General features: G+C 46.4%; 1 protein-coding gene across 1 annotated transcript; it reads right to left on the bottom strand.

Annotated features, from left to right (window-relative positions):
• Positions 1-16807: 16807 nt before the first annotated feature.
• Positions 16808-45012, bottom strand: LOC107119272 (uncharacterized protein K02A2.6-like; the record flags this gene model as incomplete). Its single annotated transcript, XM_015421739.1, is given in 7 exon segments — positions 16808-17124; positions 41641-42387; positions 42526-43000; positions 43109-43275; positions 43278-43983; positions 44143-44310; positions 44587-45012. Coding segments are annotated over 7 exon segments (3006 nt in total), but the record flags the coding sequence as incomplete, so codon positions are not given.
• Positions 45013-53450: the final 8438 nt, after the last annotated feature.

Raw genomic sequence — 53450 nt, 5'->3', positions numbered from 1 at the left:
GCTGGGGGGGAGAGGCAATGTGGGAGATGGAGGGGGGTGGAGGACAGGGGGGAACCAGCAGGATGGGGGGGTACTTACCTCCTCCTGCTGTTTCCTCCTCTGCCTCCCCCCCCGGGAGTATCGCGGGTCCCCCCTTGTCATGACTAAATGTAATACCCAGAAACAGCATGCCAGTTGGTGGAAGAGGCCTGGGTTTCTGTACCAGGGGCATCTGACTAACCACTGTACGAAACAGGAATCAGGAACAGATAGAGCAGACCACTGAGGTTGACCCAGTAGGATCCTGTTAGTGCTGTACAGTCAGGAAGACAGGGGTGCTTCAGATGTAAATGTTCAAATCCACACTAAAACAGCTTGAGCATAAGGAAGAAAACTCTCCTTCCATTGCCTCTCACCATTAATAGCTGCTGGCTGCAGTCCTGTACCTGATTTAAGGAACACCCCTAATCCAGACATTAACAGAACAGCTATAAGGAAACAGTTGATAAAATGGTGAAGGTCCCCTACAAGCTTAGAACAAATACTGAGAATCCAGATAGAATGAAATCAGAAATAAAGTTTACTGAAGAGACTAATACCAATATCTGGGGTGTGGAGAGTTAGCATTGAATTAGCATTCAAGTATAAGATATAATAACCAATCTTAGAAGCTCCGCTAAAGAGCCAGTCACAACTAGTCATCTAAACTCTGTGAAACATACTTCACTGAAGAGGGGGAGATGAGAGGCCAAAGTTGTAAATGGAGACAAAAAGCAGGAGTTATAAATACGCATCCACATGCATCTGAAATAAGGTCCCATTCCTTAGACGGGGTACAGGCATCTGGGCACTAAATAATGTAAAAGTAATCCGGAGAAACAGAAACATGTTCCATGTGTTTAGAACAGCTGCTGCACTGCTTATGAGACAGAGGTCTCCTGGGCAGGCTACAACCTACTCAGGATGTAGTATGCTATGACCAAGCATGCACCTCTTGACAAATCACTGTACTGATCATGCTTCAGAGACACATTCTAGTCTCAATTATAAGATAGGCAGCCAAGTCAAAAATCAAAAGAAGGACAGGAATAGGCAAACAGTTGTGATCATGTTTAATATAAGACTGAATAAATTGAATGACTTTGGGATACCTTTGGTGAGCGACTTCAAACAGAACAGTCTGAGTTAAGAAACCTTAGGCACATACCTACTCTTGCTGCTGGGTCTTTGCCTGTTATGGTGCTCTACCTAGCCAGAAACCCTGTTTCTTGACTTTTCACAACTGGTACAAAAGGTTCTTATGATCCATTAGCTGGGGTCATTAGAAATAGGATCAGCCTAGCCCAACAAAAGTTCTTTATAATCCTGACTTTAGTTCCTGTGGAGAAAAAGAGAAATTAAAATGTTGTAATTTGGAACAATGTTGCGGTGAGACGCTTCCCCACTCTTGGCAGAGGACTGATGCATATCTGAAGGGCTTGTGAATTTCAAAGGTTCCTGGGATCCCCTGTAGACAGAGATAATTTACTCTCCTGCAGGAGCTCTCTTAGTGAGGGCTGGGCCACTCAACTTTAAGCACGGAGGGTGTCTCACAGTAGCCAAGGGGTCTTTGCAATACACACACTGTACACACTGCTATACCACTTGACACAATGATAGACTTTTACTAATCTGCTAATAAAAAGGTATTTGTATATTTGTGCAGAGGTTTGTTTATCTCTTTCTTTTTATTTAGATATGTATACACTACTCTTCTCTTCAGTGGCGACCCAAAGCAGCTAACAATTCTCCCCTTCTACATTTTATTCCCACAACAACAACCCTGTGTGGTAAGCTCGGCTGAGAGAGAGTGACTGCCCCAAGATCTCACAGCAAGCTTCCATATCATAGTAAGGATTTGAACCTGGATGTTCCAGAGTCTCACCCGACAGCATGATCACAACACCACGCTGGCTCATCTATTTTTGAAAAGCAAGTGAATATAGAAGGCCTACAGTGTACATCTATGAATAAAATCATTAGTTCCAAACACTTATATTCCTGGTTTGTATTTTATTTTAGTTCATCTTGAATAATTAATTATGCTTTTTCTGCCTGCATTTTTCAGACATACAGTTTATTTCTTCATAAAATGCCCGATACAAGGCAATGTTTTCATTGCTTTTCTAATTTAATTCCCCCACACACAGAGATTGAATTCTTTGTAACTCATTCCTTAGCTTATTCTTTCACAGCCTGAAATAGTTTGCCTGGACATGTTTTCTGTCACTGTTGTTTATTTTGTTTCATCGCTTAGAGTATTAGATCATAGACTGAACCAACTTGAAACAGGTGGGGCTTAGAAGAAGCTGATGGCCCATATCAGATTAGGCAAAATATTTTCCTATAAACATATATGTTCTTTATAATCCGTTTGAAAGGCACAAACTGGTTAAAAATCTCATAATCCTCTTGAATAAATGAATGTCTGTAACACACTGAAAAGTATCTGTGTTTCAAGTATTTTTTTTCTTAAAGTGACAAAGATGTTACTCTCTCTATATAACCTGGATAGAAGACTTTCTTAATATCAGATTCATCACTTTAATCCTGAATACTGAACAATGTTGTAGAAGTAAAACAGGTGAGTTACTTCCAAGTAATTATATGTAGGACTATTGCACACAGCTGGAAGAATCCAAAGGAGTCCAGAATTCCACTGAATTCTCCATCTGCCTCAAGAGAGGACTGTTGACCAGCCAAAGGGGACCAAATGTTACATGCTCAGTGGACTGCCATCTACAGAGCAGATAATAATTATTATTGTCATATGGCAGTGTGTGTAGTATAGCCAGGAGATCCTAAGATTGTCTGGCAGCCAGCAGTTCTAGCTCTTTTAGTGTTATGCACTGCACTTGTTTTTAAGGCAAGAGGTTTTTCAGAGGTGGTTTGCCATCGCCTGCCTCCATGTCACGCCTCCATGTCACCCATCCAAATAGTAGCCAGGGCTCACCCTGCTTAGCTCCCGAGATCTGACAAGATTAGGCTAGCCTGGGCTATCCAGGTCAGGGCAGAGGAAACACCCCAGGTGAACAACCTAGCCATGTACTGTAGAAGAAAGAAGAAAAATTGCCATTATGGAATAAAATTCTGGTCAACCTCAAATATGGCAATAAATCAGATTACCCTGTGTGTATTCCTCACAGATGAAACAACAACAGAAGATCCAGTCAATAATTCTTGAATCCTTCCAGGATGTACTTTTCCTATCACTTCCAATCTGGTGTTAGCACCATTGCTGGAAATTGCTGAAGGGGCACTGCTGCAGGGCCCGGCTTCAGGGCTTTCCTGGAAAGACGAGAGCAATGTGAGAGACAAGGAGCGCTCTCTACTCGATATTCCCACAGTCAGTTCCAAGACTTCTTCACAGACTCACATGAGTCATCTATGCTCACGTAAACAGCTTGATACGTGAGCTAGTTACTGCAATGTCCTTGATCAGAAAGGCACTTATTTGGAAGTTTAGAAACTGAGAAACTGAGAAAACCCACATAAGATATCTCTCTCTCTACCAGTCACATTTTATTCTGCTCTTCTTCTGAGGACTCAGGTCACTGCACATGATTCTGCCCTTCTCCCTTTTATTCTCACAACAACCTTAAGTAGTACACTGGGCTGAGAGAAAGTGGCTGACCCAAGATCACCCAATGATCTTCTTGGCTGTGAGGAGATTTTCGCCTAGGTCTCCCTGCTCTCCACCCTATGACATCCTGGCTTCACTATTACAATTACAGCACATCAGACAAATCAGCATATAGGACTGGGTCCAGCAGTAAGCAGGCAGAAACATAAACAGACTTAATGCAGTTCTGGTTGAGCAAGTTCTTATGCAACGCCCACTGCTTTCATTGCTGTACCTAACAGTGCCCAGAATCTTTGCACAAAATCTTGAGCAAGTGAAAAAACAGTTTGGCATGCACTATGTTTAACTTAGTGCAAAGGGTCAGAGAGAGGGGTTTTCTTACCCTTCCATCTGCTCAAGGACAAAGTAACTTCTCACTCCTGTGCTCCATTCACTGTACTGGATTGATAGAAGAAAAGGAGGGGGAGGGAGGGAGGGGGGCAACTCCATGAATGCTGTGATATCACTTCCACATGCTCACCTGGATATGACATAATGGCATCTGAGATGCTCCTCCTCCAGGCTCCAGCAGAGGGGTGGCAACCTTATAAAGGACCCTAGCACATGAGGAAAATTTCTGGGGATTCAAGCTGTCATCTGTGTGCACAAACATGAGAGAAAGAAACCAAGTGCAAGGGAATGCACATGTATGTTTTATTCAACAGAGCCCAGTAACTCACTTTAAATTGGCCACAAAAAGATAAATTCCTGTGTTAGACTACTGTTGAGCATATGATTCCAGCTCTGTGTAATGTTGATTTGAATGAAATCAAAACAATAGTCATGTATTTGGCAAGCAGTCTTTTTTAAAAAACAAACAAACAATTTTTAATGAAGCAATTTTAGCATTTCCTTACAAGAAACTTTTGAATGCCCAGTCCTCTGAGTGGAGAAAATGTATTTAAACGCCTATTCAAATGTGTAGTTAAATGCCCCTAATCACAAATCCTGTAGTCAGTGCAGTGGGACTTGCTAAGTACCAAATAAGATTATCTTTTGTTTTAATTTCCTTTTAACATACAATAATTCCCGCCCCAATACCCTGGAAGGTACTTGTTTTTGTGGGCTTAGACGTCGTGCACTTATTATGTTAACAGTGATTTTTGTATTCATTCTACAGAATTATTATGGGCAATTGTTAATGAGTGTGTAACAATTTCTAGAGACTATTTTAAGTCATGCTTTCCAACAGAGAAGGCTTATGACAAAATAATTGATTGCCTTGTTCTTTTATCATGCCAAGAGGCCTGGAAATACTCTGTTGTATTGATTAAGGGCTCAGCCCCTCTCTGTGTAAAGGAGAATGTTTGTTCATTTGGCAACCGGCCAGTACCAGAGGCTTCAGATAAGCTAACAAATCTATTTTAAAAATTAAGTCTTGTATTGATTTGTATTTTTATTACATTTACAGTAGTAGATAGGAGGGAAAGGGGCTCCTATGTTTTCCTTTCCTACAGTCTTGTTTCAAAAAAGACCATTTTCTTAATAAATCACAGAAATAATAACAATCATCATCATCTATTTATTTATTTAATTTATAACTCACTCTCCCTGGGAGGCAGGCTCAGAGCGGGTAACATCATTTGTAAAAATATTATGTTCATAAAACTGGTACATTATTAAAATAAATACAATGAAATACAATGAAATACATAATAAATACAACTAATACAACTAAAAGATGGCATGAATCTCAGAAGGAGTAAGGTATAGTTTCCTGATGAGAAGGAAAGGGGGGGAGAGAGAGAAATGGGGCAGGCCAAACTAAGATGGAAACCGTCAAGATGGAGCCCATCACTGCCCTCAACCATATATCTGGTGGAACAACTCTGTTTTGCAGGCTCTGTGGAACTGTAACAAGTCCCTCAGGACCCTGATCTCTCCCGGTAGAGGTTCCACCACATTGGAGCCAGAGCCAAAAAGGCCCTGGCCTTGGTTGAGGACAGCCAGATGCTCTTTGGGACAGGGATCAACGGCAGATTTTGGTCACTAGAGTGTAGCACTCTTTGGGGGACATACCAGGAAAGATGGTCCCAAAGATATGTTTGTCCCAGACCATTTAGGACTTTAATAGTTAGCACCAAAATCTTGAACCTGATCTGGTCTTCAATCTGGATCCAGTGCAGTAGGTAGAGCACCAGTTGTATATGTGCTCTGAAAGATGTTCCTTTCAGAACCCGTGCAGCTGTATTTTGTACCAGTTGCAATTTCCAGGTCAATCTCAAGGGAAGCCTTGTGTTGAATGAGTTGTAGTAGTCCAGTCTGGAGGTGACTGTTGCATGGATCACTGTGGCTAAATCACAGGGAGACAGCAAGGTAACCAACTGTTTAACCTTGCAAAGGTGGTAAAATGCCAGTTTAACAACTTGCCCACCCACCCCTGGAATGAGACACAACATGTTGTGGGTTACTCTGTAACTGATCTGCACAGTCATGTTAACATATTACAGCATGGGTTGTATCGTGCCTGCCAAGCAAGCTTCAACAGCAAAACCACCCAGGCTCAGAGCCAGGTCCAGAAACCTTCTGAACCTTTCTCCTCAATTTGTGGAGGGGGTGGAGAGACACAGTCCAGCCCATGACTACTAAGCTTTAAAGCTTGGCATATGTCCCCCCCAAACCTGAAGAGGTCCCCCGCTGAGCCACTCAGACTGCCAAGCCAATAGGCGCCCAGCTTGAGGACCCTCCCCCCTTATCACTGATCTCTCAGGATGCTTGCTAACCCTAAACCACCTCAACCCATAGTCATCCCACCACAGAGGAGGCCGTGGTTTGTCCCCTCTTGAGGCCATGGTTCATCCCCTCTTGAAAAAAAATCTCTGGACCCGGCTGAATTGGCTAACTACCGGCCGGTTTCCAACTTGCCCTATTGGGGCAAGCTAATCAAGAAGGCCCTGGCAGGCCAGTTACAGAGCTTTTTGGATGACACTTCCACCTTAGATCCCTTCCAGTCTGGTTTTTGCCCAGGACATGGGATGGAGACAGCACTGGTCACCCTTACAGATGACCTCTGGAGGCACCTGGATCAAGGCAGATTGGCAGTGCTGTTGTTGTTGGACCTGTCAGCAGCATTCGACATGGTCAACCATCAGCTGCTGATCCACCATCTTGCCGACTCTGGAATTCAGGGGCTTGCCTTGCAATGGCTTGCATCCTTTCTTCAGGGTTGGGGACTAGGGGAACAGCTGTCTTGAAGGCATCCACTGATCTGTGGAGTGCCTCAAGGGGTGGTACTTTCCCCAATGCTGTTCAACTTCTATATGCACCCCCTTGCTCAGATTGTCCAGAGACATGGGCTGGGAAGTCACCAATATGCAGATGACACCCAGAACTATCCGTTGTTGGGTGGCCAGTCTGACTCTACACCGGAAGATCTGGACTGGGCGTTACAAGCTGTGGCTGGTTGGCTTAGACTGAGTCAATTGAACCTGAATCTGACAAAGACGGAGGTCCTGTGCCTGAATCTGACAAAGACGGAGGTCCCACTCCTGACCTTTAGTGGGGTACAGTTGGTGCCAGAGCTAGAGATTAGGAGTTTGTGAATGCTCTTGGATGCCTCCTTCACAATGGAGGCCCAGGTAGCAGCCACTGCCAAGTCAGCCTTTTATAATTTCTGGCTGATCAGGAAACTGGTTCTATTCCTCGAATGCAATGACTTGGCAACAGTGATCCATGCGATGGTCACCTTGAGATTGGACTACTGTAATGCTCTCTACATGGGGCTGCCGGGACATCAGGCGGACGCCTAGGAGTAGTTCCGCCAGACTGTGCCCCGTCATGGTGTGGGGTGTTGTCTGCTGGCCAAACAGAAAGGATGCTAGTTTGTAGTCCCAGTCCGAGGAGTCCAGGCGGCAGAGGGCGTCCTTGGTTGTGCGGACCATGTGTTCCGCCTGGCCGTTGGTCGCTCGGTGAAATGGGGCTGACCGGATGTGGCGGATTCCGTAGTACCTGGTAAAGTCTTGGAATTCCGTGGATGTAAAAGCAGTCCCGTTGTACGTGACCAGCGTGTTGGGGATTCCCTGGGCGCTGAAGATCCACCACATTGCCAGGATGGCCACTTTGGAGAACGTAGAGGAGACCGGAACTACCTCCAGCCATTTACTGTAGGCGTCGACCAGTATGAAGAAGAGCTGGCCCTGGAATTCTCCTGCGAAGTCCAAGTGCAGCCTTGACCAGGGGCGGTGGGAGGATTCCCAGGCCCGTTCCAGGGCTCGAGAGGGCTCCGGCCATGAGGCCTGGCACGGCTGGCACCTTTGTACTACCCCTTCAATGTCTTTATCCAGACCAGGCCACCAAACGTAGCTCCTGGCCAGGGCCTTCACGCGCACGACCCCCGGTGTGCCTCGTGCAGGGCTGCGAGAACCCATTCCCTTAGGGGTTTGAGAATGACCACCCGGCTTCCCCACAGTATGCAGCCCTTGTGGGCCGATAACTCATCCTTCTGGGAAATGAAGGGTGCCAGTTCGGGGTCCCCTTTAGCTACTGGCCACCCCCTTACCACCCAGTCCAAGACCCTACAGAGAAGTTTGTCCTTAGAGGTGCAGCATGCCACCTCCGTGACATGAACGGGCTGCTCCGGGAGTGACTCCAGCATCGCGACCTGGAGTGCGGGAGCCGGGTCTAGGTCGCAGGTGGGCAGCGGGAGGCAGCTCAGGGCATCTGCGTGGCCCATCGCCTTTCCCGGATGATGGACGAGGGCATAGGAGTATCCAGCCAGGAAGATGGACCAGCGCAGCACCCAGGGCGAGATTATTTGGGGGATTTGGTGGTCGGGGGCGAGGAGACCCAATAGCGGCTTGCGGTCTGTGAGCACTGTGAACGGGCGGCCGTACAGGTAGTGGTGAAATTTTTTCACCCCCACCACAGTTGCCAAAGCCCCTTTATCAATCTGCGCATAGTTACGTTCAGCCGCTGACAAGGTCCGTGAGTAGTAGGCAACCGGGACCTCGTGTCCGTCTGGCAGCCGATGTCCCAGCACCACCCCGACCCCATACGGTGAGGCATCAGAAGCCAGCACCACTGGAAGGGTCTCATCGAAGTGCGCTAGGACCGAATTTGACACTAGAAGGTCCTTAACCGCTTTGAACGCTGCGGCTTGTGGCGGGCCCCAGACCCACGGTGCCGATTTGTCCAGGAGGTGGTGGAGCGGCTCTGCTACAGCTGCTTTGAGGGGCAAAAAGGAGTGGTAGAAGTTCAATAGCCCCAGGAAAGCCTGTAGCTCCGCCTTGGATTTCGGGGGCGGGGCATGCATGATGGCCTTCACTTTGTCCAGGGAGGGGTGGACTCCAAAGGTGTCGACCGCAAATCCCAGGAACTCCACGCGTGGCACACCGAGCAGACACTTCTCCCGCTTGACCTTGAGGCCCGCCGTTTCGAAACGATGTAGCACAGCCCAAAGTCGGTCCACAAAAGACGAGTGGTCCGGGACCGCGATCAACACGTCGTCTAGAAACGGCTGAACTCCGGGGATCCCTTTTAGGAATGAATCGATAAAAGATTGAAAAATCCCGGGCGTGACTGAGACCCCAAACTGTAGGCAGTGCACCTTGAACGCCCCCTTGTGCGTTGCAATGGTCTGTGCCTCGGCCGTAGGGGCATCAACTGGTAACTGTTGTACGCCTGTGCCAAGTCCAATTTACCGAATACCCGGGGCCCCACCAAAGCCGCTAGCACATGGCTCACTACTGGCACTGGATACGCGTGAGCTTGCAGGGCTTTGTTTAAGGTGCACTTGTAGTCCGCACAAATGCGCACTTCCCCATTTGGCTTGACAGGGGTGAGTATTGGGGTCTCCCATCGAGCCGACGTGACTGGTTCTAGGACCCCTTGCTCCACGAGGCGGTCTAGTTCCGCCTCAATTTTCGGTTTCATGGCGAAAGGCGGTAGCCGGGCCTTGATGTGAATAGGCCGCACCGCTGGGTCTAGGTCCAAGGATATGGGGGTGCCGGTGCTCATCGAGGGCGGACGTGTGGGGAAGTTGCTCCACATTAAACTGCCTAAAACTCAAGCCTTTCAGGGTTTTTTTTCAACACCCAAATATATTCCGGTAAAGGGATATTCAGCAAGAGACTTAAACCAAACCAGAGAGAGTGGCGTTCTCTCTGGGTTGCCAGTGGTTTTGTTTCACAGCAGGAAGGTTTGAGAAGCCAGCAAGGGACTTTGCCACTTGCAGAGCACAAGAGGAGTACAACGGACGGACGGACGGAGCAAACAACAAGTTGCCTAAATTGAGACAACAAACAGAAATCTTCGAACACGAAGCTAAGTGTTTATAATTTAATTCTTTTTCTAATCTAATTTAAGGGAAAGTTAACTGGAGGGAGGTTCTCTCGGTCGCGTTTCAGAATTGCCCCATTTTTGTAGAAAGAGGCTGTAAAAATCTGGGCAGAAATCCTTAAAAGCTTAAAGAAAATTTAAAAACAGCAAATAAATAATAAAGAAAACCGAATACCTAGATAAAACTTTGAAAAGCCTGAAACCCACGCAGTTGTTTTTTTTTTTCTCCGCTCCCAGTAACTTCAAGGAGATTGAAGGCACCTGGGGAGAGATTGGCTACAGGAGGGCCGAAACAGATTGCAGGCGGGACGAAACAAGCGGCAGCTGGCATCGTTCGAGGCTGGAGGAAGAGAAAGACGTGACGCGGTGACGCGGAGACGCGGAGACGCGGGAGGAGCGGTTGGATCAGAGGGATGTCGGAACAAAGACGAGCGATCGGATAGGCGGCACAAACGTCGGAGACGGGGAGGAGCCAAGGACAACGGAGCGGGCCGAATGCAGACGAGAAAGGCCGAAAAGTAGAGAACAGAGACTCAAATAAGATTCAATAAGACTTAAATAAGGAAAACACCCATAGATAAACAGACAAAGAGAGACAGGTGCAAGGGGAAAAAGAGACAGAAAGAGGAAATAAAAACTGGGAACTAGGAAGCAAACATTAATCTGACAGGGAGACTCCTAAGAGAACATTATAATTAAGGGGAAATTTAAAGAGACAGTGTACCACAAGGCAAGAGCATTACAAGTATATGCAAGCAGTACAAAAATAAAAACCTAGGTTAAATACTAATTAGCTAATACAGCCAATACAGCTAATATAGTTAATATTTAAGAAAATTTACAATAAATAAACCAAACTTACCAGTATAATAAAAATGGCATCAGGTTCAATAAAAAAAATAAACACACCTCCAGGACAAAGTAGTGGATTAGGTCAGCTAAAATCTACCATTCCACAAGTTTCAATGCAAGAGCTACAGGCAATGATGCAAAATTGCCTAATGCAATCCTCACAACATACAGCGGATTTAATCAAAAAGGAATTGGATCCTATTCACACCAAAATGGAGGAAATTTCAACACAAATGAAAAATGACAAGGATGAGATAAAAGCGGAGATAGCAAAAATTGTCCAAAACACAAATGAATTAGAAGAAAAAGTGGAAGATCTAGATCAAGAAATGATAGAACTAAGAACAAAAACAGATAAAATGGAACAGTCGCTTATTATTCTAGAGATGGAAAAAGCATCTCTTACTTTACGGTTCCAAAACGTATCAGAACAAGTAAATAAAAATTTAAGAGAAGAATTGATAGGGAACATAGCGAGGCAATTTAATATAGGAGAGGAAAAAGAACTAGCAGCAGATGTTGAAGAGGTATTCAGAAGAAACTCAAACTACGCCAGAAAATTCAAACTACCCAGAGAGGTACATATTAAATTTAACAAAAAACAAAGAAGAGACCAAATTCTACATGCAGCCAACACAAAAAAATTAGAAATATTAGGAGAAGAAGTCAAGATACTAAAAGATACCCCATGGCGCGTAAGGGAGAAAAGACAGATTTATGGTATCCTGACAAAGTTACTGATGGAAAATGGCGTCCAATACCAATGGCTAATACCAGAAGGACTACTATTTAATTATAAAGCAAAGAGATACAGAATAGACTCAGTATTCAAACTAGAAAACTTCTTAGAAAAAGAAGGACATAATTTAGGATGGAGCAAACAAAAAGAAAGAGACAACCAAAAAGAAAGAAATGAGGAGGAAGAAGAAGAAGAAGAAGAAGAAGAAAATAGCGATGAAGAAGAAAACCAAAACACATTGTCACATATAAATGACCAAAAAGTAGGGAAAAAAGAACCAAGGGAAAGGAAAAAACAACAATTAAGATACAAAACCGATTCACAAATACGAACCAGATTACAACTTAAGAGCTTAGTCACGCTAGAGAAAGGGAAAAAAGATGGCAAATAAAAAACTAAATTTGCTATCAGTAAATGTTAATGGTATGAACAACCCCCAAAAGAGACGGAAAATCTTCCATCAAATTGCCAACATGAATGCTGATATAACATGTCTGCAGGAAACTCACATAAAGGAAGACCATGCAAAACATTTAGAGTATAAAAAGTTAGGGACTGCATTTATTGCAACAGACAAAGTTAAAAAAAGGGGTGTGGTAACGTACGTAAACAAGCAGTTGCACCCAACACTGAAATATAAATCAACTGATGGAAGAATAGTGATCGTAGAAATTAAAAGAAACGGCATAGGAACATGGTTTGTCAATATATATGCTCCAAATCAGAACCAAGAAGCGTTCTTTAAAGATCTGAGAACAATAATAACAAGAGAAAACCCAGAAAATATCTGCATTGCAGGAGATTTCAATACAGTCTTAGATAGAAAACAAGACAGGAAAAAATCAAAGAAAACCAAGAAAGAAGGAACTGAGATGCCAAACAGTTTCCTGAAATTGGCAGATGAATTTAACTTGATTGACATGTGGAGGACTAGAAACCCTCACAAAAAAGACTATACATACTTCTCGCACAGACATGGATCTTGGTCGAGGATAGATATGTTATGGACAAATTCAGATATGGCAAAAGACCTCTTGGAAATAGAAATACTACCAAATACATTTGCGGACCACAATCCAATGTGGATGTCCCTACAAGAAAGCCGAAAGGTATCTAAATGGAGGCTAAACGCAGGACTATTAAGGGATAAAAAATTCATATCTAAAACTAGGACTGAAATAAAGGACTTTATAAAAATAAATCAAACAGAAAACATGCCAATAAGTATAATATGGGACACAATGAAAGCATACATAAGAGGCCTATTTACTACACAAGACATATGGAAGAGAAGAAAAAAGAGAGAAAATCTTAAATGTTTATCAGAAAAGCTAAAAAAAGAAGAAATGACAGCAAAAAATCAAGGAGGAAATAAAGACTCAATGATAAAAATTAAGTTAATCCAGCACCAAATAAACTTGATACTGTCACAACAGATAGCAAATAAAATTGAATATGCCAAAGCTTATTATTTCGAAAACGCTAACAAACCTACACGTTGGCTAGCCTATAAATTGAGGAAAGAAAAAGAGAAAAGAGAAATTGCTGCCTTAAAAAACGAAAATCAAGAGTTAAAATACAAAAGCCAAGATCTAAAAAGAATTGTGGAAAGCTTCTATAGAGAACTCTATAAAATGGTACCGACAAACCAACAAGATTTAGAAAACTTCTTCAAAAAACAAAATAAGAAAAAATTCACAGAAGATCAGAGAAAGATCCTGAATGACAGAATTACAATGTGTGAAATAACCGAGGCATTTAAAAAACAGAAAAAGAGGAAAGCGCCGGGACCTGATGGTATACCGGCGGAAATATTACAAAGTCTCGAAGAAGAAATAACACCTTTATTTAAAAAACTACTTGAAGAGATAATTGTCACGGGAAAAACACCGAAGTCATGGAACGAGGCGATAATATCCTTAATCCACAAACCAAACACAGATCAAGAAGAGATAAAAAATTATAGACCCATTTCTCTCCTAAATGTGGATTACAAGATCTGCGCATCAATCTTGGCAGCAAGGTTTAAAAAAGTGATGTCCCAAGTAATACATCGCGACCAATCGGGATTTCTACCCAAGAGGCAAATAAAAAATAACGTAAGAACAATTATAAATACTCTAGAATATTACGAACACAACCCAGGTAAACAGCTTGCGCTAATATTCTTAGACGCGGAGAAAGCCTTTGATAATGTAAACTGGTCCTTTCTGAAGTGTAAATTAGAAGCCTGGGAATGCGGAAAAAACTTTGTAAAAATGTTTTCAGCCATATAAGAAGAACAATGGGCGAAAATAACTGTAAATGGTGAACTATCGCAAAATATAGCAATCCAGAAAGGAACCAGACAGGGTTGTCCGCTCTCGCCTTTACTTTTCATCTTTGGCTTAGAGTCCCTAAATGATATGGTCAGAGAAAATACAAACATTAGAGGACTCAATATAAAAGGAGAACAATATAAACTCCAAGCCTTTGCTGATGACCTGGTCTTTATTTTAGAAGAACCCATAACATCAATAACAAATTTAATGAATCAAATTCAGGAATATGGCAGCTTGGCGGGACTAAAGGTCAATGTGAAGAAAACCAAGATCCTAACAAAAAACTGCTCCAAAGAAGATATAAACAAACTTCAAACAATCTCTAAGATGGAAGTAACAAATAAAGTAAAATACTTAGGCATTAATCTGACAAATAATAACTTGCAACTATATGAAAATAACTATAAACCTCTATTACAAGAGATTAAAAAAGACTTGGAAAAATGGCAGGATCTTCACATATCATTGATGGGTAGAACTGCCACTATAAAAATGAATATTTTACCGAGATTCCTATTTCTGGCCCAGACAATCCCGATATTAAAAACAGAAAAAATATGTGAAGAACTAGATAAAGTTACAAGAAAATTCATATGGCAAGGAAAGAAGGCCCGAGTTAGGTTAAAATTCCTACAAGAGAAAAAAGAAAGTGGAGGCCTGGGTGTACCAAACTGGAAACTTTATTATATTGCAGCAGCAATGACTTGGATACGCGATTGGGTATTATTAGAAGACAGAAGAACACTAAAGTTGGAAAGCTTCGATCTACACATGGGCTGGCATACCTATGTGTGGTATGACGAAAAGGAAAGGCAAAAACACTTTAATAATCATATGCTAAGAGAAGCGTTAATAAAAATTTGGAGAAGGATAAAAAATAAGTTCTACGACAAAATACCGAAATGGGTGTCCCCTCTAGAAGCTTTCATAATGCCAAACCTAATGATGGACAACAAGATCGTTAGTTATGAAATATTACTTACAAAAGAAAACGATTTGAAAGACTTTGAAACCTTGCAAGCAGCGAACATTAATCTTTCAATATGGGAGAAAATGCAATTAAAATCAAGATTTGCTAAAGACAAGACAAAAGGGTTTGCTTCATCAAGCACGAGTTTGGACAAAATTTGGCTATCGTCCGCAGATAAACAAATACAAAAAGTATATAACTTCCTATTAAAGGAAGAGACACAAACAGAGGTATTAAAACCTTGTATGAAGGCGTGGGAGAAAGATACAGGAAACAATATAACAATAGTAAAATGGTTAAAAATGTGGAACTCAATAAAGTTAATTAGAGCCACATCATACAAAGAAAACATTTTTAAAATGTTCCACAGATGGCATTGGACACCAGACAGAGTAATAAAATGCTATAAAAATGTATCGGGGAACTGTTGGAGGTGTGAACGTAATGTTGGTTCCTACTATCATATCTGGTGGAGGTGCGAAAAGATAGCAAAATTCTGGAAAAGTATAAAACAGCTAATTTTAGAAATAGTAGAAATTGAATTACCATTGGAACCAGAAATATACTTGTTAAATATCCTGCCAGAAAAGATAAAATATAATGACGTATGCCTGATATTGTATATCCTAACAAATGCCAGAATTGCTATAGCTAAATGTTGGAAGTCTGATAAAGTGCCCAGTAGAGAAGAATTAGTTACAAAAATTATAGATATAAAGGAAATGGACAAAGTAAACATGTTACTCGCGGGAAAACTAGATATCGTGTTCAAGAAGAAATGGCAAAAATTAGACAGGTGGTTAGAAATTTACAGATAAGCAGCTCCAAAATTGTGGTAAAATTGAGTATACTTACTTTTTGATATGTACATGACTTAAAAATCAAAATAAAATATGTAAAAAAAAAAAATAGGCCGCACCACTGGGTCTAGGTCCAAGGATATGGGGGGGCCAGAGTAGCGTCCCAGTGTCCCAGCAAAGACTCGGGGAAATTCCGTGCACACCGTTCCAAAGTCCCGTGCCCCGATCTGGTGGATCCCATTCACCGAGAGTCCCAGGGCCTCGAACCAAGAGAGCCCTAGTAGGCTAGCAAGGGGCCTATCGACTACCAGCAGGTCTAGAGTGCCCTTAAAGTCCTGGAACTGCACCCGGAACTTACCCCAGCCCTGCACCGCCATGGGGTTCTTGTTAAAGTCCCGTAACCTAAAACCCCATGACTTCTGTAGGGGAGCCTCCCCCCCAGGGACACAGCGTGCAGAGCGTATCCACGAAGATAATGGAGTACGCCGACCCGGTGTCGATCTTCATGCGGCAGGGGGACCCTTCTATGAGAACCATGACATGCATTTTCCGGGGGCCGTCGGGAGGCAAGTTACAGACCTGGCATTGCAGGAAGCTGGCCGAGATGGAGTAAAGGTCGATGGGCTGTTCCGGCGAGGTCTCGTGCGCGGTCGCTTTCGGGTGGAGCACTTTGGAGCAGCAGACCCTGGAGATGTGTCCCGATTTGCTGCAGGCCCGGCAGATCGCGTTTCGAAATCGGCAAGACCTGCGTTCGTGGTCTTCCCCACAGCTGGTGCACGTGGCCGGTGTGGTCGATGCCTTGCTCGGGTTTGGCAGAAGTCTTGCCTGCTTTGGAGGTTGCGGGTCGTTGGTGGACCTGTAGGACGTCATCCTCGTCCGAGGCATCGGACCTGGCGGTTCCTTGGATGCGGTGGACTGGTTTGGCACAGCGATCTTTGTGGGCCTTCTTGTACGTGGAAGCCTCCCGGACCGCCCTGTCCAGGTCATCCTGGCTGACCAGTTTCCGGCGTAGCTTGGGCTCTCAGAGGCCCACCAGGAACTGGTTCAGCAAGGTGTCCGCGAGCTGTGGGAAGGCGCAGTTGGTGGCCGCTCGCCTGAGCCCGGCCAAGAAATCGGAGGCCGATTCGTCAGGGCCTTGGACCCTCACACAAAAGTCCATGTGCTCGGCAAATTTCGTGGTCTTAGGCGAAAGGTGGTCGGTCAACGCTTTCACCAACACTCCTTTGTCTTTTTGGGTGAGATGAGGTCCTTAAGCAGTAGAATGGTGCCCATGCCGCACAACTGTAAGAAGTGAGCTTTTTTCTTCCCCTCGTCCGTGATGCCGTGGCAGTCAAAATAGTTTTCCAGGATTTCGATCCAGGTCTCCCACTCAGTGGGGTGGGAGATGTCGAAAGCGGCGATGTTGCTCTGGGTGGTCGCCATTGCGCTGCGGCCACGTGGCTGGAGTAGCTCAGGAACAGCGGCGGCGGAGGAAAAGTCGTGGCAAGCTCTGCTGCTCTCGGGGTCAGCAGGGTTAATTTTGGAGCCTGGAGCGAAGTGGTGAGCAGCAGCCGGAGACTCTGGTTGCGGAGCGGAGCGACTCGCGGAGGTCTCGGCATCGGGGCTCGATGCGGTGCTCGGTTCAGCGTCAGGTCGTTGTTCATGGGGTTGTAGATCCCATCCTCGTCGCCAGTGAAAAGTATGCACACGGAGAATGATTTCAGCTAAGCATACCTTTATTTAGTCAGGAACAAGACACCTTACCCGGCTTGCAGGCCGGGTTATATTCCCTCAGGGAAACCCACCACAAAACACCCCCCCACTCCCGATAGGCTATTTACAGTAACCAAGAGACATATTGGCCTCTTGGTCCCGGAAACTCTTGACCTGATACACTACACCTGGAGATCAGTTTTAATACCAGGAGATCTCCAGCTACCACCTGGAGGTTGGCTACCATACTAAAAATCATGAGAAATGGGGTGGGAGGTGGAGGGGAGTGAAATGACTGAATTGAAGAGGGGCACACAATGGGATGACCATGACTTTGAACAAATAAATAAAACATGTGGCTCTTGCCCTGCTCCCTCCCCCCCATCCAACTGTGATTAATTTGCTATGGTCATTTCCCAAATGTCTGCCTGATGAAAAAGCCCCCCCTCCTCACACCACACCATGCCTAGGAGGAAAGGCCTTTCCCGTGGCTACCAATCTGCAGACTGCAGGGATGTACTAAAAGGAAGGACGGGATCGCCCATTGGAAACAATGGGAAACACTTGAAGGCCCATTGGAAATAATGGGAGCCAGGAATGCCAATTGACTTGTATGGGCTCCATTGAAATACAGTACAGCTGCGGTGCCTCAAGTGGTTAAGACGCTGAACAGCAGGCTGTGGAAGGTCGGTAGTTCAGCAGTTCGAGACCCGAGTGTGCCGCATGACGGAGTGAACTCCCATCTCTAGTTCCAGCTCCTGCCAACCTAGCAGTTCGAAAGCAAGATATTGCAAGTAGATAAATAGGTACCGCTTCAGTGGGAAGGTGCACCTTGGTGCATTCCGTGCACCTTGGTGTTTAGTCATGCTGGCCACATGACCACGGAAATGTCTTTGGACAGCACTGGCTTTTCGGCTTTGAAACAGAGATGAGCACCGCAACCCTAGAGTCGGATTCGACTGGCAAGAAGAGTTGCAAAGAAAATGTGGAATGGATTTTCCATTAGGATCTCTGGGCCCAAATAGACTACTCTGGGACTGGAATGACATGCCCCAACTTGGAATGAGAGCCCCTAGGAGTAACAGAAGTGTTCTGGAACTGGGACGAGAGGCCCGAGAGTGGAATGACAGATCCAGGGGGTAGCAGAAGCATTCTGGAACTGGAATGACAGGCCCCAGAGTGGAAAGACAGCCCCTGGGAGTAGCAGAAGTGTTCTGGAACTGGAATGACAGGCCCCAGAGCAGAATGACAGGACCTGTCATTCCATTCCCAGAGTACTGCTGCTACCCCCAGGGGCTTTCATTCCACTCTAAGGCCTCTCATTCCAGTCCCAGAAAACATGTGCTACCTCCAGGCCCTATCATTCAACTCCGTGGTCTCTCATTCTAGTCACAGAACACTCCTGCTACTCCAAAGGGTTGTCATTCCACTCCATGGTCTCTCATTGCAGTCAATTCCACATTTTCTTTGCAACTCTACTTGTACTGTAATGTATTTCAATGGAGCCCATGCAAGTCAATTGGCATTCTTTTTTTATTTCCAATGGGCCTTCAAGTGTTTCCCATTGTTTCCAATGGGTGATCCCGTCCTTCCTTTTAGTACATCCCTGCAGTCTGCAGATTGGTAGCCACGGGAAAGGCCTTTCCTCCTAGGCACGGTGTGGTGTGAGGAGGGGGGGGGGCTTTTTCATCAGGCAGACATTTGGGAAATGACCAAAGCAAATTAATCACAGTTGGGTGGGGAGGAGGGAACAGGGCAAGAGCAATCCTGTCCTTCCTTTTAATACATCCCAGACTGCAGTCCTGCCAATCACCCCCCCTTGCACAGTCTTGCATGCTTCTTTCATTCGGGGAAATCATAATGCTTCACATTTGATTGCATCAGCCGCCCCCCCCCCGCCCCACAACTTCTTCAGCTGAGCCCTCTGTGAGCTCAGTGCTCCGGATGAGCCGACAGCTGGCAAGGAACCCCCAGCAGCAGAGGCTCAGCTCTCCAGTCGGAAGCAGCTCATCCTTCTCAGCGGGCGGGGCGTGACATGCCGCCCTCCCCATCCCCCTCTGGGAGCACCCGCCCAGTCCTGCAGGGCACAGGGGAGAGGCGGCCTAGGCATAGCGGGGCAGCCACCGTGTGGGTCTCCTCCCTCCCTCCCTCGACAGAATCAGGAGAAGGCGATCCGCCTCTGCACCCGGAGGGAGGCCTAGCAGGGAGTAGGCTTGCTCTCGGCTGGCCACGGAATGGTGCGGTCTTGGCCAAACTTGTTGCCGGGCCCGGGAACTTCTCACCTTCTGGGGAAGGGCAGGCAGGGGCGCAGGCGAGGCAGGCCCAGAGGAGCCCCTTTCGTCAGCTTGCTTAAGTTAACCAACCTTTCCAGCAGGGGGCGGGGCACAGGTTCCAACTTCCGACATGTTCTCTGGGGAGCGGGCAGGACTCGGGAGGCACAGCGAGTGGCTGAAATGGTGGGCTGCAACTGCATGTGTGCAGCATGTGCGGCTTCAGTTCCACTTTTACGAAGGCAGAGCGACCAAGGACGAGCAGCACAGGCGCAGCAGGGCTTTGGTGAGGCGGGGAAGGGGTGGGGTGGTTGGAGAGCGTGGCGTCCCCTTACGGGGCCACTCTAGGCAGCTGCCTAATTTCGTCTATGGGTGGTCCAGCCCTGGCAGCTGCCACCAAAAGCCCTGAAGCGACAGCTGCACTGCCATGCCAACACTCTCAGAGATCCACCAAAGCTAGGAGGGGGAGGGGGTAACAGGAAGAGCTGACCCCCAAGCTGCAGGCCATCACTGTGACCTGTGAGCTCCCAGGTCATGCCCCCACCCCATTAGAGGTCCACCAAAGCTAGGAGGGGAAGGGGGTGAGTGGGAAGAGCTGCCCCCCAGCTGTAGGCTGCCACTGTGACCCATTAGCTGAACAAAAGAAAGTAGGGATCAGGGTTGGTGGACCGCTGCCACCTAAAAAAGCCACACTGCTGCCCAAAGGCCCCATGGCTTACCCATAAGCCCCTGGAGTCCCCTACTGATGCCTGCTAACCTTGCCTGCATGAGTTGGCATCCCAACCCTGCATCCCCCCGGCCCAGCCACAGGACCTCTGTCTTTGATGGATTTAATCTCAGCTGTCTCTGTTTCAACCAACTAACCATGCCCCCCAAACACTTAGCCAGTTTTCAGGGGCAGTGTTCAGATGGCACTTATCAACAGATAGAGCTGAGTGTCATCAGCATACTGGTGACACCCAAGCCCAAAGCTCTACACCAGCTGGGTGAGAGGGCACATAAAGATGTGAAAATAACATCAGGGAGAGGATTTCCCCCTGGGGGACACCACATACCAGTGGATATCATGGTGAAACTCCCTCTCCTAGTGCTACCCTCTGTCCCAGTTCTTGGAGACAGGAGACAAGCCATTGCAAGGCTGTTCCCTGGATCCCCAAGCCAACGAGGCCATGGGTCAACAGATCATGATCAACCATGTCAAACGCTGCTGACAAATCAAAGTAATATCAGCAGTGCTGACCCACCTTGATCCAGCTGTCTGCAAAGGTCATCTGTGAAAGGAACCAATGCCATCACTGTCCCATGGCCAGGGCAGAAACTAGATTGAAAGGGATCCAGGACCGAGGTGTCATCCAGGAAAACCTGGAGCTGCTCCTCTACCACTCTCTCAACTACCTTAACACAGAACCACACTTAATGTGTTGTGGAAGCAGCAGACACATTGCTGCATTCGGACAACCAAACAAAGCTTAGAGGGAATCTTGGAACTCCCAAAGGTTCTTCTCTTACGTACATTGTTGTGATCCCTGGTTATAGCAACTTGGGTTACTAACTCCAGGTCAGTGTTCCCTCTAAGCTGAGTTAGTGTGAGCTAGCTCACAGTTTTTTAGCCTCCGGCTCACACATTTTTGTCTTAGCTCAGGAAGAATGGCTCCAGAGCAAACTAATTTATGCAGCAGCCAAATCGACCGCTCACAACTTTAATGCCAGTAGCTCACAAAGTAGAATTTTTGCTCATAAGACCCCACAGCTTAGAGGGATCATTGCTCCAGGTTTTGGGAAATTACTGGAGATCTGGGGGTAGGGCAGGGTTTGGGGAAACCATTTTTAAAGGCAACAATTTTAAATATTAAACATAACAAGAACAAAATACAAAAGGGTGGAAACAGTTCTATCCCTTCATGCACGCATCATAGGGGAAGACTTCTTGGTTTGAAACATAGCATAACATACTGTGATGTCCAAACTGGACAAAATGACAAACTGGTTTGTTTCTTGCTTACCAACACATTGTGCTATGTTCCAGCTGTAAGCCAGTTGCATGGGGAAGTGCATCAGCTTGAGACCTCTGGCAGTCATTCATCTGAATACATCTGAATACACACCACTGAGTTTAACAAAGATCTGTTTATATAGGGAAACGTTGCTGGAAGCTCCAGAGCAAATTAACTAATGCAATTAACCACGACACACTTAACATACCTCTACTTGTGTTTTGGATTTAGTGCATACTGTATCTCTAGACAGAGGAAGAACCAGTAGTGGAGGCAATAGTGAAAGGATTGCCAGTTCATGTTGTGTTGACTTCCTTGCTTTCCCCTGGTTTGCTCTGAGGTTTCCAAAAACCACTTTCCTCTGAACTTTCCAGAAATATTGGCATTAAAGCAGGTTTACCCATAGTTCGGGGTGGAAGGTTCAGATTTCTGAACATCGCTATTTTCCTTTCCTATCTCTAGCCACCCTCCATCCCTCCCACCACCAGCAAGCTTTTTTCCAGCTTTTTTTAAAAACAAGAGTAATATACCCACTACTGTACAGTAACACTGAGAGTGACAATGAGTCCACAATGAGGAATCATCCCTATGTGGGAGCAGTTCTGTTATATCTCATTTAACACACACACACAGAGAGAATTCTCAGATTTCTTATGACTAATTCCTTCTTCCCTTTTATGACTGCATTCTAGCTTTCCATGAAAGCTTCTCGAATCATAATTGCCATTTTTAAAACCCTTGCACAATGCAGTGCTGCTCATTTAGGCAATAGATCATATCATGCTGGGAAACAACTTCACCTGTAAGCGCTGCATTATTGGTCTAATACAGAGAACGACAACATGGTCTCATTCTTCATCTTCCTCTCTTAACAAGCATATCTGCTTTTCAATTGCCCCTTGAATTTTAATTCTTCCTACATTTGTGGTACACACGTGGTGAAGCAAAAGCAGGCTTCTGAGAAGACGTCCTGAAAATCCAAGTGACTCCTGTAACATGTGAATACGCCAATACTTCTAGCTTGTTAGACTTTCTGTGGCAGGCTAAAATAAATTGGGAGTGGTTTGGGGGCACTGAAGCATGTATTGTTTTGTTTGGGCATGGTAGCACAACATTCTCATAAGCTATAGCTATCAGGAGACTACAATAATGAATACAGTTCTTGTAGGAATGAGCTGGTGATATGTTATATGTGTATATAGATTTGTTTGAGTATGAGGGTAGGTAGTGCAGGGGATGGCAAGAAAGCAGACTGCTGCTCTGAGAATAGCATTATTGAAACAAACGAGTCTGCTTCTGAACTCCAACAAACATTGACTCATCACTATATACGATTTAGGCTTCATTTATAGATCTAGTTCACTAAATAGCTTGGCTGCTTATGTTTCAAGTTTGAAAGCAGTCCCTTGGAAAAATAGGAATTGATGGCTGTCAATGGAGTCATGTCAGTTCATGTGTCATTCATACAACTGTATTCTGGGGTCACTGCAGGTGGAAAACATTGGAGCAACTGGATCAGGCCATGAGCCATATTGTTAACATTTAAAGAGTTCAAGCAGGCCAAGGCTGAATCTACATCTGCTGTGTAAAGCACTTTCAGTCTGCTGTACCTCCGTTGTACTCTGTTCCCTTTCCCTCCCATTCTGGCTCAGAATAAAGGCTAGCTGTCTGCATCAGTCCTCACCATGGCAACCGTGGGGGAGCAGGAGGGACAGTGCGAGGGGGGGGCCCTCCCAGGGTGCCAGCACGGCACTACGCTGTGGGGAGGAAACGGCACCCAAGACTCCCCTGCAGAAAGTAAAGGGGGGGTGACCTGGTGGAGGGGGGCAGAGGGGGGCTGGAAAGTAAACAACTGGGTGGGCGTGCTTCTAACTCACCAGCAAAAAAATATATGATCACAGAAAAATGTTCCCTGGCTGCTTTTAAACACACAGACGACTGGGCAGGGAGAAGAAGAATTTGGTTCCAGTTGTCTGCTTTTTGCTCACAGCATCTCAAGGGCAGGGAGGAGCAATTGGAACTGCTTTAAACGATATCCAGATAATGCAGTGAGACACTATAGTGACCTCGGAGTTGCCACTACGGGGCAATAAAATGATGCAGGTAGCCAATGCTGAGTCGATACAATAGGAAGGCAATGGCGGCATGAAATGTAGACAGGAATTTGTGAGACGATGTGAAATTGAAGGGAAAGCAGCAGGAAAGACCAATGCAGATTGGACACAAGTGATGAGTTCTATTACAGCTTAGCTCTGGCTTTCTTTAAAACCTCACAGAGGACGACAAAGACACCTCTGTTCTTTTTATCTCTATCTCAGAGATAGTCTTGGTCACTGCAGAAGGATGTTCAAGTCTAGGCTTTGTGTTTTCTATGGAGGTTTGCTCCTGTATGACACAGAAACACAAGAAACTACAGTACCCCAGTAAATCAATTGCTTTCACTGCTAGGCATAGAAAGGGGAAACTAAAATGATAAGTGTTAGCAGAATATTCCCTATCAAGAAAGGATGGAATATTTAGAGATTTGTGGGGGGGTAAAATGATTATGGGGACTGTTGCATGGAAAGAGTGGAGAGAGAAATCTATAAAAATCTAGAACACAGTGACAGGGGGAAAAAGCTGATTGGTGGTAGATTCAAGATAGAAAAAAGGATTACTTCTTGAAGCACTGCATACTTAATTTGTGCTACCACAAAATGGGGTGGTGGCTACCAGTATTCCCTCTAAGATGAGTTAGTGTGAGCTAGCTCACAGTTTTTTAGCCTCTGGCTCACACCTTTTTGTCTGAGCTCAGGAAGGATGGCCCCAGAGCAAACTAATTTATGCAGTAGTCTAATTGCTCCTTCAAATCTTTAATGCCAGTAGCTCACAAAGTAGAATTTTTGCTCACAAGACTCCATAGCTTAGAGCAGAGGTGTCAAACTCATTTGTTATGAGGGCCGTATCTGACATAAATGTCATTTTGTCGGCCGGGCCATGTGTACCATCAAATGTAATGTCAAGTACCAGAGAAATATAAACTTTATAAATATAAACTTTATAAAGGCAAACCTAAATAACAATATATATTTTTAACTCAAAATACAAACAAAAGCAATTGATTCCTAGCAGTGAAAGCAATTGATTTACTGGGGTACCCACAAAAGCCCCAATAAATGTATTTAATAACACACAACTAGTCCCCCCCTCCCCCCCACACGGGATACTATAAAAGGAAGAGTACCTTACATTTCCATCCATACCAGTTGCTTGTGAGCCTGGTAAGAACCCTGGATGGTCCGGTTCCGGCCCCCGGGCCTTATGTTTGACACCCCTGGCTTAGAGGAAGTATTGGTGGTTACTGGTGTAGATGAGATATAAAAGACGGGTCAGATTAATTCCTGATTTATACTCAATTTGTATAGTATATTGCATGTATAATGTATGTTATTTGTACATATGATGGGTTGGATCCAGCACAAATTTTCCACTTGTGGTAGAGGTTTTATGCAAATGTGGCAGCTGCTTGCACTAAGTCAACATTGTATCCTCACTTGTGTTTCTGCTTGAGCAAGATCTTGTGTAACTAAAGTTAGAACACTATAATATACAAGTGGGAACCTGCAAGAAACTTGTGGGAGTGGCTATCCCATTCTCCACACCTTTGCTTCCTCCCCTCTCGCCCTACCTCTCACTTTTTCTCCCTCCTGCCATCCCTTTTCTTACTCTCTCTCTCCCCTCCATGCCTGTCACTTCCTTTCTGCCCCCACCCCATCACTCTTTTTGCCCCTGTCACTCTCCCCCACTCAGCAGCAGTGGCAGCAGCCAATCTCCAGGAATTACAATGGATTGCCCAAATACAGAGATCAGTTCCTCTTAGGGTTGCCAGCTCCATGTTGGGAAATTCCTGGAGATTTGGGGGTGGAGCCTTGGGAGGATGAGGTTTGAGCTTGGAAGTGACCTCAGCAGGGTATAATACCATAAATTCCACCCTTCAAAGCAGCCATTTTCTCAGGGGGAACTGATCTCTGCCATCTGGAGATAAGTTATAATTCCAGGAGATCTCCAGCCCTCACCTGGAGGTTGGCAATTTTGGTTTCCCTGGAGGAACTGACTGCTTTGGAGGTGTAGTCTATGGCATTATATCTGCCTAAAGTCCCTCCCTGCCTCAATTCCCACCATCCCCAGGCTCCACCCCACAAATATCCTGGAATTTCCCAACCTGGAGTTGGTATCCCTATCTCCTTCCCACCCAACAGCCAACCTACCTTTATCTGCCCCTCTGTCTTCAGCTTTTCATCTCCTTTCCTCCTGCAGCTTCTACTGTGGGAAACTATGGTCTTTCAGTGGGGACTAAAGCAGTTCACATTATTCTCTCCTCCTTTTTATCCACACAACAACCCTATGAGGTCGGTTAGGCTGCATGTATGTGACTGGTCCAAAAACACCCAGAGAGCTTCCACAGCATGATGGGGATCTAAACCTGGGTCTCACAAACCCTACTCTGAAGCTCTGACTGGCTTTCATAGGGTGGCTGCTGTTGAACGGTAGCAAGCAGCCAAGCCTAGTTGAATCATGCAAGTCAGGTGGCCTCAAGTCCCCCAGAGGATGCTGCTAGGCCTAGGTTTGCCAGCCTCCAGCTGGGACCTGAAGAATTAAAACTGAACTCCAGACAACATAGATCTGTCCCCCTGGAGAAAATTGATGGTCTCTGTGGCATTATATTCACCTGAGGCCTTTCCCTCCCCAAACTCTGCACTCCTCAGACTTCACCACAGAATCTCTAGGAATTTCCCAACTTGGAGCAGGCTGTCCTAGTCCTGGCTCCAAAATAGGCCTGGAAAGTGTCCTGCCCCCTCCCCCTGCCTTTTTAACCCAATCCTCCCTTTATTTAGCCATTGATACTGCAGGAGGAATCCTCCCCAATCCAGCTTCAGTTCTGCTTTTGCTTCCTGCCATCTTCCCCCAGTTATCATCTCTCTCTGTCTCTCTGGCTATCAGCCAAACTATCTCTCACTGTCAATGTGGCAGGGCCTGGAGTAGGTTCCTGGGTGGCCATTTCAAATGGTATTTGGGGATTCAACCCTTCCCAAGGTTTTTTCTTTTTGAATTTTTCTGCAGACCCAAAGAATTCCCTGAGTCTGTAGAAAAACCTGTTGGAGGAGAGTGTGCTCTCTGTTTGCAGAAATAAGTATCAGCACCACAGTTCCCTCTAAGCTGCACTAGGGAGCACTGGTGCACAAAATTTTAACAGACAGCTCAGACGTTGAGAGCTTCTGCTTACAAGACATTTTTTCCTCCATTGGAAACAATGGAGGATGGGGAAACCTCCTTCTGTGGCCCATAGAATTGGACCCCCTAGTCCAATCTTTTTGAATCTTGGGGGGAAGGTTGAGGAAAAACAACAGCAACTATGCTGCAAATGTAGTGTCTCTACCTAAAAATAACCACCCCAGAACCCTAGATACCCCCAGATTGATTCTCCATTATCCAAACAGTCCAAGGGATTTTGAAGGAAAAAATCCATCTTTGCTCAATCATGTGGTCCAATTTACAAAACAGTTCCTTGTCTTTCACGAGATGGCATTTCTAGGTGCCATAAAACAATCAGAGAGAACAGGAGCAGAGAGCAAGAGAGAGAGTCCCTCTCATTGGGATCAAACAATTATACCCCAATTCCAGTCACAAATTAGATGTGGCTGTTAGCCAATTGGAGTGGGCATGGGTGTGCCCAATTGTTGGTTGTCATGGCTACGTGTGGGGATAGGCAAGAAGTTTGGAGGCCACGCCTGCAAGCAATTGACCTAGTTTCTAGCTACTTCATTTAGTACGTGACTTATCGTATGTGGGGCCAGAAAGTGTAGCTATGAGGTCTGGCATTTGGCATGGAAGTGTGAAAGAATGTGGGTTTATGGCATGGCTATTTAGGCCATTTGGCCTTACCATGTGGCTAGCAAGAGGAAAAAAGGCACAGCACGTTATCAGAATGTAATCACAGGAGAAGGCATGGGACTTTTAGAAATCAATATTTCTATACAGGGTCCTATTGACTCTAATGGCTCTCATAGACTACAATGAGCTGTGGAAAGTGGGTGGGGATCGTATGCCCCTATTATGCTTTTCAGTATGATTTGTATGCTGCCTTGAGTCATGGGAAAAGTGGGATATAAATATTTGAATAAATAAGTAGTATTGGCAAGTTGATAACATTTAAGCAATTTCCTGTTTGTTAGGTTAGGCAGGGTCCTGTTTGTTCCACCTGTGTTATATTTGGTTGTCATATTTCACTAAAAAAAACCCAAAGCATACTGCAGACTGGGTGAAATTTGACTTGATTCTTTCTCTTACAATGTTTAAATTATTCTCAAAATATAGTTTGAATATAATTTAAGAGAATTTATTCTTTTTACAAGGTTATGGAAGTGATCTTGTAAAGAACTAATTGATGTGATAGTCAAAGGTCCCGTCCACACGAGGGGATTTGGGCCAGTTGCGGGCCAGTTCGGGGGCGGATCAAAGCAGCACGATCACACCACATCTGGGAAGCGTCCTGCTTCCGTGCCCGAACTGGCCCTTTCCCGCCCAAATCCGCCGCAAACTGAACCACCTACCTTGGTGGTTCAACTTGTAGGCGCGCTTCAAGCCGGGCGTTTGATCGCCGGCGCTTCCTTGCGCCGGCTCAACCCCGGCCCGGAGCCGAACTGCGCATGCTCGGACATGCGCAGTTCGGACGGCTCCCGTTCGGGCCGTGTTTTCTCCCCGGCGTTTGATCGCGCCGGGGAGAAAAGGCGCTGTGGCCAGGGGATCCATGGGATCCCGCCTCGATGTCTCAATGCTGGCGCGGCTTTTAAAAGCCGCGCCTTAAGAGGCTTTTCCCCTGCCGTGTGGCAGGGGCCAAATGTAGACTTACTCACAACTTCATTGCTACTAGCTTTTTAGGCTCATGAGGTAGAATTTCTGCTCACAACACTATGGAGCTTAGAGGGAACATTGAATTCCACATGCAGGGGGACTGTTGAGAATTATAGATAGCTAAATGGAAACTTCTAGTTCCATAGGGTAGAAAAGAAGCTTATAAATAAAAATAAATTAAAACTCCCTGTTCATAGGCAGTATACTATAAAAGAGCAGATTCCACTATACAAAGAATCCATTGCCTACATCCATCTAATCAATAGCTCAAGATATTGTTCTCCCTGTACCCCATAGAATTCAGTGGCCGAGTATGCTTAGCACTTGGATCAATAAGAAATTCTCACTCACTTTGCTTAGCCTTCTTCATTCACTAAACTTTGAAGCAACATGATTTTTCATCTACCATCTTGAAAACATGCCTAATAATTCCATATGGAAATGAAAACATTACATAATTCCATGTCTTTTAATAACTGGCTGTATATTACATGTCCTGTGAAGCTCATGTTATGCTTCAGCCCTGGTTGCATCCAGATGGTTCAAATCCTGGTTTAAACACGAAGTTCCACAGGTGAAAAAGCTGCTATCTGTCATCCTTAACTACTTCACAGGTTTGTTATGAGAATAACATGAGAGATATTCCTTTTGACTTCTGAAAAAGCTGTTTGGGGGATCATGGGATGCATGTAGATTTTTAAAAAATCACACGGCATGCGACTGCAGCAAGAAGACTTGTACAAGGAGAAAATCTGATACAGTGCAACCTCTCGTAGATATAGCTTTTTATATTTATTGTGGATATAGTTTTTTGTATAGTTTTTTATAATCATATCAAAGGACTACTACTGTACTGCAGCTAACAATAGCTGCATAGAAGATGTAATGTAGAGCTCAGAAAGTATTTTTAGCTGTTTTGGAGAAGATTGTTCATATCAGACTCTGATTTTTTTCTGATTAAACTGAGTCCTGAAGTAACAGATCCAGAGCAGATTTAAAAACAACAACAACAACCCTTTAAATTCCTGGCATAAGGATGGATAAAACATTCTTTATTGTCTGAAGTATACCTGTAAGTTAACTGTTGGTAAAGTGACAATAAATGTTTTAATTATTTCCCATCTGTTAGGATTTCAATTAGTAGCTGCTCAGTTTGGATAGCTACAGTTCTCATAATTTTACTTTGTATTCCCTACCCTAGCAAAAAAGAGTGCTTTGTTATTCAAGACTAAAAAAGATCTTTTTTTTTCCAAAAAGAAAAAAGAAACAAAACCATCCTTATTCTCTTATTGTGGCAGATGTTATATCTGACTAGTCAATTTCATATTCTCTACTGAGGGCCAGAAGAAATGTGTGCACATTTTTAAAACATATTCCTAATTTAAGTATACTTTAAGATGTACAGCACTTATTAACATAATGTGGTACAGTCCTCATGGTCCTCTAACATTTGTGAAGATGTTAAAGTGCTACCACGTCTAAATCTCCCTGCACATGCAAATGCATCAAATTTGGCATTGGAGTCCCGTATCTAGATTCCTGAAAGGGAGGGAGAGAAAGAGGGAGAGGAATAGTGGTGTCACTCAAAATGTATTATTGTGGGCTGTAGGTGTGATGAGGATTTTGAACAAGTTTTGGTATATTACTGAGATTGCAAAAGAGCTAGAAATACTACCAAACTTTGAGACAGAACAAAGACAACGGAGAAAGAAATAAGTGTCAAGATATTGCCCTTTAAGAACTGTAAGTGTTTGCTGAAGCAAGAGAGTTAATGTGCTTTAGCTGGATGAAGTTAGCATAGCAGGGCAGTTAGGCTAACACTTGTTACCAATCACCGGCTGATGTAAACTAGTGCAGCTGGCTACTGTCAAAGTCATCATGACTCAGGGAGATCTTGACAGCTGAGCATCTAAACTTGCCACATGCAAACCTCTAATTAGTTGGTAACTGGCTGACAGCTAAACTGCTATTTAGTAGGAAGCGAGGCAAGGCTAAAAGAAGGCTGAAGGTAACCACGCTGCATCTGCTCACAGTGTTGCTGGAGTGAGAGGCCGGGATGTTTGCAGGAGGCATTCCAAGCACCTTTTCAGGAGGCTCATCAGACCAGATAGATGGTATCTTTGCTACAAGACTGTTAAGCCGGAAAGAGGACTGCTACTCCAAGATACCAGCCCAGCATCTTCAGTTACTGCTGCTTTGAGCCAACTGCTTAGGATAAGTAACTTAGGCCCCGGTCACACGAGAGGTTTTGGGCTGGGAGAGGGATGGATCGGGGGTGCAGCAAACAGGCGCGATCCCACAGCGACATCTGGGAAGCGTGGCATGCCCGTTCCTGATCCAGCCCTTCCACCCAAAACCCCGCATCAAAAATAAACCACCTACCTAGGTGGTTCTTCGGGAAAGGGCGCATCAAGGCTGGCTGTGGGATCGCCGGCGCATCCTTCCACCGGTGCATCCCTGGCTCCTGGCCGAACTGCGCATGCTCAGACATGCGCACTTCGGCAGCCTCCCCCTCCCGACTGTCGCTTCCTCCCCAGCATCTGATCGTGCCAGGGAGCAATGGCGCCGCAGCTCAGGGGATCCGTGGGATCCCACTGCGGCGTCTCTATTTTGGTGCGGCTTTTAAAAGCCGCACTTTGCCCGGTTTTTTTCCTGCCGTGTGGCAGGGACCTTAGATAGACAGTTAGGTTTATGTTTCTTTGTGTTGTACCTCGTACACTCCCTTTCCTCTATGTTAGATACGAGACTCGAGGCAGCAGGTGAACAATGATAACAGCTTTATTTGAACACGAAGTCAGAAGAACCAGAACGAGACAAACTATGGAGCAACAGGCTCCTTTTTAAACTGTCTGGGCTTGGCAAGCCACACCCACAAGTCAGATATGGTCCAATCAAATACTGTACATAAAGACCAATCACTTTGCTTCCCTCCAGAACCTCCTTTGTTCTGATAGGTCGGTTTACAAAACCTTTGTCAGACTCAAGCTCAATACCTTCATACATTATATTCCATACAGAACACTCTACTTGTCTGTTTTTATTCGTTTATTGTTTTGTAATAAAAATATATCTTTTTAATTGGATTGAGTCACTGACCCATGAATTTGGCTATTGGTACTAATTAGGCTATAGGAATTGCAAACAGCAACCTCCCTCCCTTTATCCCTATTTGTGACTGGTTGAAACAACCCTGACTTGAGTAAACAACCCTGTAGTCTCTTAGACAGCCCAGAGAGGGGGCGATAACACAGAGGTGGAAGGGTGGGGTCATGAAAAAAAGAAATTAGCAATTTCAAATTTTGTGTTTTTCCCTCCTCCTAAAATGCATTTATGTTTGAAAATTGGTGGGTGCACGGGGAGGGGGGAGCAGAAGGTAGCCTCGCCTAGTGTGCAAAAAAACACCTGGCACTGGCCTTGGACTACTATGACATGTGGCTCAATATAGCATGCTCTGCCTTTTAGCTATTCATCACTATTTACTTATATGCTGGATGGAGGCAATGCTGTTTACCAGCCCCATCTCACACTGTAACATGGAGTTCAATAACAACAGAGTCAAATAAACCACAGGTTTAGTTCTCAGACCACTCAAGTATTGATCTACTCCCCTCCCCTCAGGCCAAAGAAAGAACAAGACAAATAAGTCAGTTCTACCCTAGAAACAACAAGACCGCTAGGTGAACTTAGATGGTTGCCTATGATGCCAGATTTTAAGGGGTCCCAAAAGGCAAAAGGAGCCTCCTCTGCTGGCTTAAAAGGGAAGCTTAACATTAACTGGCTTCTAGAATTTTCATGACTCTGATTTTCTATAGCTGCCATGATGGTCCATGGAAAGCTTTTGAAGAGCTTATATCTTTTTATTTTCACATTGATTTTTGGTGGGTTTGGGTTTTTTTGAATGACCAGTTAAGAAACTTTCATTATAGAATTCTCACTTTTCTCTCTATCGGAGGGCAGTGCCAAAGTTTTAGTTTGCCTACAGTGCCAAAAAAACCATGGGATGGCCCTGTTCCACACTATATTTTGTGCTGCTGAAGGATCCCTTTAAGAAATTGAACTGCAAGTAGAATTGAAACATGGACTCCACACAGCACCTCATCTACTGCTAGACACCCCCTAAAAATTTGGCAATTGCCATTCTCATGGGCAGGATGCTACTAATAAGTTTACTTGACAGTGAAGACTGTTCAACAAATCATATTTCTCCCCACAATTATCCCTTCAGCAATTGCTTACTTCCCAGCCCATTTTGTAGCTCAGTGTTCATGAATGGTCCCTTTATCTGTTGTGGGGGGGGGGGGAGGCAGCGGCAAGGCTTCAATTACTCCTTTTGTCTTTTGTATGGCCTGTGATGGTCTTTTGTGTGTGTGTGTGCAAATGTTATCATAATTACATAATTAAGTTATTGCCATAATTAGAAGTTTGTTGTTTTTAATGAGCAAACTTTGCAGGCAAAAGAAATGTAGTAATTAAAGCTTCCCACTACCTCCCCCCACAAAGAAGAAACTGAATAGAAATATGTTTATATCAAGGTATATATGTTTATACTGAGGTAGCAATAGGAAGTAACCAGTGAAGCACCACAGAAAATCACAAGCTGATTTGAAACAATAGCAGTGATTGCTTCAGATTCTCTATTTTGGCAACTGGTGTCAAAGAAAAGCATCAGTTATATGAAATTGCCTTCTACTGGCTGAGACCCACAATTTGCTACCCATATACTATCTACTTTGATTGACAACAGCCCCGGTCACACTGGGGAAAAAGGTGCGGCTGAAGTGCGGCTTTTTTGAGCCGCATCAAAAGAGAAGCGCGACAGTGGGATCAGACAGATTCCCCAAGCCGCCGTGCAGTTGCTCCCTGGCATGATCAGATGTGGGGGGGAAGCCACAGATCGGTGAGCGAGGCGAGCCCGCTGCGCATGTGTGCGCCTGCGCAGTTTGGCTGGGGGCCTCACATGCTGCTGAAGACGGACGCACCGGTCCATCCATACTTCTTCAGGCACTCTGTCTATCAAATCTAGTCAAACCTATTGTTCACCTCCACTGTATATTCATCAGTGATATGCTCTGGGTCAAACCTGAATGGCCTAGTGGTTTAAGAACATAAGAACATAAGAGACGCCAATGTTGGATCAGGCCAAAGGCCCATCCAGTCCAACACTCTGTGTCACACAGTGGCCAGAAATACCAGTGCCATCAGGAGGTCCAGCAGTGGGGCCAGGACATTAGAAGCCCTCCCACTGTTGACCCCCCCCCCAAGCACCAAGAAGACAGAGCATCACTTGCCCCAGAGCCCCTAGCTATACCTTGTGGCTAATAGCCACTGATGGACCTCTGCTCCATATGCTTATCTAATTCCCTTTTGAAGCCGTCCATGCTTGTAGCACCCACCACTTCCTGTGGCAGTGAATTCCATGTGTTAATCACTCTTTGGGTGAAGAAGTACTTCCTTTTATCCGTTCTAACCCGACCGCTCAGCAATTTCATGGAGTGCCCACGGGTTCTTGTATTGTGAGAAAGGGAGAAAAGTACCTCTTTCTTTACCTGCTCTTTCCCATGCATAATCTTATAAACCTCGATCATGTCACCCCTCAGTCGTCTTTTCTCCAAGCTAAAGAGCCCTAAGCGCTTTAACCTTTCCTCATAGGGAAAGTGTTCCAACCCTTTTATCATTCGAGTTGCCCTTTTCTGCACTTTTTCCAAAGCTATAATATCCTTTTTAAGGTGTGGTGACCAGAATTGCACACAGTATTCCAAATGAGGTCTCACCATTGATTTATATAGGGGCATTATGATATTGGCTGATCTGTTTCCTTCCTTCCTTCCTTCCTTCCTATCCAAGATTTCAACTAGAGATTGCCAGTCTTGGACCTTATATGTGCAAAGATGGTGGTGGGGAGGGATTTGGAATAGTGGACAGGAGAGGAGAAGTTACAACAAAGTTAGTTAGGGCCTGAGGGTCAGAAATCAAAGTGCTGGTAAAAAGGCCTAGTCCTGTATGGGAAAGGGCATATTTTGCAGGAAGCTAGAAGTTTGGTGGTGGTGTATGATTAAGTTAACATAGGACATAGAGGGATTGATCTCTAGGGAGAATGGGTGGGTGGTATCTATGGGGCATGCGGAATGTATCTGTGATCTGCTCTGTGCTTACAGTTACTAGCCATATGGATACCTATATATATGACGCATACAGATAGGAATGTTGTCTCACATTTGCCATAAAAGAAGTCAAACTCTATTATGTCACAAGTGGCAGATTAGGCCATGATACTTTAGAAGCGCAAAAGGTGGGTGCCTATTTTCAAATGTATGCACCCTACATAATGTTATAAACCGATCTTTGGATGTAAATGGTTAAATTTACAGTCAGGTGCTGTCTACAGAGCTTGTAGGAGGCACTGTATTTTAATTGTAATTATGTTGTAACAGTGTCCCATGACACTGTTGTTTTCACAGTCTGGATTAGCCCTTTAAAATTCTTTCCATCTTGTTCACTGTTTATACAGTGGAATGCATGAATCCAGAAATCACACTTAGGTTGGGAAATGACACATGGTGAATAAAATGTTCATTAAAATAAAAACACAACAGCTTGTGTTTTTGCCAGGTCCAAGAAAGATTCATTTAGTGCACAGCTCTGAAATGAAATAGTGAGCCACCAACTTAGTTAAATTGGTGGCCAGAGGGCAAGCCCGCATGGTGGCTGTAGTTCATTCTCAATGTTCATCGAGCACAAGAAACCCTCAGCACAACCTGGATGGCTGACTGAACTGGAGGTTTGAAAGTACTACAGCACCACCTACTGCACATTCCTTGACAAGGTATCATTTTTTTTAGTAAACTCAATACTGTATCTTGCTTTAGATAAAAAATATGACTGCTTATCAATAACAGCAACAACAATAACAACAACAACAATACACTATTATTATTATCTAGCATCCATATTTTGATGGTCTAGCAAATGCATGATACCTTTAGACTACTGCTTGTCATGGAACAGCATCCAAAGAACATGGAACACCATCCACAGTCTCAGGAACTGCTCTTCATTATACAAAGCAAACAAAGGGACAAAACACAGAACTATATTTTACTGGTTACTATCCTGAGGCCTTACCAGAGAGAACTAAATGATTTCCTATAGTTTAAAAAAAAATATTCTGCATTTTCTATTTACTATCCTAAGACCACAAATCCCACAATCCTAGACCCCTATTATTTTGAATGCTGTCACTATCAGTGCCTGAGGGGAGAGGATCATCTGGTGGCCTGTTCTAAGTAGAAAAAGAAGAAGAAGAGAAGAGATTGGATTTATACCCCGCCCTTCACTACCCAAAGGTGTCTCGGAGCGGCTTACAAACTCCTTTCCCTTCCCCTCCCCACAACAGATACCCTGTGAGGTGGGTGGGGCTGAGAGAACTCTGACACAAACTGCTCTTTTTCAAGGACAGCTGTGCCAGAGCTTGTGACTGACCTAACGTCACATCAGCAGGTGCAAGTGGAGGAGTGGGGAATCAAACCCGGTTCTCCAGATTAGAGTCCGCGCACTTAACCACTACACCAAACTGGCTCTCAGTACCTGCAATGAAAGAAATGAAGTTGGTTACTAAGGAGCAGTCCCCCCTCCCATGACAACCATGAGTCTGTGTAATTCCCTACTCCAGGAACTTGCCTTGCCCACTCATGCTTGGCCTTTATGGCTTTAATGTGTTGTGTTATATGAGGATACAAGCAAGAAAAATAGAATAGAAAACACTAAAACCATACATACAAACACTTACATGAAATAGTGTCATTACTGTTTCAGGGTTTGCTTTTATTTTTTAATGAACTATTAATCTCCTCATTATTAAATTTATTTTGTTGATTTTACTGTTTAAATTTTTGTACTATTGTTAGCTTCTTTGACTGTTAAACTAGATTAGTGGAAATCCCTAGATCTTTTGTTGTTGCTGCTGGATACTTTCATTTTCTGAAGAATCTACATTCCTAATATCCAAGAAAACAAGGATAGAGAGGCTCTGAGTATTGCTATTGCCTATTGGTACCTACAAGACAGTATGCCCACATGTACAATAATGCTTCCTCAGATCCTATTCCCCAGGACTGCTTATCTAGCTGAGATATACTGATGACATCTCTCCACAATAAAGCTCCATGGAAGGACAGTCTTGATATTTTTGTTGATAATTTCACTAGGATTTTTTTATAATTCCACCAAGTATTCAACAACTTGCAATCCACCATTAACCTGAGTCTGCATCAGTTCATATAGCATTGTAAGTATTTGGTGGATTTATACCTGAAACCCAGCCGCTACTACATATATGCTTCCAACACCTACCTAGATTATACCACATGATCCATTGTCTACCTACCCAATAATACAACTGTATTTGTTCCAATTCCTTGGATAGGAATTCAAACATGAAGAGTTTACATTATGAATTTTTGCAGTGAAGAAACAGACTGATAAATCTGGTACCCAAGACAAACAGCAGATCATGATTTATCACGTACACTTCACAATAAAAACAGCTCTGATGCACTAGCAGTCATCTATAGCCTACCCAGTACAATGGCACTTTTCAATGATGCAAGTATCACAGTTATTTATGCTCTCCTTAATTCCAAACCACTCCCCCCATCTAAAACTACTACTTATTGGAAGCAACAGACCATCTCACAGACACAGATTCAGAAACTGAACCCTGCAATAACACAAGAGAATAAATGACATGGACAACATTTTTTTTTACTAGATTCAAAAAATCGTGGGAGAATATTTCAGTCTGCCAGAATGCTCTGCTGCTGACCTCATCCATTAATAAAAACACTACAAACAACAGCAATAACAGTATAAGGAAGGGGTGTCAAACTTCAGGCCAGAAGTTGCCCACCTATGGTTTCAATCGGGCCTGCTGGCTCTTTTCTCCCCCCCTCCCCCTCCTGGCCTCACCCTTTGAAGCTTGAGGCTGCCAAAGTTCCCAGCTCCCCCCATCTTGTCTTTCCCTGCTTTAGCAGGAAGCTCTTCTGGGAATGGATTTTTCCATTAAGAAAATACAGAATGGATTTTTCCATTAAGGTCCCTGCACTAGGGTTGCCAGGTCCATCTTCTCCCCCAGCAGGGGACTTTGCGAGGGCATTCCCAGAGGGGTTGGGGCATTCCCAATGTGATGACATCACACTAGGAATGTCACATTGAGAATGTCCTGGCTCCAAGCCCTGCCCCCGTGGGCCCTTTACAAAGCACCTTTCCCCATCAAACTGATGTTCACCTGCAATTCCCCCATCATTCAATTTGCCATGTTTTCTGTCCTGTGTATACCTCATAAACATGGTTCAGGAGAAAAGTGGTTGGTAGAGCGGAGATTAAGCAACCACTGCCCTTCTCAGCTTCTCACTGCTAAGCATGCCATCTCCCAGTGTGTTTTGTAAAGAAGAATGGGATGTCATACTAACATAACATGCAGTTGTTGTTGATTGTATTGTGATCCTAAGTGTAAATAGGGATTTACATGACCTTGGTGCTAAGCTAAGCATCATTGCTAGAAAGTAGGTACAATTCATCTTAGTAGAGCTTTCTCTATAAACTTGTACAGGTTGGGGTAAATGCCTGGCAAAAGGCTGCTGCTTTAGGTTCCATGGTACTCATCAGTAATTGCATTATAGCAATCAATTTTGCTTTGCAGGATTAGACTGCCTGGCTGCTGCTCATACTGTTCATATTCCTTTGTGGGACAAAAGGAATTTGTGCCAACACACTGGGTATAAAAGACAGCACTGTGCATACCCAAAAAAATGAACAGTTTTGCTCTCTCCTGAGCTTCAAAGTACTTTGAATGAGTTTGAGTAATAATAAAGCATTATAGGAAAGCAAATTCTTGCTTTTTAGGGCAGTGATATCATCTATAGATTGAATAGAAATATATGTACGATTGCCCGATTTAGTATACTAACCCAATGAGATTGCATAGCTGTTTCCCTGTGCTCCCACTAGTGAGTGAAATTGCTTGCCTCTGGAGAATGAATGCATGCTGGGAAATGGCTACGCCACATGGAACTTTCCAGTATTTATGTAGTTGTAAACCAGCACATGAAAATGAAGTGCAGCAACCTTCCTGCAGCAGCAATATGACGATCACCAATAATATTAATAGTGAAAAAAGCAGCAAAAGCTGAGCATGGAGTGAAAAGGTGCTATAGCTTTTTTTCACTACTCCCTAATTCTTAGTTCACAGCTGGGTTGGAGGAGATTGTAAAGAAGCCTCTCGTGACCATTTAAATTACACCCATGAAAAAAGAGGCCGAGAAACTAAACCAATCAAGCAAGAGCCAAAACCTCCAAAGGAAGTTTAGAAAATTAGTAAGGGACCAAAAGTTAAAAACACCAATAATTATAGACAAAAGTATATGTGTTTATTTCAAAAACAGTTAAAAACCTTGTAGGGGGCCATATAAAGCCTCATAATGTAATCAAAGTGACAAATACACAAAAGGAACCATATATGACCTGACACATTTTGGCCCCAAAAGAGCCTTCTTCAGAGGTCAAATAGTACCGAATACAACATACAACAAAGCCCCTGTTACACTTGTAAGGCAGTAAACAATTGATATAGGACCCAAACAGGAATTGAAACTGCTAGCTTGGCAGGAGCTGGGGCCAGAGACAGGAGCTCACTCCGTCATGTGGCACTAGGGTCTCAAACTGCTGAACTATAGACCTGCAATACCAAGTCATAAATGGAAGTTGGAAAACTTCAGTGCCTGCCCATGGAGCAGGTGCTGGCATTTGCCTGCCCCCCCCTCTTCTTGGATGAAGCACGAGGGGTAGCAAACCAATTAGTGCTCAGAGCAGGAGCGCTGACCAATCAAGGACAAGCTCGCCGGCTAAGTCTGGTGGCAGCTGCCCTCCAAGGGCACAAGCTTGAAGGCAGATAGCTTTCTTCGTTCCACCCCTCTGGGGGTGCTTCTCCATTTGTCACCTGGCTGACCTCATGCTGTTTAGGTGCCGGTGCCCATTTCTTCCCTTGGCTTTGTGTGAGGCCTTGCCCAGTGCGGGCCACCAGGCAGCCTCTCCGTCCATCCAGGCACTCATCCCTGGGTGCCTGGCCACCTGTCCCCATCCCATTCAGGCAGTTTTGTGTGCCCTCTGCCCCATGCCAGTCTGACTTCCCCAGACCTCTGCCCCATGCCAGTCTGACTTCCCCAGACCTCTGCCCCATGCTCGTCTGACTCTTTTTGCTAGGGGCTTATGGGCCTTCGCTGCTGACGGCATCTTTGTTGCTGTGGGAAGGGGCCCCTCCATGGAGGTATTTAGCAGGCCACAGGCAGGATTGGGAAGGGGTCGAGGAGCATAGGGTCAGTAGCTCAGCACGCCCTTTTACCTTAAAGGATTTTGGCCGGGGACCTGGGGAAACTGCTGCTAGTCTGAGGAGAGGATGCTGACTGGCAAACCAACCCTCTGATTCGGTATAAGGCAGCTTCATGTGTGCTTTACCTATTCTTCAGGGCAGCAGTTCACTAGGAACTTTCCCCAGTAAGTTATAGGACTTTGCTCCCTAGCATCACTATGGTGAGAGACCGGACCCCGGGGGGGGGGGCATGAGGGACTTCTTCCTGAAACCCCGGAGTGCAGCTGCCAGTATAAAGGGTGTTACAGACCATGATGGACTGTGGGGTCTGCTTCAGTTTAAGGTGAAGCCTCCCTCCCTGGCCTATTCCAACACAGGGTTGCAGTACTTTCTGAGAGGCAGTCACAGCACCCAGACTCTAAAAACCACACAGGTGCAGGATTGTGACGTGCCAGTTTAGAGGCATTTCAGTTTAAGAAACCAGTTTGTAATCATGCATATCATCAGCCTTGACTATAGTAGGGTGCAGTTCAGACAAAGCACATGGTAATGGGATGAGTATGGTATCGGGGAATGATGAGTGAGGTGTTTATTTAAGAACAAGGAGACATTACTAACTGTTTTCAAATAATTAAAATCAGGTGAATGGGTTTGCTTCAATTGCGCTGTGCTATAAGCTTCTACTTCTGATAGAAGGGGCAAATTTATAAACTGTACAACATTTATTAAGTTAGCAACATGAATTGCCTTCCAACCAAGCTGGTCAAAATGATGCACAGAAAAACTGAAACCACCACTCTAAAACAAACAGGAAACTTTAAAACAAAATGCAGTGGGGAAACAACAACAACAACAACAACACAGCCTAATACACCTGTTAAGTCCGTGCTTAACAATGATAGTCAGAGAGTGATTCAGCAAAACTCAAGTTTATTCAGCTCTTCAATCGACTTCTTCTGACACGTACAACTCCTCATAGCCCGAACAGCTTGTCCATTTCAGCTGCTCGGTATTTAAACATTCCGGGCTAATGTAGCCACACCTACTGTACATTAAACCAACCTATGAGGTTGTTCGCATGAACGACCAATCATAAGCGGTCCCGCTTACATACATTCAAATCTGATTGGCCACAATACTTTTCGGCGCGAATCCCTGCCGAAGCTTGAAGCTTTGCATGGCTTCTCTATGGGAGGATTCACATACCTCCTAATGCATTCAGGGCAGCATCTGAATACATTACAAATCCCTCCCCCCTAAGCAAAAACAACTACGAACAATCATAATCACTTAGGTAGGAAGGTGCTCTTCTCGTTCTCTGAGACCTCCTAGGTGGACTAGGCTCAGGGCACATCTCCGTCAGTGGCACTTCGTTCAACTCTGGGACCGCAGAGTCAGGAACACTTCCATCCGTTACGTTCGGTTCGAGAGTAGGGGTCTGCCCTGCCTCTGGAACAGTGCTGATGCCCTCAGGCCCGTCAGCACTCGCCTCCAGGGGAGGTCTCGGAAGGTCCTCGGGGTCTATTGACTCAGTTGGCAACGCGTTGGGTCGGTCAGTCGCCCACCGTTGCCTCAACTGGTCTATGTGCCTACGCCACTTGCGACCATCAGCAAGTCGTACCACATACATTCTGGACCCAACAGTTTCAACAATAGTGGCTGGGAGCCACAAGTGACCACTGGCATAATTCCTCGCATACACCTTGTCATCTTTCTCATATATGCGTACCTTCGTTTGTTCACTCTGCTGTGGTGGCTTAAGGTCATTCAGGTCCGGGTGCAACCTATCTAATAGGGTTGCCAGCCTCCGGCCCATCAGCATTTCGGCCGGACTGCGGCCAGTTGCTGAACAAGGGGTAACATGCTGTCTGAGCAAGAACGAAGCTAGCTTTACCCCCCAGTCACCATAAACCAATTTACTCAGTGCTTCTTTGGTGGTTCTTACCATTCTTTCCGCCTGGCCATTCGAAGCCGGGTGGAATGGGGCCGATGTAATCTGCCTGATTCCGTTATCAGCCAGAAATTTTTCAAACTCCATAGATGTAAATTGCGTCCCGTTATCACTGACCAATACATCGGGTATACCATGGGTCGCAAACAGGCGCCGCAGCACATTGATGACAGACCCGGAAGTGGTGGAATGCATGTGCGCAACCTCCAACCATTTCGTATACGCATCAACAATAATAAGGAACATTTGTCCCTGAACTGGCCCCGCAAAATCTAGGTGGAGCCTCGACCAAGGTTTTCCCGCCGACTCCCAACGCTGCGGAGTGGCGGTTGACGGCTCAGGCCTAGCCTGCTGACAGGGCTCACACACTCTGACCCAATCCTCGATTTCCGCATCAAGCCCGGGCCACCACACATAACCACGGGCCAGTGCCTTCATGTGGACCATGCCTGGATGGCCCTCATGGAGTGATTTCAGCACTTTTTGTCTGAGGCAGTGAGGCACCACCACCCGGTTTCCCCACAGTAAACAGCCCTTAGACACAGACAGCTCGTTTTGGCGCGCTTTGTACATGCGAAATTCCGGCTCCATAGCACCCATCGGCCACCCCCTCCAAACCCAGTTAAGAACTCTCGCAATTACACTGTCCTTAGCCGACGCAGCGGCAATGTCCTTGGAGGTGATGGGTGCTTGCGGCAGTTCTTCGATGGCCAACACAGAGGCCGTTGGCGCAGGGTCCAAATCTCGGCCGGGCAGCGGGCAACGACTTAATGCGTCCGCATGTCCGATGGCCTTGCCCGGCCGGTGCTCCAGGTCATAGTCATAGGCCGACAAAAACAAGGCCCAACGGAGCATTCTGGCAGACATTATGCTTGGGAGTTGCCGGTCCGGGGCAAAGATCCCAAGCAGCGGCTTGTGGTCCGTCACAAGTAGGAAATGTCTGCCATACAAGAAATCGTGGAATTTCTTTACTGCAGAAACGAGCGCCAGTCCCTCTTTATCGATCTGGGCATAGTTCTTTTCAGTTTCACTCAGTGACTTTGAATAAAACGCGACGGGGGCCTCCCGCCCGTCTTCCATTACATGACTTAATACCGCCCCCACCCCATAAGGAGAGGCATCTGCGGCCAAGACCAACAATTTCTGGTCATCGTAATGGGTCAACACTGCATTTGATGACAACAACGATTTCACCCCTTCAAACGCCTTTTTTTGTTCAGCACCCCACCGCCATTTTGCGTCCTTGTGAAGGAGCGCATGTAAAGGTGCCGCCACGGACGCCTTGTGGGGGAGAAAGGCGTGATAAAAATTGAGCAGCCCGAGGAAGGCTTGCAGCTCTTTTTTATTCACGGGGCAAGGGGCATTTTTTATAGCTCTCACCTTCTCGTCTGTGGGGTGTACGCCATTTTGGTCCACTCTGAACCCCAGGAATTCCACGCTATCCACCCCTATCAAACATTTGGATTGTTTTACTTTCAATCCGGCCTTACGGAAACGCTTGAGCACTTCTCTGAGTGCATAAGTTCCTCATCGGATCTTCCAGCAATGAGAACGTCATCAAAATAAGGGACCGTTCCTGGTACCCCCCTCAACAGCCCTTCCATGAGACTCTGAAAAATCCCTGGGGCCACATTCACACCAAATTGGAGCCTGTTTACTTTGAACGCCCCCCTGTGTGTCACAATGGTCTGTGCTTCAGCAGCTTCCTTGGTCACGGGAAGCTGCTGGTCAGCCTGGGCCAAGTCGAACTTCGCAAAGACTTTTCCCCCCCCCAACGATGCCCAGACATGGCTAATTACCGGTACTGGGTACGAGTGCTGTTGCAATGCCCGATTTATGGTGCATTTGTAGTCAGCACAGATGCGTACTGACCCGTCCGGCTTAACAGGGGTTACAATGGGGGTCTCCCACCGACTGAAGGGAACTGGCTCTAACACGCCCTGCTCGATGAGCTTGTCCAGCTCTGCTTCGATTCTGGGCTTAAGAGGAATGGGAACCTTCCTATACTTGAGGCGAACCGGCCTCACGGCAGGATCAAGTTCAAACGCTACTGGGGGTCCCGTATATTTTCCCAGGCCACCCCCAAACACATCAGTAAATTCCTTATACAGTACAGCCCATTTATTCTTCGTTACACTATTAATGCCAGAAATAGCAATTCCCAACGGTTCAAACCAGTCAAGCCCCAGCAAATTCACTCTGTTCCCCTCAGCCACCAACAATGAAAGGGTCGCCCGCTTCCCCTTAAACTCAACTTCAAACGTATCCCTCCCTGCCAGAGGTATACGCTTGCCCTGGAAGTCGGACACTTGTGTGTCTGCTGGCTTCAGCCGGCGACGACTCCTGGTGGGGAACAACTGCTGCCATGACTTGGACGAAATTACGGTCACCGACGATCCCGAGTCGACCTCCATGCCACACGGAACGCCGTCTAGATGGACCGTCACGTTGATCTTGCCGGTGCCTCCGATTCGTTGGACCGAAGGTGCGCTTGATCGTACGACCTGGCAGCTGGTTTCATGCTGTGTGGCTCGGGAACGTTGCTTCCTGGGCTTGTTTGAGGGCGTTGAAACTTTTGGCGCTCTGCAAGCACGAGCGATGTGGCCCCGCCTTCCGCATGCTCTGCAGTCGACGTCCTTGGTCCAGCAGCTTTCTCTGGAGTGCTTGCCGCCACAGCCGGTGCAAGGAGGAGTGGGCGAAGTCCTCACTTGGGTCCGCTGGTTCGCAGGCCCTTTCACAGCGCAGACGTCTTCAGCCGCGCCCTCACGCTCTCCTTCGGACCCCTGGTGGTGAACGCGTAGCTCTGTTGCAGCCAGACGCTGACGCACCTCACGGGTCGATTTGTCCGCTGTCTCCGCTGCGATGGCTTCATTGTAGGCGTCGGCCCAGGTCAGTTTCGCCGTTGCGAACAGGCGCTGCTGCAGACGCTCGTCCCGCATGCCACACACCAGCCTGTCTCGCAGGGCCTCCTCTACGTCGGCGAAGTTACACGGTCTGGCCGCTTTACGTAGAGCCGCTACAAAATCGGACACGGTCTCGTTGGGCGCTTGGTTCCTCTTGAAGAACGCGTGCCGGCTAGCGATCTCCGACGGTTGCGGGGAGAAGTGTGCCTTCAACTTCTCCGTCAGCTCTTTGAACGGCACTGTTCCGATGTCCGCTGGTGCCACCAGAGACCTGGCGACATCGAACACGCTCTTGCCACAAGAGCTCAGGAGGGTGGCTCGCTTCTTCTCCTCCGTGGTGATGTCGTTCGCTTCGAGGTGGAACCCGAACCTCAGCAGGTAGGCGTCCCAGTCCTCGGTCGCTGGTTCGAATGCCTCGAACTTCGGGCTATTGGCCATAGCTGCGATAGCTGCCACCGGTGCTGGTGGTGCCTGTCGCTGCTCTGCCACGGCAAGCTGCTGCTCTTGGTTGTCCGTCGTTGGGTCGGGACCAGCGGGGCTGCCTACCCGCTCCTGGATCCCATCCTCGTCGCCAATTGTTAAGTCCGTGCTTAACAATGATAGTCAGAGAGTGATTCAGCAAAACTCAAGTTTATTCAGCTCTTCAATCGACTTCTTCTGACACGTACAACTCCTCATAGCCCGAACAGCTTGTCCATTTCAGCTGCTCGGTATTTAAACATTCCGGGCTAATGTAGCCACATCTACTGTACATTAAACCAACCTATCAGGTTGTTCGCATGAACGACCAATCATAAGCGGTCCCGCTTACATACATTCAAATCTGATTGGCCACAATACTTTTCGGCGCGAATCCCTGCCGAAGCTTGAAGCTTTGCATGGCTTCTCTATGGGAGGATTCACATACCTCCTAATGCATTCAGGGCAGCATCTGAATACATTACAACACCGCTGTGGTTGGGAGGTACCAATAGTCTGATGTGGGCAGGGCAGCACCATGGGTTTAGGAGCAGTTGTTGGAAGGAAAGCGGCTGTCCAGGCAATGGCCATGTCACAGGGGTGGGATGGCTGCTGGCCATGTTAGAAGAGAAGAAGAGGAGATTGGATTTGTACTCTGCCCTTCACTCGGAGTCTCAGAGCGGCTTGCGGGCTCCTTTCCCATCCCCTCCCTGTGGCAGACACCCTTGAGAGAACAGCTCTGACAGGGCTGTGGCTTGCCCAGGGTCATCTGGCAGCTGTGGGTGGAGGAGTGGGGAGTTGGGCCCGGTTCTCCCAGACTGGAGTTTGTGCACTTAACCACTACACCAAACTGCTAGAGGTCCTAGGTGCCATTCCCAACTTACCCAGTTCAAGGGAGCACTGAGGGATACTGCGAGAGACCTCTGCCAGAGACTTGGGAGAGATGTGGTAGGTGCCAGCAGTGTTCCCTCTAAGCTGAGTTAGTGTGAGCTAACTCACAGTTTTATAGCCTCCGGCTCACACATTGTTGTCTTAGCTAGGGAAGGATGGCTTCCCCACAAGAGCAAATTAATTTATGGCAGCAGCCTAATCGCTCGCTCACAACTTTAATGCCAGTAGCTCACAAAGTAGAATTTTTGCTCACAAGACTCCACCCCTTAGAGGGAGCGTTGGGTGCCAGTAGTCGGTGATTTGATAACCTGGGCATACTGCAACTGGACTTGGAAGCTCCTTCCTTCTAGGTTCTGCCTACCAGTCTATTTATCACCCTCAACAGAATCACTCAAATACTGAACAGCTCACTTGCACCATTCATGGCTTGGGCATTTCAGGGTTCAGGTTGCCAACTTTGAGTTGGGAAACTCCTGGAAAACAGCTTCATGGAATAACAGAATCAGAAGGGACCACCTAGTCCGGCGGTCGGCAACCCGCGGCTCCGGAACCGCATGCGGCTCTTTGGAACGTTTGCCGCGGCTCCGGAAGCAGCTTCATGTATCCCAGCAGCCCTTGCGAGTCGCCGAATGACGAAATCTCGCAGCTGCGCTTTGGGATGTCTGCGCGCCGCTCTGCCTCCGCCCCGCCTCCTCTCAGTGAGCTTTACGGGATGTAATGCTTTTAGTCTGATAGGAAGCGGGGCGGAGGCGGGGCGGAGGCGGAGCGGCGCGGAGAGGTTGCATTCCCCAGCAACCGGTACACAGAGTTACCTTGCTCCCCCCCCCCGGGACTCCGGAGGAGGCCTCTGCTGGACGCCCGGCTCGGCCTTCAGTGCAGAGCGTAGGAAGAGGAGGAGCGAGCGGCGCGAAGAGGCGGCCCCGAGGCGCTTTGGCCGTGCGAACCGGCTTGGGCAAGCGCCGTTGCTTGGGAGGGAGGAGGAGGAGGAGCCCCAGCTGCCGGGCGGGCGTCGAGCTGCGCAGAGGAGGGAGAGAGCAGGCGGGGCTGGGCCGGGCTAGCCTCGCCTCGCCTGCCTTTGTCCCTCCTCCGCGGGAGCCCCGCGCAGCCTCGCCTGGGACCGGCGCCAGAGGAGGAGCGATGGGGGCCGGCCGAGGTAAGCGTCCTGCTGCGGCACGGCCGAAGGCGGGGGTGGGGGGTGCGGGGCGCTGTCCAGACAGGCCGGGGGGGCTCGGGGTCCTCTGGCTGCTGGGGAAAGCCGATTGCCGGGTTCCGCCGGTCGCTCGCCTCGGCACGACCCGCGCAGTCCCTGCTGGAGCCCCGGGGAGCCGCTGGTGTCTTCCTTCCTTCCCGGGCTGATCCGGAAGGGTCGGGAGGCTTGGCCGGCTGGCCCGCCCATGACTTCTGGCGCCCGCTCCCAGTGCCGCCGTCGTGTCGTCCCCGTCCCCGAACGTCCGAGCCGGCCGCCGATTTCCCCCCTTGCGGCTCCCTTCGCCTAGCTCCCGGGGTTTTTTTCCGTCGGAAATGGGTCCAAGTGGCTCTTTATGTCTTAAAGGTTGCAGACCCCTGACCTAGTCCAACCACCTGCTCAATGCAGGATCAGCTTACAGCATCCAGCCATGGCTTAAAAACTGCCAGTGAGAGTGAGCTCACCAGTGCCCTAGGCAGCTGATTCCACTGTTGCACAACTCATACTGTAAAAAGTGTTTCCAATATCCAGCTGGTACCTTCTCGCCCTTAGTTTAAATTCATTATTGCGAGTCCTATCCTCTGCTGCCAACAGGAACTGCTCCCTGACCCCCCCCCCCAAGTGCCAGCCCTTCCTGTACTTAATGAGAGCAATTGTCCCCCCCTCAGTCTAGTTCCGGGGCCACGCAAGGGCTAGGAGCACCCTTAGGAGCCAGAGTTGGCCTGGGTTGCCTTGTGGGGGCCTGGATGGCTAGCAGAGGGGTAACTTTGGTACCCACTCCTTGGCATTGGAGTGGCTTTGGCAGCTGCAGGGGGGGGGTCTAGTCCCTCAGAAATGGTGTTGGGCCTTGGGAGGCCATGGGCATATGGTGCTGATGGCAGTCACTGGTGTGGGACCCAGAGGCCACTCCAGGGCTGGGAGCACCCTTAGTGGCTGGAGTTGGACAGGGTGGCCACGCGGGGGCACGGATGGCTAACAGAAGGGTAACTTCGGTACCCACTCCTTGGCATTGGAGCAGATTTGGCAGCTGCAGGCGGGGGTCTGGTCCTGCTGAGATATGGTGTTGGGCCATGAGAGGCAATGGGCATATGGTTCTGAAGGCAGTCACTGGTGCTGGCTGATGTTTTTATTGCTTTTCAGGATGCGGCACATGGATCAGTAGCTCAGCACTGGTGTAACATTTGGCAGGTTCAAGTGATTGTCAGTTGGCAGGAGTGCCTCCCCAGGCCATGGTCGGGCTTTTTGGCGGCAACGATCTGGGCACTAATTTTGGCGGTCCCCACCCCCAGATCAAACCATGGTGCCACATCCATTAAGAGCACAGTGGGGTTACTGGGTTGGTCTTTTGCTGTGCTAATCTGCAAGATGGTCTGTGTAACCAGTGGTTAATGGTTGGTGGGAGGGGAGTTAAGCCAAGGCTAACTCCCTCTGTAGTGGGAAAAGCACAGGTTGAGTGGATTTGGAATTGGCAAGCACCCTGAGATATCAACAATAGGAGGGGTCCTCATACTGGGTGCCTATGGGCTTTGCAGTCGGGGTGACCTCCCCCCCATGCACTGGCATGTGGGCCGTGAAAAGTAAGGTCCGGAAGGATCCCAGACCTGGCTCTGAACCGGGGTGGGTTTGCCCTGTTAGGAGGCTTGCTTTGCAAGCCCAAGGCAACCCGTGCTTTAATGTATCGGTGCAGATCATCTTACATATAAACAGGGCTCTAGTCGGGGGGGAGCTCTCAGGTACGGAGCTCCGGAAGAGAACCTCTAGGGGGCGGGGCGGTCACGTGGTGAAGCCCCGCCCCCTTCTTTACCCCGCCCTCTGCTTCGATCCTCATTCCGTTTGGGAATGAGGATGAAGCAGGAGGGTAAGTAGCCGGGCCTTCTGACACACTTCCGGTGATGTCAGGGGGTGTGGCCTTCTGTCACTTCCGGTGATGTCAGGGGGCGGGGCATATGCAAATAAGTTATGCTAATGAGTTATGCTAATGAGCTCCGGCAGCTCTTTTTCTACAACAAGACCCCTGCATATAAATAAATTCCCAGTTTAACCCATAACTTGTGTTGTATTTCATTCAAGGGGTGGGCGGGCAACTGAACTTACCTTTCTTACAAAAATGGTTTTCTCTTGAGTCAGGCACTCCACTGGATCACTCTGGATTTGTAATCTGGACTTGAATATTCCCATGAATTAATACTGAGTCAGCAAGACAAAATGGGCAGATACAAACAATACAGCTCGCTCGCTCTCCATAAGAAGATCAAATCACTTCTTTCAACAGCCATATGTGCTGGGCAGATGAGTGAATGGAAGCAGCTACAGAAAAAAACAGTGTGCATAAACAAGTGTCTTGCAATAAAATTTAGAACAATTTTGAGCAAAGTCAAGTATTTGAGGAGGATGCTCACCATTTGCGATCAAAATAGGATCAAAACAGAGTGGGGGTGCTAATCTCTGCTTTCAAATCTCATAACACTAGCTTTAAACCCCCGTTTATAATATAGGAATAACAATATTGCTTTCCTTCATGAGGATGTAAAATAATTACTGAGATAACAGATAAGCAGTACTTTACACACTTACAAAATGTTGCTAGCATGTTTAGTATCATAGCATGTAAGGACTAAGGAAGGCAGGAAGGAAGGCGCATTAGTAGAAGTGAAAATGCACACACAGAGAGTAGGCAGGTTATCTGGCTTTCAGAGCCAAGTCTCGTTCATGTGCATTTAAATCCTCCACGCAAGATGGTCCAATGAATGCAGCTGCATGGAGGAAATAATGTATTTGCATGAGTAACAATTTACACAAGTACGGGAGGTTAAAAATGATTTCAGGTTTGTATGAATCTCTGCCAGGAATCAAAGGAGCCTCAAAGGTTCATACACTACTTCCTCCTGCTGTTTGCAGTCCTGCTGTTTCATCTCAAAAATCCCAGCTTTGTTTTTGATTTGCACTTTTTTAAAATTGAACCTGTAAGCCTGTGTGTATACTGGTTCTGCACATCTGCAGCCCACAGACATTTTATGTGGTGCATTTTAGCACCTAGGAAGGAGCACCAGCTTCAAATCTCACATTTACCTTCTTTGCTTACATGAAGCCTATCTCCAAGCAAAACTCAGAGTTGCCTCCTCATATTCACCCCTGGTTACTTTTGCTTGCGTGTTGTGTTGGAGAATGGCAAGAAGCCTATGACTTCCCGTATTTTGAGGCTAGAACTGTGCATGGGACTGCCACTGTCAATGACATCCCTGCAGTATGTCCTCCTCAGTCACCTCCATAACAACTAGTGTAACTTATCACACATCATGGTTGACATACCACTCTCATTAGCCAATTTTGTAGAGTCAAGGAAAGGAAACACATCCTGAGCTGGATCCTGCACACTACACACTGTGAACTCCCATTAACCCTTAACACCTCCAGCCCAGGTGCTGGGAGTCATAGAACTCTCGTGGATAAAATGCCACATAGCATCGAAGCTGCAGTAGAAAGAAGCAATTGGAATTGCTCCTCCTCCCTTTTGTATCAACAGAAACCTTGCTCTGTTACTATTCCTTAATCAAGGAAAGAAAGGTCTGAAGGTGATTTCACCCACCTGGCCTTCGTCCGAGCATCCCTCCCAGTCTCATGGCTATTTGCCTATGAGGCTCCTCCAGCTCCCAACACTGGCTGTTTGAAAGTCTGCTGGGTGGGAGGGGAAAAGTGGGGAAAGATTCTGCTCTCTGAATGTAGTTGTAATCTTAAGAACCCTGGAAGCAAGACTCACTGATTCAAGCTAGAATTACTCCGAGTTGAGCACTTTAGGATCATACCCCTAGTTCTGAAGTATAGCTCTGTCTTCAGAGTGAGTATGAGTCTTTGGTATTCTTCTGTGTGTTGTTGTATGGCCTTACATCTGTACAAATAAGCATAGGATTGGACTGTATATAAGCACAGTAAGATGTATTTTCTACTTTGAAGTTAAGGAAGTTTAAGTTCATGAAAGCATCATGCTTCAAGAGTAATGCTACACAATGGCCCCGTTCACACGGAGAAGTTGCCACGCTGAAGACACGGATGATAGGTGGATTTTCCTGGCGCGATCACACTGCAACATCTGGGAAGTGTAGTGCACCCGTGGCTAACCCGTGGCTTGTTGCCGAAGATGTGAAGTAAAAAACCACCACATACAATGTACTAGTTTCCGGAAAATGCAGGGCAAGGGCAGGCGTCTGATCGCGTTTCCACTGGAAACCCATGGCATCCGGCGCCCGCCCATGTCCCATTGCAAACCGGATGGGGTTTTTTTTAAGTCTCCACAGGATGCGCACAAACGATCATGCACATGCGCAAACTTCAGTGAGACAAAAAAACCTCCCATTTGCCACGGAAGCGGCGCGGCGCGATTGCCGGTGTGAACACATCATGCTGCTTCTTTGCTGCGCTGCAGACTACCTGTGTGATCGGCACCTAACGGCCTAACCGCGGGACCTCGACAGGACGTCTGATCAGGCTGCCGCACGTTACTTTGTTCCAGGGCAAACAGCCACGCTTCACCCCCGCATTTTCCGGCCCGTGTGACCGGGGCCAATATTTTGTATATCTTTTCCCTATGCCTGCTGCCCATGCATTATTTCAGTAAACTTTCTGGCCTACCAAAAATTTCATTCTATAATATTATGGGAAAGCAGGACTTTAAATATGTCATTTCTTGTTATCTATGGTACGCGTCAAAGTCCTTCTGCCAAATTAGAAGACATCCTCAATAAGAGCCCTCACTTAGTGGAAAGGAATCCTTGAGTCTAATGTAATGGAAAGGATAAACCTATGAAGAAGGGAAACCAATGTTCCAAAATATTCAGAATCGGATGCACAGTTTGAGCAAAAATAATAATGTTAAAGTTTCACCTTAAAATCCAAAATCTGATTGCTGTAGACTTGTAAGCACGTTAGCTATCAAATCCTGTCAAATTCAAAATACTATAGCATACCAATCACCAATGCTATCAAATAGCATTTATTAATAACACATTCTTGTTGGAGAAGCGACAGCCTGCTAAAAGTCTAGTTAATGAAATTACAGCTGAAAGAGTCATTTAGTCCACTCTTACCCTAGGGGGAGCTGTGGTGCATTCTCCAGTGTTCAACATTTATTGATTTTTTTCCCCTCTTGCAGTTCAGCCTGCCTCTTGTTTTTCTCTTTGCTGTGTATAGTGTGCTGGTGTGTGTAAATGCTTGTAATCCTGAAGGTCCCTCTGTTGTATCAGTGGCCAGCAATAGGTTATTGTTTTTTTTTGCAAATCCTTTTGCAGTAAAAGTCACTGAAAGCACCCTCCACAGCTAGCAATTATTATTTCTCAAACTCTGCCAACAATTCTCAGCCACATGTTTTCAAACCATTCCTCAGTCAGTTGATAAAAAGCAAAATCTGTGCATATATGGTATGCACAAAACATACTATGGACAAAACATATATACATACTGTCATATTTATGATCTGCCAACAAAGAATATCTGCAGAGTTAGTCCTAAACAGAGTTACCTCCTTCTAGATCAGTTTAATGGGCTTAGAAGTGTGTGACACTGTTTAGGATTAAGCTGATAAAGTCCTATACTGTCAGCTGGCAAAATGATGTTTAATATTAGGTTAATACTGGATTTGTACCTTGTTTTAATGACTTGTTGCAATGACTGCTTAAAACTTTTTGGTGGACTCAAAGTGAATTCAACCAGTGTTTGTCAAAATATCATCTGGGTATGTGGGTTTCTGGAAGCTTTTAAGATGTCTGTAATGTATTCAGCCTGACATGCCCGGACTTGCCCGGGCTGGCCAGACACAACTCTTCAATAGCTTCATGTCCAAAGACAATGGGTCCGTAGGATCCTAGCCGGCCCTATCGGTGGGCCAGCTTCTCAGCCGGGAGACCAATGGTCACCCGGTTACTGTAAATAACCTATCGGGAGTAGGGGGTGTGTTTAGGTGTACTTGGTGGCGGGTTTTCTGAACGTATATAAACCAGCCTGCGAGCTGGTCCCTTCGTCTTTGTTCCTGACTAAATAAAGGTATGCTTAGCTGAAATCACTCTCCGTCAGCATACTTTTCACTGGCGACGAAGGTGGGATTCATGACCCCATGAACAAAGACCCGGACGCCAAACCGAGCCCCGCACCGAGCCCCGACGCCGAGACCTCCGGGAACCGCGCCGCTTCGCATCCCAGCTCTCCGGCAACCGCTCATCGCGCAGCTCCCGGCTCCGCTTCGTTCCCTGCTGACCCCGAGAGC

Source organism: Gekko japonicus, unplaced genomic scaffold (genome assembly GCF_001447785.1).
Source record: "Gekko japonicus isolate JY-2015 unplaced genomic scaffold, Gekko_japonicus_V1.1 scaffold3698, whole genome shotgun sequence".
Taxonomy (NCBI): domain Eukaryota; kingdom Metazoa; phylum Chordata; class Lepidosauria; order Squamata; family Gekkonidae; genus Gekko; species Gekko japonicus.
Note: the sequence above shows the minus strand (reverse complement) of the source record. Positions and strands in the feature narration are given on the sequence as shown.